This window comes from Gallinula chloropus (assembly GCF_964237585.1).
Source record: "Gallinula chloropus genome assembly, chromosome: 2".
Taxonomy (NCBI): domain Eukaryota; kingdom Metazoa; phylum Chordata; class Aves; order Gruiformes; family Rallidae; genus Gallinula; species Gallinula chloropus.
This window is the reverse complement of record NC_140086.1, coordinates 24782913-24855001: the sequence shown is the minus strand read 5'-3', so window position 1 is coordinate 24855001 and position 72089 is coordinate 24782913. Positions and strand designations below refer to the sequence as shown.

General features: G+C 42.4%; 1 protein-coding gene across 3 annotated transcripts; it reads left to right on the top strand.

Moving 5' to 3' along the window:
- Positions 1–21357: 21357 nt before the first annotated feature.
- Positions 21358–57273, top strand: MTDH (metadherin). Of its 3 annotated transcripts, none has more exons than XM_084260172.1 (13): positions 21358–21950; positions 27835–27939; positions 33910–33991; positions 34433–34612; positions 36071–36139; positions 38601–38852; positions 40315–40401; positions 42317–42415; positions 46177–46301; positions 46838–46957; positions 49189–49308; positions 52923–53079; positions 54378–57273. In XM_084260172.1, exons 1-13 carry the CDS (start codon positions 21546–21548, stop codon positions 54446–54448), a joined length of 1872 nt encoding a protein of 623 aa, XP_084116298.1. In that variant the 5' UTR covers positions 21358–21545; the 3' UTR covers positions 54449–57273. The 3 variants fall into 3 exon arrangements, with proteins under 3 accessions (XP_084116298.1, XP_084116297.1, XP_084116299.1); XM_084260171.1 differs by having other exon boundaries at positions 21358–21992; XM_084260173.1 differs by lacking the exon at positions 49189–49308 and having other exon boundaries at positions 21358–21992.
- The last annotated feature ends 14816 nt before the right edge of the window (positions 57274–72089 follow it).

Sequence of the window (72089 nt, the reverse complement as noted above, 5' to 3'; positions counted from 1 at the left end):
CCACAGAGTGAAACTGGCAGCAGTGCTAAATCAGATTTAAACCTCAATAGTTCTCCTTGCTGCTATTTTCATTCCGTATTCCTCCAGGCTGTGGTCAGTGAAATGTTACATGTGCTGCATTCACCACCATTTATGTCAGATCTGGCTTATGTGTTTTGATTCCAGAAGAAAGAAAAATTACAACTTCTAAGGTCAAGATTCTAAGGAGAAGATTGTTGATTCATTTGATGCATAAAAAGCATTTATATTTCAGTCTCCCAGCACCTACAGCAATGAACAGGGCAGAAGGAAAGATAAGCAGAAGCGTTTAGTCAGTCTGTCTTTTTCAAGCTTTTTGTCTTTCTCTCCTTCCAGACACATGAAAGGAAAAGAGCACACCATGAGTAGCTCTCATTAAACCAGACTAAAACCCAAGCAATCTCCTGATCCTCATCAGGACAATGTCATGGCAGCATAGTATGATGAGAAGAATGAATGATAATATTTTGCAAACCAGTATATATATTCCTGAGACACTTATTTATGACCAAGTGTCATTTGCTTTCTATTCTTAATAGAAATTGTATCAGTCAAGAAGACCTACAGTGAATTCAGTGCCACTTCGGTCCCCTATCTGACTACACAGATAATTTATAAATACTAAATTCTAAACACTAAATTCTTCCTCTTCAGGTCTGAAGTCTAACAGTCCAATGTAACATACTGGTGTAGGTGCTACTAAACGCTTCATGCTGTTTTTCACATTGGCCTGAAACCTAGACTTGCCAAAGTGTTACATTCTTCTGGTGTGGTGGTTTGGCCCTGGTTATATCCTTGTTTGTTATGAAGTAGGAGACAACAAGACTTGCTAGTGGGCAACCTCAATACTTAACCTTTGACATACACCTCATAGGAAATTCCCTTAATTAAAAAACAAATTCTGAAACTCTTATTCAGATTAATCTGCCTTCAACGTAAATGTTGGTGTGTCACAAGTTTACACTGGACAACCAATGGAAAAAAATGCTCTTATAATCTCTTTGTGATAACTTCTGCTGTATGGAATGGCTTTGACATTAAATGTGGGTAACACTCCAGCCCACACAGTAATAATAACAACATAACAATAGTAATATCAATAAAGCATCATCTGGCATTATCTAGCTTTGCCAAGAGACTAGCTATCATGATAAAGAAATTAAAAACCTGTTTATTTCCTGGTGTTTATAAAACATTTGAATTTATATTCCGAGAACCATACCAAGCAACTATGTAAAATTTCCCATTAAGAGTGAAGATGCTGCCCACGAATGCTCCCTGTCCTGGCACAAGCTGATCATCCTTTAAACAGCGTTTCACTGAAGAAAAGATTGGAAACAGGGCTGAAGAAAATTTAAAATAAAGTACTGTAAAGAAATGGCCTCCTAGAGTACTATGGAATAAAAAGATCCCAGCCAGCTAGAAAACAGAATACTAATTCCCAAGTAAAACTCGTTACACAACTTACTAGTTTCCTTTGCATACCATTTTTAGGGTACCAAGGAAGAACAGTTTTAGTCTTCTCAGCTGAATGGTTCATGTGTAAAAGCCTAGATGGTATAGCATCTCCCACATGGGATGTTGGGAGAGCTTCAACTCATAAAGTGCCAAAGTAAAATTAATATGGAAAACAAATTTGTTATAATTCACATAGAAATATTATTGGCATCATTCACATTTCATACCACAGCTCAGATCTGGAACAATAATTCAAGGTCTGCAAGACAGGTCACTGAATTGTGACTGTTTACAAATATCAAACAATTTCCTCCTGCTGTGTTTGCTTTGTATTTCCCCAGTTGGAACATTTTTCTTAAGCAGAGGACAAATAATAATAGAATGAAGCACAGAGCAGTGAAATTAGAGCTCTCCATCAGCTACTGCATTCAATGCTTCTTACGCCATGAGGTGAACTTACTGTAACTTCTCTTGACTCTGTGAGCTTACATAAAGGATAGAAGATACTAATGAGTACAGTAGGATGAATGGCAGTAAAAATAGAGCCAATTTCAAGATTTACTGTAAAGTACACCAGGATTTTAAAGTTGCTGTCTATTTGGACACTCTTGTAAGAGTTGCTCCTGTGTAATAATGTACAGTTGCCTTCTGGTCTGAAAAAATCCTGACTCATTAATTCACATAACCAGTGGAAATTCGTGTCATTTGGGAAATGTTTGAACTCAACACCATAAACAAACACATGCCCAAATGAAAACAGTTCCTCTTATTTTTGTACAGCTAGATCACTTACAAGTATCTCACTTAAATACTTTTACCTGTAAGACTGAAGTAAAGAAAACACAACGGGAGAGAAACATGCATCTCGGAGTTCTGTACGAATTAAATATATAAAACGCAAGGCAAAACTTCCTAGGATCTTCCTGAAACACGTGTGTCCTGAGGACCGGCTATTCGGTGTCAGCTCCGTGCCGGGTGCCGCAGCCGCCGCGCTGGCCTGGGCGACAGGGCTCCATTGGCTGAGCAGTCCCTGCCATCTGCTGGAAGGATGTGTGCTAGCACTGACCGGGCTGCCGTCATTGCAAGCGGCACATGCAGAACTGTACAGCATCCTAGAATCACAGAATCACAGAATGGTAGGGGTTGGAAGGCACCTGAAGAGATCATCGGGTCCAACCTCCCTGACAAAGCAGCTCCCTAGGACATATCGCATAGGCGTCCAGACGGGTCTTGGATATCTCCAGAGATGGAGACTCCACAACCCTCCTGGGCGGCCTATTCCAGTGCTCTGTCACCCTCACTGTGAAGAAGTTCTTCTGAGAAGCCGAGAAGTTGAAACTCAATCTGCCACATAATAAAGACCTCCACATGTCCACATGAAAAGAGTCTTAGAGAAGAAATTATTTCCCAAGTGACATAATGGCAGAGGACTAGGGACTTGATCTAAGTCTTAATCTACTTTTCTGTATGGTGTCCCACACTTTTAGCTCATAAACCCCACTAAAACCATTTTCATATTCATATCATATTGACAGAACCATCTTCCTCTCTCCACTCTACATTTCTTTCCCAAAACATAGAATACAGTAATAATGCTGTGGTAGTTTTGCGTGGCTGGGCTCTGGTGGAGGAGGGGGGGCTGCAGGGGTGGCTTCTGCAATAAGCAGCTAGAAACTCTCTGCAGGCCCCAGAGAGTAAACACCAGCCAACACAAGTCATTGCTGACTAAGGACAAGCCATCAAGTGACCGCCTAACACTGAAGGTATTTAAAAGACAGATGTGGTGCTGAGGGACATGGTTTAGTAGTGGATGGCGGGTTAGGGAGATTTTTGGACTTGATGATGTAAAGGGTCCCTTCCAACCAAGACAATTCTATGATTCTGTGATTCTACAAAAAGCATAAGCTGTGGGCAGCTGGCAACGGGCACCAATGGTTGACTGGCAAGTTGCTGCATTTCTTGCACTGGGTCACTGCATCCCTGGCTATGCGCTAATTCTGTTGAGAAACCTAGTCTGAAGAATACCCCACCAGCTGACTCATAATTTTTGAAGACCACATTGGTCGCAGGGGCACTGGGGAACTCTACTGTTCTATTATTCTACAGTTTGGGAATTTTCATAATCATGATTTGAATATAAGTTGTTTTGTGACTTCAGCAATAAACAGGATGCCGTTTCCTCACACGACTGAGGAGCAGAGAAAGGAAATAATGCAGAGACAAACAGAAGCGTTGCCCCATGCGCTGAAGACTGCAGTGAAAATGCCCATTTTCACAAGAGGAAATATAAAATACATATGAGACTAGAAGAAAGGTAGTTATGTGTATAACATTATGGATGAGTAGATTTAGAATACATGCTGATTCATTGCTCCCTGAAAATATCTAACATCCTGTAAGACTCCATGTTTTCATAACTAGATGGGAAAAAAAAGGATTCAAATATTTAAAATATTTCCTGGGTATCTGCAGTATAATTTTAAGAGAGCCTCACTAAAGCTTCCACAACTGATCTTTAGTCTCTTTAGTCTGAATTTAGAACAAATATGAAAGAACAACCTGTGTTATTCAGTGACAGACAAGGAAGTCTTTTAAACTAAGTGGGTGATGTGTGTATTAAAGGCTTCCATTGCTCTCTGGTGGCAAAGGTTCCTAGGCACCAACCTTTCCTGAGTGGTCAAAAACAGAGGTTTTTTGCAACCTCCTCTAAATTCTAGGCTATTTTCTTTCATCTTTCTCAGTCCACACTTGCCTGTTCCTGCCTTGGGTTCATGTGAGTGCAAAGAGAGTCCTGTGGTATTGCTGCCTAGTGCCCAGAAAAAGCTGTGCTGTGCAATAGCTGCTCTGTCTTACGTGCTGCAGCTAATTAGTGTCAGGAGGAACAAAACCAGAAAGAAAAAAACCTGACATCTTGAAAGTGCTCTTTCTTTTTATTTTTTTTCCAGGTTCAGAAAAGGATTTCACTCTCCTGGACTGCCATCAGAAAGACAGAATCCAAATCACATAAATACACTTCAAATGTGGGGTGATGTATTTTTATTCCTCAGGCACAAAATTTCTCCCTCCCCCTCTCAGCTGGCAACACTGAGGCAGAGCTAAAAAAAAGTCTTTTGAGACTCACTTGGAACTTGCTGCTGCCTCCCTGTAGCCTGGTTTCTGGATGTCTGAGCTTCGATACACACGCACATGCCAATACAAAGCCCCATATTGAGCTCAGGGGACTGCTTGTGACACTTCTCTTTTTGACACGATTTCAAGGTTTTGGCAAGTCTTTACACCTCACCATGAAGAAGGATTTCAATTCCTTGGTCTCTGGGTTGTTCATCTTCGTTTTAAACTCCTTCCACTTGTTATCACAAGGCCACATTTCCAAAGCTGCAGAAATGCTAAAGCTGGGAAAGAGGCTCAGAAGGGGCAAGGGCATGGCAAAGAAATGCTGGAAGAGAACACCAAGTACCTTTGTGAAGGGTGACTGCATGTGCACAGGATTCAAGCTTCCTGCACACCCTACTTGTGACCAAGGATACCATGAGCAATGATTATATGCTCAATAAATACTTTTGAACCAAGTAGAGGAGCTAGGAGATGCCTACCAAGACTCATCATATAGAAAGGTCTCAGGGACAGGAACTGTCTTTTTGTTCTGTTTGTACACCTCACTGGGTTCCTCAAGGGAACTCACTGCACAAGGTGAAAAATAGGCAGGTGAAGAACTTGGACAGTCCAAGGATCACTTAAGCAGTTAAGTCGTAGTCCATGTTTAGTCCTTTTTTTTACTTCTGCCACACCTAATGTTCAAGATGTGCAAGTCTAACCTGAATTTTATCTAAAGATCAGATGAATGGAAAAGACTACATGTTTTCAACACTGTCAGAATTGTTAATATTGAGTAAAAGCAGAAGTGTGATCAGCATGCTCCTCAGAGAGCAGGAAGTAGCATGAAGTCCTGCTATCCTCTTTGGTGGCTGCAGGCTGAGAGGATTAATGCAAGGCATGGACAACTACGCTTGTCAAACACTTTGGTCTTGGCAGTTTGGCACAGATGCTTCTTGCATAATTTTTCTTCTTGAAACCACAGTGCAAAGCTTTCTAGGTGATCTGCATCATTTTTTGAGTGCTGGATAAAGCTGCTGAAAGTCTGACAGCAAAAAGAAAAAAAAACTGAATGGGTGCAGGTTTGGAAATCCTGTTTTCTGACACTTTACTGTGATGTCTCAACAACTACATCCCATGTTCTTAGTCAGGGTTAAAATGTCACATAACTGATTAGGAATACTGATAACACAAGGAAAGAAGTGCCATTATTACTATTAATTTAGTGTCCTCCCTTTTCTGTTGTACTCTAGTGTATTGCAAGCAGTTGCTACCATGGCTGAAGGAAGCACAGTGGACCAGATGAAAGGTTTATTTTTAAGTCATGCCAGACAACTTTCCATCACTATAAGTCTCTGACTACTCTTCATTCTTCTGATCTGCCCTTTTCATTTTTTCTGAGAATTCAACTACTCTAGTTCTCCACTTATTTAGGAGAAGACATTTTTTGAGGCTTGGATGGCTATCAGCCTTGTGGTGGGTTGACCCTGGCTGGAGGCCAGGTCCCCACCAGAGCTGCTCTGTGCCTGGCTCATCCTCACCTGGACAGGTGAGAGAAAATATAAAGAAAGGCTCACGGGTCAAGATAAGGACAGGGACGTCACTCACCAATTACCCTCATAGGCAAAGCAGACTTACCTCAGCAAAATCAATTTAATTTATTACTAATCAAATAAGAGTTGCATGATGGGAAATAAAACCAAATCTTAAAATACCTCCCCTCACCTCTCCCTTCTTTCCAGGCTCAACTTCACTCAGGATTCTCTCCATCATCCCCCAGCAGCACAGGGGGACAGGTAATGGGGACTGAGGTCATTTCATCACATGCTGTCTCTGCCACTCCTTCCTGCTCTGCAGGAGGACTCCTCACGCTCTTTCCCTGCTCCAGCATAGGGTCCCTCCCATGGCAGACAGTCCTCCACGAACTTCTCCAGTGTGAGTCCTTCCCATTGGCTGCAGTTCTTTATGAACTGCCCCAGTGTGTGTCTCTTCTGTGGGGTGCAGAACTTCAGGAAGAGACTGCTCCAGTTTAAGTACCCCATGAGGTCCCAAGTCCTGTCAGCAACACTGCTCTGGCATGGGCTCCTCTCTCCACAAACTGCAGGTTCTGACAAGAGCTGGCTGCAGCACGGGCTTCCCATGCAGTAACAGCTTCCTTCACATGCATTCACTTGCTCCAGCATGGGATCCATCACGGGCTGCAGGTGGAATCTCTGCTCCAGCATCTGGAGCACCTCCTCCCCCTCCTTCTTCACTGACCTTGGGGTCTACAACGTTGTTCTTTTCACATCTTCTCAGTCCTCTCTCTGGATGCAATTGCTCTTGGTGGGTTTTTCCCCTTCTTAACTCTGTTATCCCCAGGGCACTACACCTGTTACTGAGGGCTTGAACTTGGCCATCACCCCTCTAGTCCTTCAGCTACCAAAACCTTGTAATGCAAACCCAAAACAAACCTAGAAAGACAATTCAACCAGGATGGAAATGTGGCAGGTGCTCTCCAGCAGCCGACAGGCTTCATCTCTAAGGAAGAGCCAAAAGTGGAATCCACTAAGTCAAACTCTCTTTCTTTATTTTGGGATGTTGTTCTTCTCTAACATATGTAAAATGTGGATCCTCTTTCATACTTTTCCCAGCCAGACAGATGCATTCCAGTGTTTGGGTCCTTCAGCAGTAACTAAGAACAATGTCACAGAGATGCCCCAAGGAAGATCATGAAGCAGACACCAATGTGTCCAACCCCACAAACAAACCATGTTGATGATACATCAGAAAAGGTATTGTTCTGCACTGAACAGTTTGTACTGGCATGATAAAAGCAAGATGTAAAATACACATAGAGTAACTGGAATAAAGGCTAGCAAACATTTTACCTAGATTGTGTTTTGGTTCTTGTTTCTTGCTCGGTTCTGTTATAATTTATAGTGGCATGAGTTTAATGGAAAAAATCAGATAATGAGTTAACAGGGCCTACAGAATTAGGGAAGGGGAAGAGTGCAGGTGTAACTGCACTGAGAAACGTGGCTGGATCCAAGGGAATAGGAAGAGTTAAAAGGAAGGTAAGTCAGAAGGCAGGTAGAGGACATTGCAAAAACCACAGTAAAAGAAGCAGGGTCATCAAGAAGGGAAAAACACCTAATGTCCTGCCTGGAGCACATACTATGTCATTTGTGCCCTGCTGAATAAATGAACCATCCATGGCTTTTTTAAAACCTCTCTCTTCATTACTGTTCAAATGCTACTGCAAAAAGTACAGTATTTTAGAAGGGTTTATCCCAGAGAACTTTGGGGAAAACGGTCACCATAAATAGAAACACTTCACATTATCCAGGCATCAGCATTAGAAATTGTGCCTAACTGTTGGAGGCACTTTGGTATCTGAGTAATTGCATCACCTTGGAGTTTAACAGGGCTCCAATGTCTTGTAAAGGTTTTTAAGCATCTGTTATTTCTTCCCTAATGCGCACAGACTGCTAATATCCTGAGAATATTTTCTTATTATTGTTCAGTATAATTCCCCAGAGAATATCCCACACTTCATGAGAGGATTTGAGAGTATGATTTTAATACAGGAAATAGAATGTCTGATTCAGACACAGTAAAAACAGAGCAGCAATTGTTAAATACTCTCCATAAACATGTCATAAACCTAAATATAATAAAAACTGAGTCTTTAGGTTAGAGAATTGGTTTTTAGTTGTTTTTAGTTGTGTTGTTTTGGGCTTTTTTTACTTTAAGGGGACTTTACAAATAAAATGGAAAAAAGAAGTCAACAATTTACTTACAGTCAAAGGCCACAGGCTCTGTGCTGATAGCACAGAGATAGCACAACTGTGGGTATAGAATCACAGAATCACAGAATCGTAGGGGTTGGAAGGGACCTCGAGAGATCATCGGGTCCAACCCCTCTGCCAGAGCAGCTCCTTAGCTCATATTGCACAGATAGGGGTCCAGATCGGTCTTGAATATCTCCAGAGATGGAGACTCCACCACCTCCCTGGGCAGCCTGTCCCAGGGCTCTGTCACCCTCTCTGTGAAAAAGTTCTTCCGCATGTTGGTGCGGAACTTCCTGTGATCCAACTTGCAGCCATTGCCCCTTGTCCTGTCTCCACAGACCACTGAAAAGGGGCTGGCCATTTCCCTCTGCATCCCATACTTAAGATATTTATAAACATTAATAAGGTCCCCCCCTCAGTCTTCTCTTCTCAAGGCTGAACAGTTCCAGCTCACTCAGCTTTTCCTCATAGGGGAGATGTTCCAGGCCCTTAATCATCTTCGTAGCCCTCCTCTGGACTCTTTCCAGGAGATCCCTGTCTTTTTTATACCAGGGAGCCCAGAACTGGACACAATACTCCAGGTGGGGCCTGACCAGGGCAGAGTAGAGGGGGAGGATCACCTCCTTGGACCTGCTGGCCACACTCCTCCAGTTGCACCCCAGGATCCCATTGGCTCTCTTAGCCACCAGTGCACACTGCTGGCTCATGGCCACCCTGTTGTCAACCAGGACCCCCTGGTCCTTCTCCACAGAGCTCTTCTCCAGCAGGTCATCCCCCAGCCTGTACTGACACAAGCAGTTATTCCTTCCCAGGTGCAAGACTCTACACTTGCTTTTATTAAACCTCATCTGGTTTCTCCCTGCCCAGGTCTCCAGCCTGTCCAGGTCTCTCTGGATGGCAGCGCAGTGTTCCTGCGTGTCAGCCACTCCTCCCAGCTTTGTATCATCGGCACTTGCTGAGGGTGGATGCTATTCCCTCATCAAGGTCATCAAAAAGGTGGAAAGCTAGGATGCTGCTCAGAAATTTGGTGTGTGGTCCACAGTGTTTGCATCACGCGGGATCATGCGCATGAACATGCTTTGAAATGTATGTGGAATTAAACACCTGTGACCTTTCAGGTCGTCTATTTTTTGGAAGCCATGAAAGTTCAACATATAGAAGAATGTATTAATAGGGAATGTAGTAAAATAAGGGACGTGTTCATTAATTTGAGTCAAACTGCTGACTAGCAGTTTTAGCTAGAAGACAGGGTGGAAAATTCATATGGATTGAAACAGTTCAACTTCTTTGCACTAAAATATTTCTGTTCAGAAGTGCCAAAAGCTTTAAAATAACAATTTTTTGTATCAAAAGAACAATTTTTCCATTTTAAAAACAGCCTAAGTTAAAACAAGAAAACTAAGCAAACGACATTACTCTAAACAAAACAGGAAAAATGGCAACATTCACATTTTGATTGGCCAAAACTTATTCTGCCTTCTCAGAAAGGAATTTTTGCCACTGTCCCCATTGTTCTGGTTCAGTTTTCAGCCCAAAATATCTCTCTACTTCCCAGCTTGCTTTTTTGGGTTTTTTTTACATACTCATTTTCAGTGCAAAATTCACTGTTTTCTCAGTATTTTTTCAATGCTTAGAAGGCTGGAGCATATGGCATAGAAGAAGAAGAGATGGTTTTGGTTAGGCTGGAGAAGGCTAAGAGGAAAGTAATTGCTATGTTCAGCTAACTAAAGAAGCATTGTAGAGAAAACTGAGCCAGACTCTTGTGCCCAGCAAGAAGTCAAGAGGCAATGGCTGCAAGACACGTCTCAAGAAATTCCAGTTGGATATAAAGATAATATTTTTCAGAACAAGACTGTGGCCAAGCACTGAAACTTAAAACTAGAGAACCTGAAAAATCTCCATTCTTGGAGAGGATAAGGCTGAGCACCCTGATCAAACTGCTAAGTCAGCTCTGCTTTGGGCAGGGGATAGGAATAGATGGATCACTCCAACCTAATTCACTCTATAATTCTAAATGTGAATGCTTTGCATAGTAGAGCTCTGGTTTACATAAAAAAGATACACATAATGGTTAAGTAACAACTACATGCATCTGGACGATGCATTCAGTCACATGCTTTGACTTGGCTGGCCCTGTGTGGAGCCAGGAGTTGGACTCCATGATCCTTATAGGCCCCTTGCGACTCAGGATATTCTGTGATTCTATGATTCCATAATTATGGAAAAGCAATGGTCTGGCAGCTAATGCACAAAACTTCATAAATATCAAGGTGGTCTTTCATGTTCAGGCTAAGCTTGGCTAATGTCTGGGAGGAACTTTTCAAAGGAAAACACTTCTTCTCAGTATCTATGTTAGACATATTCAGTAGGTCTAATTATGTAATTACAAGAGGACAAAGATTAAATTTGAAACTTCTACTCTGAGCATTCACAGTCCTTAAACATTAGTTTTCATCCTGGGTTTGGCTTGGACCACTCCAGTTAACTTTCCAACCAACATTCAGGCAGTGTGCTCAGGACAGCCTACTGTAAGCACTGTTGACAGGGTTTGGCGCTCTCTGACCTACAGAGCCTTCATGTGTTAAAACATCTGCACAGATCCTTGTGGTGCAAAGCACAGCATGTGACCCTCTGTTTCATTCTATAAAAACCTTGCTCTGACAAGCAGCAACAGAGCCCTCACATTGTTTCAGCTTGACCTAAAAAAAAACCCACAAAAAGCTGCAAAATATATTAGCTACGTTTTAGGGTCATAGGAACATCACATGGTCCTCAAATGAAACCCTATTCAGTATGGACACAGCCCATCAGCTATAGCAGAGTCTTAAACAGCATGGGTGTGAGCCAGCATGTACCACCCCAAGGCTAGGAACTGAAACAGTCCCTGGGATTATTTTCTTGGGCACTACAGACATACATGCTATAGACACAGCCATCTTCCAGGGAGTTGGGTTTTAGTAAGTTTCAAATGACACTCAGGTTTTTACTTTGTATGGGAATAATTTCAATCTGAAATAGATTTTAAAATCAGCAAAACTCTTTTTCCCTATTTGATTTTCTACAAAGTCTAATTGGCATGTAAATTCTCACATTAAGAATAACTAAGAATGCCAAATCAAGTACCCAAAAGTTAGGAAACGCCATCTCTAGCATTGATGGTGCAGACTGAATTCACATATGTTCTATGTATTATTCATAGTTTCAAGACTGACAGGGTATTTTTTCTCCTTCCACAGGACTATACAGCTTTCCATTTACTAAAAAAGGGACTGACACCCCATGCTATCCCAGCTCAGGCAAGGATTTGGGGTTTCTAGGTTTCCAAGAGTGCAGCTGCTCAGAACAGGTCTTCTCTGTGGTAGTCCTCACAGCCAAGGGTGCTCAGACTTCACAGCACCCTACAAGCCATCAGGAGAACAGGACCAGATGAGGCTTCCTATAGGAGCTCCCAGTGTGCTCTGTCAAAAGCTCACTGAAACACAGGCGTTTCCCTCCATGACTGTCATTTCCCTGAACTGGGTTTTTCTGATAACATTTGGTATTTGGGAATATTCACACCTACCTCTGGGTCAGAATGACAGGAACCAGTGCAAGCCTATAACATTATTTGGAGTAGAACATACAGAAAGAACTAAGAGAGCTTGAATACACCTACACAGATGTCCCTGCTGCTTCTGTCACTAACTAGCTTGGGTACTGACAGCATAGGAGCATCAGCAGTGCAGCCCACAGCGCAGAAGGCTAAATGCATAACTGAGCCTGCACACTTGGATCCTGGAATTGTATTGCTAATAAATGAACCACGTGGTTTCAAGTTAACTTGGTGCCATCTGTATGAACAGCAACCACCTCATGATTAAAATGCTCTATTAGGAAAACTGGCTGGCCTGTAAAATAAAGCTGTGAAAAACACTGCAAAGATAAATGTCAGAAGACGTACTACAGGCAGTATTTAATGTACACTTGGAAAAATACAGAAAACAATTTCATATAACCAGTGATAGGAGCAAATAGGTCTATAATTTGGTGTTTGCTTTCTGTTAATTCAAAGGATTATTTTTTTTCCCAGCTGGGGAGCAAGTCTTTGCATATTTATTTTTCTCACTGCTAAGGGCTGATAGAAATTTGAATGCGAACAGTCTGCCAAGTGTTTTTCACCTCCCAAGACACTCATGAGCTCTATCACTCATAATGACAATTTAGCTTTGATGACTAAACAGTATTTATGTGAAAGGTTTAATGAGAACAGACTTATCCTTCATACAGGGAATTGAGTTTCTGATTTTTGTCAGAGTGTTTCTGTATCTGAATCATATGGTTATGCACAAGAATGTGAGCTATAATGAAAATAATGTAAATTTAAGAAATACTTCGAAGAGAGAGACAGAGAGTGAGACCCCCAGCTGGAGTACTGCATCCAGCTTTGGGGTCCCCAGTACAGGAAAGACCTAGAGATGTTGGAGCGAGTCCAGAGGAGGCCACAAAGATGATCAAGGGGCTGGAGCACCTCTGCTATGAAGACAGGCTGCGAGAGTTGGGCTTGTTCAGCCTGGAGAAGAGAAGGCTCTGGGGAGACCTAATTGTGGCCTACCAATACTTAAAGGGGTCCTACAGAAAAGTGGGGGAGGGACTGTTCACCAGGGAGTGCAGTGATAGGACAAGGGGCAATGGCTTCAAGCTGAAAGAGGGCAGGGTTGGGTTGGGTTAGATTAGATTTTAGGAAGAAACTCTTTACTGTGAGGGTGGTGAGGTACTGGAACAGGCTGCTCAGAGAGGTTGTGGAAGCCCCATCCCTGGAGATGTTTAAGGCCAGGTTAGATGGGGCTTTGGGCAAGCTGGTCTGGTGGAGGGTGTCCATCCCCATGGCAGGGGTTTGAACTAGATGATCCTTGAGGTCCCTTCTACCTAAAGCATTCTATAATTCTAACATGGCATTCCTTAACAGTGAATTTTTATTTAGGATTCTGTGCCAGTTCAAAAAGCTGATCTGTGAACATAAATAAGGTGAATTTCTAAGGTCAAAGCAAGACAGAGATTACTCATCCAACTGAATCACCCTCTTCCTCTCCCCTTAGTTGGGAAAGAAATCCTTTCCTGAAGCACTGCATCACAAAAACTGAAATTGTACAAAGGTTTGTTGAAACTACCCACTCCTCTGAGAACAGGAGGTCACTGAGCATTAGCCCAGGTCCTCCAGCCATAACCCAAGTGGACAAGTTCTCACAGGAAAACTTTTTATTGCAACCTACATCTTCCTTCAGCAACCTACCTGTGCTTTTCTCTGTCCTAGCCCCAAACCAATGTGTTGGTGAAGACTTAGCCCCAAATACTCAAGAAATGTGTTGGATGAAAAATAAAATATCCTAGCCATGACTCAGATACATACTCCTCGTGTCATCTGAAGTTCAGCACAAGATCTCAGCTATGTGCCAGGTGGAAAAGATCTCAGGAGAGAATTCGTTTGACATGCCACTCTTCCCTTTGGCAGCCCCTTTTCAGATGACTAAACCAGAGGTCTCACTCTTTGTGTCTCTTCTAACATCTACCCTGAACCTAGGTGAGCTCTAGCCCAATATCCCCACACAATTCTTTTTGTTCCAGTACCTTCCTTTATCAAACCATTTCCAATCCCAGTCCAAACGGCTTTTTCTCTTCTCCTAAACCTGAATATATACAAATCCCTAACCATAGGTTTGGGCTGAATCGTAGTTCAAAGCCACTAACCATCAAACACATGAGAAACTTCTCCAAGGGTAATTATTTTTGCAGTATCTTTCCTGTCCCACTCAAAATGGAGATCCAAACTTTGTCTGTTCCCTGTCCCTCATACTAAGTGTAGGCCCTACTAAAACAGCTGATATCAACAGAGTCTAGCCCCAAACACCAAGCCACCACCATGGCAATCAAGTTCTTGTGAGATAATTCCTTCAGCAACCCAGTAGACCCAGACCTGGGATGATATGGAAGCAAGGGGAGTTGGGGATGGGGAATGGGGGAAGAAGTGGAGGGTGTATTTAGGGGTAGGGTGTGTAGAGCCACTTTGATATGACATTTCGGGGGAACTTATCAGTGCTTATAAATACATGAGAGGTGGGTGGCAGGAGGATGGAGTCAATCTTTATTCCATGGTGCTGAGGGACAGGACAAGAGGGATATAGCAAGTTCCAGCTAAAGATGAGGAAGCTTTTTTTATGCTGAGGGTGTCAGAGCACTGGGGCAGGCTGCCCAGAGAGGTTGTGGAGTCTGGGTACTGTCCTGTGCAATCGGCTCTCAATGATTACGCTCTGGCAGGGGGTTAGGACTAGATGATCTCCAGAGGTCCCTGCATACCCCTGTCATTCTGTGGTTCTGAGGAGCAGCAAAGGCTTCTGGGGCAAGGCTGAACACGGGGTGACCTCATAATGCCTGCTAGGAGATGCCAGAGAGTCCTTAGTAGCAAACATCCAGAAGCGACCATGGAGCTGCCACGAGCACAGCTCCTGCCACGTGGCTCCTGGGTGCCCCCACCACCCCAGCTCCAGCAGATTTTGCTCCCTTCCCAAACCATCTACCCCCCAGGTAGGCACCCACCCCAAACCCTGCAGCCCAGGGACACTTGGCTCTTGGGGCAAGAGCAGAGGTGACCACTGGCCATTGCTCTTGTCTCTCTTTCAGGCTCAGCCGAACAGTGCCGACTGCCAGGCCAGCAGCAGCCCTTGCCAACAGCCCAGGCACCCTTAGTGGTCGTGGCACCCCAGGGCCTCCAGGCACCACCAGAAGGTATGGCAGCCCTGTCTGCTCTGGCACTCCGGCGCCCTGGGCATCCCCCACCTCCAGGCACTGCCAGCATCCCCATCAGCCCTGTCCCCAGGGCAGTTTCAGCACAGGGCCTCCGAGAAGCAAGCCTCTCATGGTTTTGACACCCCATCCCATTGGCACAGCAGCTCTGCCCATGAGGAATGCCCCCAGGTGAAAGCTCCCCATGTGCCTGGCACAGAGTTGGGGGATGTCGACCATGCAGACCATCTTGCTGGGTGGACCTGGACGGTCCCCCTGACTCAGCATGTCTCTCTCTCCTCCCCACAGGTCTGCAGAGGATGTCATATGGCTGCTTGTTCAACCCACAGGGCTCAGGGGTCCCATGGGCCCTTTCAGCCCAGGCAGCCTCTCTCGTCCCCCAGGAGCAGCCACAACCATCAGCACCCAACAACCATCAGGGGAGTTCGGTGCTTCTGGCCTCACCAGCACTGTGGACTGCTGTCCCTGGCTACCAGCAAATCCAGGGGCAGCTCGGCAACAGCAACATCTTTGGCACAGCCACCCCTGCTGGGACATACACAGGCAGCAACATCGCCTTTGGAAGCAATATCCCCCTCAGCCCCTCTGCTGCTTCAACAACATGGGCACACTTGGGCACCAACAACCCCCTGGCCAGTGACAATTCCTCCAGCCAAGGCCTTGTGAACCTGGCAGCAGATGACACCTCTTCTGAGGAGCTTTTACAGGAAACCTTCAGTCTCTTGGAGTGTTTTCTGAACAAAATTTGGGCCAGCCAGGACAATGCTGGGATAAGATCTATGCCTGGAAACTCTGGAGACACATTTGGAGAGGGGTGTGAGCTGACCATAGCTTCCTTGGTTCTTCCTTCAACCCCCTCTGAGGACCAGCACATTGAGGGGCAATGCTCCGAGAGCACCATCTCCAGCACAGCTACGCCTCAGGAGGAAAACCCAGGGTCCGACATCTACCTGGGCAGCTATGACATCCCCTGCTCTTCTGCCACATCAACAAACCAAGCCCTTGAAGACCCAGCAGGCAACGTGAGAGTTTTCAAGAAGGATCCTCTCCAAGAGGCCCTGAGGATCTCTGGGTGCTCCTCTGATGAGCTGGGGACCGGACAGGACAGTCCCTGCAAGAGCCCTATACCAGCGGATCTTGGGGGCAGTGGCACAGCCATCCCCCACTGCGACTTTGCATCCCTCTCGCTACCTGAGGAACTGCTCACCCCCGATTACAGCATCCCCGAGATTGCTGACGCCGTTCTTTCCATCGAAGAAGTCATCCCTTTTGGGATGGAGAGCTGGGATCTGTGGGGGGACGCAGGGATGGACCTGCCACCAAGCCAGCCTGCTGCCTCACAGATGCGGGGGAAGAAGCGACGGTCGAGAGCCTCCACAAATCCTGCCAGGAAGCGCAGGGCTATCACTGGGTGTACAGGGGTGGCAGGGTGGGTAGACCCACACCTGGAAAGAGAATGAATGGGCTGGTGCAGGGGTATGAGGGAAAAAGCCCTTCCTTTCTCTTGCTTTTCACTATTAAAACCTCTTTGTTGTGAATAGCTCTTCATCTATTTGGGAAGGTGAAGGGGTGCAGGGGGTGCCGGGAAATGGAACCCAAGAGGTGCAAATGCCCTTTTGAGCCCCAAATCACGCACGGCAGTCTCCAAAAGGCAATGAGCCGCCCCAAGGACCAAGTCACCACCAGCGGGACAAGGAATGGCAGGAGGGACTCTCCCCCAGGGCAGCTCTCCTTCTCCAGTGGAAGCAGTCCTTTGGCAGGGGAGCCAGGACAGGACAGGTCACTGCAAGATCAACCTTGGGGGCCAGGGAGGGGGCGAACAGACACACACCACAACAAGGCCTGCAACACAACAGTAGAACTGCTACCTGGGACTTGCAGAGGGTGAACTTGGAACTGCTCAGGGCACTGGCAGGGAGGCTCCCTTGATAGACAGTCCTGAGGGCAAAGGAGTCCATGAAGGCCGGATGCATCTCAAGAAGGAAGGCTTCGAGGCGCAGGAGCAGGCTGTCTCTGTGTGCCGTAAGACGAGCCAGCGGGGAAGAAGGCCACTGTGGCTGAACAGGGAACTTCTGACGAGTCTCCAGCAGAAAAAAAAAGTGTACCACCGGTGAAAGAAGGGACAGGCAACTCGGGGACAGTACAAGGACAGGACAGTGCTAGCATATGCAGGGGAAAAATCAGAAAGGCAGAATAAACCCCTATGATTCAGGACAAAACATTCAGGGACCTATTATTACACAGTCAGGGACCTACTATTCCAAAAGTCCATGCAGACAGATGGGATCCACCCAAGGGTGCTGAGGGAGCTGGCAGATATGATTGCTGTGCTGTTCTGCATCATCTATCAGTGGTCATGATCAAATGGAGAGGTACTAGTTGACTGGAGACTTGCTATTGTTATGTCCATCTATAAGAAGAGTCATAAGGAAAATCTGGGGTACCACAGACCTGTTTGCCTCACCTTGGTGCCAGAAAGATTATGGAGCAAATTGCCTGAGGGCAGTCACGGAGCAAATACATGACATGCAGTGGATCAGGCCCAGCTAGCATGGATACATGAAAGGCAAGTCCTGCCTGACCAACCTCATCTCCTTCTATGACTAGATGACCTGCCTGATGGATATTCTACCTTGACTTCAGCAAAGCCTTTGACACAGTCTCCCACAGTATCCTCCTGGAGAAGCTGGCGGCCTATGGCTTTGATACGTACACTCGTCGCTGGCTAAAAACTGGCTGGATGGACAGGCCCAGAGAGTGGTGGTGGATGGAGTTAAATCCAACTGGTGACACCATAAGTGGTGTTCCCCAGGGGTTGGTACTGGGCCCCATCTTCTTGAATATCTTTATTGATGATTAGGATGACAGATTTGAGTCCACTCTCAGTAAGTCTGCAGATGACACCAAGTGGGAGGGAAGTGTTGATATGCCGGAGGGTAAGAAGGCCCTACAGAGGGACCTGGACAGGTTGGATTGATGGGCAGAGGCCAATGGGATGTAGTTCAACATGACAAAGTGCCGGATGCTGCACTTTGGTCATAACCCCAGGCAACGCTACAGGCTTGGGGCAGGGCGGCTGGAAAGCTGTACAGAGGAAAAGGAGGAGTGCTGGTTGACACTCACCTGAACATGAGCCAGCAGTGTGGCCAGGTGGCCAAGAAAGCCAAGGGTATCCTGGCTTGTATCAGGAATAGCATGGCCAGCAGAACCAGGGAGGCGATCATCACCCTGTGCTCAGCTCTGGTGAGGCTGCACCTAGAATACTGCATTCAGTTCTGGGCCCCTCACTACAGGAAGGACACTGGGGCCCTGGGGCATCTCCAGAAAAGTGTAACAAAGCTTGTGAAGGGTCTGTAACACAAGTCTTACAAGGAGCGGCTGAGGAAACTGGGACTGTTTAATCTGGAGAAGAGAAGACTCAGGGGAGACCTTATTGTTCTATACAACTACCCAAAAAGAAGTTGTGGTGAGCTGGGGTTCAGCCTCTTCTTGCAGATAACTAGCAATAGGACAAGAGGGGATGGCTGCAAGTTCTGCCAGAGGAGGTTCAGGTTAGAAATTAGGAGAAATTTCTTCTCAGAAATAGTGGTTGGGCATTGGAATGAGTTGCCCAGGGAGGTGGTGGAGTCACCATCCCTCGGATTATTTAAGGAAAGGTTGGATGAGGTACTTAGGGACATGGTTGAATAAGTGATACAGGTGGTGAGGGGATGGTTGGACTAGATGATCTGTTCCAACCTTACTGATTCTGTGATTCTACTCCAAGTGTGTCTTTAGGTGTTGATCCTTCTGCTCCTAATCCAATCCCTACCTCTAACTCCAGTCCTTAGTCTGGGCTGAATCTTAGACCAAGGCACTCAGCCATGACCCAGAAGAGTAATTCTCAAGGACAAGTGTCTGCTGACTACTCACCCCTTTCCTTTCCTGGCTATTTATTAACATTGCCAAGGATGGTGATTGTTGGATCAGGTGTGATTGGTCGGGTTGGTTGTTCCCTCCTTCAGGATAAATAATGAGTATCTGCCTTAGCATCTATGCACTGAATTCACCTTCAAGTAATTTTGGATTCTTGATATGTGTGAAATAGTATAATTTCATATTGTTTCAACATTCTGACAGAAATCTTAAATGTGTTTTGTTGGGATTCCACTTACTGAAATGCTAAGAGACTTAATTTGCTTCTGTTGTATCTCTCTGACTTCTAAAGAACATTTAATGCTGCAAGACACATGGCTTGTATATTGAGATAATCATAAGAACCCACATGGAGCAGGTATTTTGAGATCTATGAAGCAATATTTCATTTTTCCTCACATCATGCCAAGTGGCAGGTGCTGTGTTTTAAATATGGTCCTGGAAAAGTATTATATAGGTTATGTCTAGTAGCAGTTGTGGTAAAACAAGGAACGTTGACAGGGACAAGGAAGATTACATAAAAAAACCCAAGCTATATCAGTATGCTTTTTGGGTTTGTCATTACTTTCTCTTTTGTAATGTGTCATTCAAACTTCTGCTGTGACCCTTGGGAGGGAGGAAGACATGAGAAAGATGTTTTATATTCAGCACTGGCAGAAAGAGTCCTTGGGGTAGCTTTGATCAAATCTATTGAAGCATCTGAAGATTAATACTAAACTAATATAAGTATCAAAATTAGTATGAAATAGAATGGTTGCTTTATTTGATGATTACTGTCAGAATAGTACACTTGTTCCTGCCATTTTTAATGTCACACAAACTCTCTATAAAATTTTTCAATTTGCTACAAATGGCCGTACCTCGCTAGCTCAGAATAAAAAGTCACTTGTTTCAGATTAACTCGCTTCAGCCGCCGAATCAAACCGAAAGTGGCTATTTTCAAGCGAGGATCAGCTACGGTATTTTTTTCACTACGGCAGCTCGGCCATTCATGCTGCTGCCACTCGGTGGTGCCACGGTGCTGCCTTTAAAACGCTTCAGCAAAGTCTATTAACTCTTCTGTGGAATTCAAATCCTACCAGGTCCTTACAATGTTTTCTGTACAATGAAAAGTATCTACTGTTCTTTGGCCACGGTTTAAAAAATACCCCAACCAACCACTGCAGCTGAATGACTGCTGTTTGATCACTCTACTTCTGTAAGGAAATGTCTTAAAGAAACTATGTCTAGAATAATTTCTTTGGTGCGTTAGGGTGGCTGAATTGTGCAACAACCAGTACAACAAGAGTTACTGTTTTCTGATAAATGTACATGGTCGATGCTATGCTATAAAAGGCTTGTTAAAAAGGAAAGTAGTATGACTTTGAATACAAAAACTTGATCTTTTCAGAGTATATAGATGTCTACCAGTAAAAGGCTGTGCTTCAGATTGTTGCTACTGCTACAGAAGGTTCATGGAGTCCAACTCCTGGCTCCATACGGGGCCAGCCAAGTCAGAGCATGAGACTGAGCGCATCGTCCAGATGCTTCTTGAACTCAGTCAAGCTCAGTGCTGCGACCACTTCCCTGGGGAGCCTGTTCCAGTGCCCAACTGCCCACTCAGCAAAGAACCTCTGCCTAATACCCCACCTAAACCTCCTCTGTTGCAGTTCATGTCATTCTCAAATACTTGTATAAGAAAGATATATTGACTTTATAGAACAAAGTTATGAGTATATGAAAACAGAGCCGATTAGTGACCTCGACCCGGGAAACGCACCCACGCGGCCGCGGGTGTGGGAAGGCCGGGCTGGGGCAAGGACACTAGTGTCCCTCTGCACCGGGGCAGGCGGCCCGGGGACGGCCTTCTCCGCGGAGCGCTGGCAGCACAGGCCTGTTTCTGTGAGGGGTATCCACGGGGAAAGGGGCACGGCCCACCGAAACAGCGGGAGAGGTCGACGACTCCCGACACCAAGGAGGCGCCCGAGCCGGAGATGAGAGGGGGTGTCTCCCGCCCCGGCCGCAGTGGCGACGGGGTCCCACCGCCGGGTGGCGCCAAGCAGCGCTTCGGCCTCCGCCCCTCTCGCCAGCTGCCACGTCGAGGTTGCTCTCCGCACCGCCCTCCCCGCGGCTGGCACCGCCCCGGCAAGGGCGGGGAGGGACGGGGGAGGAGGAGGGCGTCGGGCGGCCGCTGAGGGGGCGGGGAGCGGGTAGCTCTGTGCCCGCCCTCCAGGCGCCAGTCTCCGCCCCGCGCGCGGCGGTGACGGCGGCGGCGCGCTGCGGCAGGCCGTCGGCGGGGCGGTGACGTTGCGCGGGAGGCGGAGGGCGGGGAGGAAGAGGAGGAGACCCGGGCGCCTCCGGGGCTGAGGCAGCCGCGTCCCGCTGAGGCTCCCGCTCGTGTCCCGTCCTCCCCCCACCCTCCCCACCGGCTCGGGCAGGCGAGCGCGGCTTTCCCGAGGCCGCGATGCGCTCGGCCTAAGCGCTCCCTCGCCGCCCCGCCCTGTTTGGGCCTCTGCGGGGCCGGGGTCCGTGATGGCTGCGGGGAGCTGGCAGAAGACGGTGGGCCAGCAGGCCGAGGAGGCGGCGGCCCGGGTGCGGGACCTCCTGTCGGGCGGCCTGGGCCTGCTGCGCGCCGAGTTGGGCCTCGAGCTGGGCCTCGACCCGCAGGGCCTGCCCACCTGGCTCGCCCTGGTGGTCCCGGTCGCGCTGGGGCTGGGGCTGCTGGGACTGCTGCTGGCCGTGGCCTGCGGAGGCGGCCTCCGTAAGAAGCCAGCGCGGAGCACGGCGGAGAGGAAGAACGATGAGGCAGCTGGCGTGGGCCTGACAGCCGGCGGGGGCCAGGGCAAGGCGGCGGGCCCGGGCCCAGGGCAGTTGCACCTGAAAGGCGACGAGCAGAAGAAGCGAAACAAGAAGAAGCTGCCAGAGAAAACGGCGCGGGTGAGCGTGGCCGCTCGGACCGCACCGCTCGGGAGGGAAGGGGTGAGGACACGGTGGGGCGGGGGAGCGGCTGAACACGGGCTCCGGCAGAGGAGGGGGGGGGGGGTATGAAAGGCTCATTGACAGCGGCAGGATGGGTACGGCGGTCGGGTTTGCCGCGGCACTCGGCCGGGCGCGGCGAGTCCCCTGCGGGAAGCGCGGGGGTTGGGGGAGGAGGAAGGTCGCGACTGGCAAGCAGCCCCGGGGGCGGCTGCCTCTCCTCGGGCCTCGTCCGCGTTGCCCCATGCTCGGTGAAACACTTGCAGGTTTGTTAAGCGCCGCTGAGAAGCGGGGCGAACCGCCCGTAGGGTCTGGAGGCCGCAGAGCTTTCCCCGGAGCTTCTCTGTGATTCAGCTGGGTGATACATGCCAGTGGAGGGGATGGAGGGTCCCGGCTGACAGTAGTGGAACTGACTCGTGTCGTTTCGGTTATTGATAGCTTTCAAAACCTGGAGGAGTAGCGCACACGCAGGGAAATTACACGTTAATAGTCCTGGGGGGTGAGGAAAACGATCTTTTTTAAGAAGCTTTTTTATCGAAACAATCATATGTAAGCGTTAGGTTTTTATTATTATTATTAATCAAACGTTTGCATTGCTAAGAACTAGTAGTGGAGACTTTACTTAGACTTTCAGGTTAGGAGTTGCAGTCCAGACAGGTACAGAGTATTGGAAATAACATTGTATGCCCCATAAACGCTGTAATGATTCAAGCTTGAATAAGGCTTTTTGCTCTGTCTTCTGAATGTGTTAACATCAGTCTTGTGGTGAGCTTGCCTCAGTAGGAATATGTCTGATTTAGTCGTTACAGTACGGATCATCTCCTTTAATAAGGAAATCTGTGTCTTAGTAGTCCCTTAAAAACAGTTCATTCCTGTGTTTGTTGTGGGCTTTTTTAAATTGTCAGCATGTGGTGTGGGAACCTTCCACCTTTGAGAAGGTGCATGTACTTCCTGAGGAAAACTAGTAGAATGCAGGAATTATCAACTGTCTTTTTAAAGCTTCCAGTCATCATATTTTTGGGGCTTGAAGAGATTGCTTCTATAACTTTTTATATTGTTAGTATGTTTGTAATCCTATTTACGTCCAAATGGATTATAGGAATGAAAGTGCAGCAGATGTCCCCTGCCTGTTACAACTGTGTCTTGCTCTATAAAATCTGAATTGTTTACCTAAAGACCAAAAAAAGGGGAGAACATGGGTTTGTACCTTTGAGTCTGTGGCAGTATGAAGTCTTGAATTTATTTTTTCCCTTCTAATGAAAAGTTAAGGCTAGAATATCTTAAAAGAAAAAAAAAAAGTCTGCATAGGCCACTGACCTGTCTTTGAGCAGTGAACTACTGGAGTTGATTCTGGAAGTTGCAAGAGACTGAGGGCTGAGCACCAAGAAGAGGAAGCAATGTGATTCAGAATCTTTCCAGTACAGCTGGGTCTCCATTTTGGAGAAGGCCAAGTCCTTCAATATTTAATAGATTTGTTGTGCCTTCTGGAAAAGAAAGACTAATCCTAGAAGTAATTTAGATTTTGCTTGTTTTTTTTCTTTAAACTCAGTATAAAAACAAGGCATAAAGTTTTGCAAGTCATCATTGAAGACATTAAAAATGTCTCAACAGAAGATAGAGTGAGAAGGTAGACTGCTGACTTGATGGACTGTAGTGAGGGCGTTGTAAAAGAAAATTTTGGTTTAATGTTATATAAAAATTAACTGATGCTTTGTTGAATATACTTTTACTGTTTCAAGCTTTGTTTATTCAGGCACAAACTAATTCAAGTTGTGGCTATGTAAGGGTAAATATTCTCATAATCAAAATAATAAAATAGTTTTTCAGCTGTCAAGATGACCTTCTGTATTCTTAAGTTTTTAAAGTTTTATTTACAGTACTTTGCATTCAATGCATAGGTGAAAAAAAAAAAAAGCCCAAACCTTTTCCAAAAAGAAAATGCATAGACTGAATCATTAACTGTAATGCAGATCGGTTTATACGAGTGACAAAGTTGAACAGGCAAGTTCTGAGACATTAGCATGTCACTATTTTCCAAATGTCACGTAGAAAATTCTGAAAATAACATTGAAGATTTAAAGATGCAACAAAAATTTGAACCGATTGTTGCCTGGTCACTTTCATCTTGTGTGTGTGCTGGGATGCTAATACTGAGGTCTGTGAAGGCAAAAGAGTAAGCCTATTATCAGTAGATTTACTACAGAGTTTGCTATGCTAGAGTCTAGATTTCCATTGAGGGCATTTCAGAAAGCTTAAAGCAACTGGTCTGTAGCACTAAAGAGCACACTACAGATGTCTAATTGAAAGCTGTAGGGTTACTTTAATACAGAATTACTGAGTTCATTGTATGCAGGTGATGGTTAACTCTGATCAGTCAGGACCAGAAATGTTCTTCACTGCACCCTTTCTTTGGAAGAGTATTATTGCATGGTTCCTTTACACATGGCTTTATTCAGTTCCTGTGTGGATAGGTTACAAATTTCCTGATACTTTTAGTAAAATAAGTTTAGCTGAATAGCACTGCATTGACTGGATACTCTAGCAACTATGAGATTCTGCTTTGTTATTAGACTGAGTAAAAACGAAGGTCAAATGGTATAGTGTTCATTAACACTATAGTCTACAGACTATACAGTCCTGGCTTTCTCCAGCTGCTTGGAGCAAGGTAGCAGTATCATGGTATCAGAACCTGGCTTTAGGGTCTGTCCAGTGAATATGAAGCACCCCACGCCCTTGTTTTTTGCTGTTCTCCTAGCTCCTGGCAGGGGTAGATCTCTTCTGTCTCCTGTCACAGAGGGGTTTTTGCCCCACTTAAGAATTTTTTTTTCTTTGCAAAAATTTCTTTATCTTTAATTCCTTTTGCTTCTGAGTAATTGCTGTACCTCTCTTCTGCTTTCTAAACCTGCAGCAGATAAAGGTGAAACTGTTCTTATGTGACTTTTGTGCTCTGCTGAAGCTTTAGAAAGCAATTCATACCATCTGCTTATAGATACTGAAAACGTGAAATTCATTATGTACTTCCTGTTGTATGAAGTACACCTGGGCAGTACACACTTTAGCAAAAGCATTTGCATTAGAGAGCTTCCTACTCATTCTGCTTCAAAGATCTTTTCAGGCTGTGACTGTTCTGTGCACTCAGACCACATAAAGTGTTTTTCATACTTTCAACTGACACTCAATGTGTTGGTTTCATGTATGTGTTAATTGTCAGATTCTAGGACAGGGCTGTAGGATTCTGCAATGCTCCAAGAGAAAATTGCTTGTTTTATTTAGAGAAGCTTACAGAAAATACCTGTAAACAGGTTCGTCATTGGCCAAAGATATTCTAAATAGACATATCTTTATAATGTGTAAATAAGGACTTTGGCTAATATGGCCTTGTAAGACTCAAATTACAGTAGTTTTGTTACTGCCATTTGAAGTGTGAAACTGAGTTATCCATTGCACTGTACCATATTGAAAGAATAGTTTTTTTAATTTTAACTATCTAAACAGAACATTTGTTCTGCTTTTAGATTAAGGTCCTCAGATGTGTGTGAAAGGTTTATTTAAATACTGAGGTTTTACAATCAGCAGGTAATAAGTACATTCAGAAATCAGTTGTGTTATTGACAACATTATTTCTACCAAGCTGCATTTTCAGCTTTTAGGTTGAGGAAAAATACGTTAATAAATTGCACAATTTGAAAGAATTAATGTTGTCAGTGGATGTTTAATGTTTTACCATAAAGTTTTAAACTGGGTCCTTTTGGCTCTAGTTTTCTTTGAAAAGAAACATTTACAAATACTATAGAAAAGCTTTTTTTCTTTCCTGTTTCTGTCGCTATCTTTGGCATATCCTAAAATGGTCACATGGATTTTGGTTAAAATGCTATGATTCATCTGTGGGCAGAAAAGAAATGTGGAAAGCTTCCACTGAAGAGGAGACCATTACAACTCAGGGATACGTATCTCCCGGAGTGTATCGAAGTAGAAGTTTTTAAACATATTTCTCATGGTTGTTGTTTGCATGATCAGATGATCAGACTGCGTTTTAGAGTCATGTGGATTTTTCCAAAGGGCTCTCAATGGATATGAATGAGCTTACTACTTGAGAGAATTTTTTTTTTTAAATTGAAGATTAAAGCTTTCATTTATTGAATACTTGAGAGGGCTTATGAAAGTGGTTTTCAACTTGAGGTATACATGTAATAGCAAAGCAAGGTACAGAATTAAAATACTAGTAGGCTGTAGACATTTTTGACACAAGTCCAATGCTAGATGGAGTGTCTGTTACCTAATTCTACTGCTCAATAACTTAGAAGTAGTTATTCCTTCTCCAGTTTAAAATTTTAAATGTCATGGGTACTAACATGGATTGAAAGACATCACACCACTAATAACATGGCTGTGTGGAATCTGGAGAAAACAGAGGGGTTTGAGAACTAATTGTTCTGGCAATGGGTTATTTTCAAGATTGACCCTCATGTCTTTAGTATCCCTGTGGAATCAAGTACTGAGCTTTATTAAGTGGAACTTTTAGAGAGAGTTCTGAGACGCACATCCATGAAATATACTTTGATTTCCAGGATGCTGAGGGAAATGTACTGCATCTTAGATAGGACAAGTCTAGTTTAAAGCTGGTTATTGCAGGAGAAGAGGTGTTAGGTGACCCGATCTTTCAATTTCTATTAATAGATACAAAATAAGAAGCTGACATGCTGGCTAACTACAGTAAGCAATGAACTGATGAAATCATGCCAAGGGTGATTTGCAAGCATAATACAAGACGGCAAGACTTCAATACCTGTACCGCTTAAATTGAGGATTAGATTTGATACTTGAAGGAATAGGTCACACTAAGTTGTAACATTGTGTTTGTTTTACTTTAAAGCAATCAGGTGGTTCTGATGTAGAGTCAAAGTAATTTTTGTGCTTTTTATGACAAATAACTATGGATAATATAGTTTGAACTTTATTTTAAAAGTTGCAGAAATTAACAACTTTGAGATAGTTACTTACCTTGATGTCTTGTTTAATTTTCACTCTTTGAGTAATTATGAATGTGAATTAATATGAAACTTGTATGGTCTCAGCATCAATTACTATTAACAATTATTTTTTACCTAGTGAAATTAATGGCTGACAGTGTTATAATGATTTGTTTATTTTCATATGTTCTGCAGTAACAGTAAACATGACTTAATACATTTTTACATAGGGAATACCTCTGCTATCAAAGGGGATGTTAAAGACTAACTTAATGACTGTCCTTTATATGTTGAATAATACATGATAATTTTCTTTCCTTTATTATGTGAGGGGAAAATGGTAGACTAATGTAACAATTATAATCAAGTCTGTCTGAAAGGAACAATGAAATGTCATGCTTAGTCATGCTTTGTGTTTGACTTCTAATTTCTGTTCTACTATGAAGTTCACCTTGTGAAGGAAATGAGCTGTGAGGGATATGCACAGGTAGAAATTGCAGAAATTTGATCATGGTAGACATTATTTTAAAAATGTAGTCCACTGCCAAACTGCTACATAGTGGTAAATATGTTCATTTCTTTGTGTATTTTACATCTAATGCAGCTGTAGCTGTTCTGAAAGATGGCATCTTTCAGAAATGTACCTTTTGACAAGCAATTCCTGTGTTGAGTAGGATTCCTTTCTTATTTCTGTTTGGTAAATATAGAATTGCAGCAGATATTTTGAGCACCAGTCCATGTTGGTCTGCTTTTCTTCATAATTTTGTGAGCATTTTTCAGTCAAACATAGTTGCATTTCAGTAATAGTATAATTTGAGCTCTGCTGCATCTGCTTTCTCCACATTTTTTACCATCCCCGCTTATTGTTTACACAGCCTAATGGACGGTCTTTCCTTGATGTATCTGAGGATGAAGTAATACAAACTGTCCGTAAAGAAAATATAAAGCAGCCTGTGGAGACAGAAAAGAAGAATGAAAAGGTCAGTTATGGATATAAAATGTCAAAGTTTAGCACATGTTATTTCAGTATCTAATAACTCATGATTTGAAATCTTGTTATGAAGAGGCAGATTTCTTAGTATAAAGCATACTAATCTAATCTCTTTTTGGAAAGAGCTAAAGCAGTATTTTCTTAACTTCTGAGATCATGCCTTACCACAGAATGTTTGCATCAAGCATACCCCCCTTCCCCACCCTTTGCTAAACACTGATATCTGTTCACCATGTGAAAACATTAAGCCTACAGAAATTAAGTTTGTGTTTCATCTTTGCTGGCTTCTATGGAGATACAACATAATGATAGTATTGTTAAATGGCTTGTAAATGGTTTAACAATTGGGGACTGCTATTCGAAGCATTAAAACCATGTGCCTGCTTATTTCTGTTGTCAGATGTATCCATTAGTGATTAGGGTTCTTAATTTCTGCTGACAAATATGGGCTTTGAAGTCTGGTGTGAGCTTTTTTTGTTATGCAAATTGAACAGCTACATTAAAAACATCTTTTTAAAGTAGGCTTATCTAAATGGTAACCATACTAATGGCCATAGGTTTTTTTTCCTGCTGTGAGAGCTAGTATCTTCTAGTCTTATCAAATGCTATTATGTATATTATGACAGGCCTAATTTTCGGCTTGGTTCTTTTTTATTAGCATTGTGCATTTCCTTTGCCAAAGTACATCTGTTCTAACTATACTGAGGAGTATTGGAAAAATAAATGATAAACAGCCAGAAAACAGTACTTGATTATTCTAATTTATTTAGCTTGTTCAAGTTTTTAATTAACTACGAAACAAGCTGCTATAGGGTAGTGCAGTTTATATGTTGGCTAAAGGCTGTGTCCTGTTAGTTAGCTATAGTGCTCTAGAATGTTTTAGCATTGAGCAATAGAATTTTCTGTGAAATGGGTTTACCTTAAAATTCCATGCTTCGTGCTTCTTTCTCTTCTCCATGTGTCACACATCAGATTGACTCTGCAGGTTTTTTTCAAGAACATAATAAAATTTGATCTGACTTTCACTTCACCACTTTTCCAAGTTGGTAAGGTGTTTAAATGGTAAACTTGAGCTTTACCTTTAAAAGACACACACAGTCATCTGAATTTTAAAAGATCAAGTTGATTCTGTACCTCTGGGAAATCGGTACCACTATATGGATGGTCTTGTATTGCTTTGGGGAACCCTGGACAAAGCATGACAGCTTCAGGAGTTGACTGCTACCCTTTAATTAAAAACATACCCAAGAACTTGCTTTAAACTACAGGTGATTTACAGGCATCTATTTATTTTGTTAAGCCTCTTGTGGCATCTGTTACTTTCGTAATATTAACATGCAAGAAAGATTTTAAGGCATCCTGTGTATGTGCCTTTGTATAGCTTGAGATGGGAGACATAAGTCAATGGGTGGGATTTAGTAGTGAGATACATTTATATATTTAATCTCTGTCATGAAGGATGTGATTTGTCTTTTGTGCTTGCATACATGCTTTCAGAGAAACTTCTCCCTTAGTATTTCTGTATGTTTTTAGCAGCTTCAGTAGTGTGAACTTCACAGAATGGTAGGGGTTGGGAGGTACCTCTGGAGAGGTCTCTAGTTCTAGCCCCCTGCTAAAGCAGAATCACCTAGAGCAGGTTGCACAGGATTGTGTCCAGGTGGTTCTTAAATATTCATCTCCAGAGGAGACTCCACAGCCCCTCTGGGCAACCTGTTCCAGTGCTCTGCCACCCTCAGAGTAAAGAAGTTTTTTCTCATCTTCAGACAGAACTTCCTGTGTTCCAGTTTGTGCCTTTTGCCCCTTGTCTTGTTGCTGGACGTCACTGGAAAGAGTCCAGCCCCACCCTCTTAAAATCAACCCTTTAGATATTTATAAGTATTAATCAGATGCTATCTTAGTCTTCTTCAGCCTAAATGCCCCCAGCTCTCTCAGCCTGTCCTCATAAGAGAGATGGTCCAGTCATCATCATCTTTTGAAGCCCTCCTCTGGTCTCTCTCCAGTACTCCCTGTCTGTCTTGAACTGGACACAATATTGCAGATGTGGCCTCATCAAGGCAGAGCTGAGGGGGAGGATATAACCTCCTTCAACCTGTTGGCCATGCTCTTAATGCCTCCCAGGATGCCATTTCCCTTCTTGACCACCAGGGCACATTGCTAGCTCGTGGAGAGCTTGTTACCAACCAGGACACCCACATGGTACTCTGCAGAGCTGGTTCCCAGCGGGCCAGCTCATAATCTGTGCTGGTACCTGGGGTTATTCCTCCCTAGGTGCAGGATCCTACACTTGCGTCATTGAACTTAATGTGATTCCTCTTTGCTCAGTTCTCCAGGCTGGCCAGATCTCGCTGAATGGCAGCACAGCCAATTTCATGCCTCGCTTTTCAGGACAGGGAAGTTGTATCCTCTTGTTCCCCTCTGGGGAGGGGAAGCTTCGGGTAACGTCTGGATTGTGGTTGTTCATAGGGTTTCTGATTCTCTTGACACTCCAAATAGTTTCTTCCCTTTTTTCAGTTTCAGTGACTTGCAGAGTACAGCTGGTTGTTGGGGGTTTTACTTTCTTTTTAGTGTAAGGACTAAGTGACTGTAGATGAGATTGCAGAATCGTAGAATGGCTTGGGTTGGAAAGGACATCAAATATAATATAGTTCCACCCTGACATGGGCAGGGACACCCTCCACTAGACCAGGTTGCACAAAGCCCCATCCAATCTGCCCTTGGACACTGCCAGGGAGGGATAACCACAGCTTCTCTGGGCAGCCTGTGCCAGGGCCTCACCACCCTCATGAAGAATTTCTTCCTTAAATCTAAATCTGCCCTCTTTCAACTTAAAACCTCTTGTCCTATCACTGCTGCCCCTTGTAAACAGCCCCTCTCCATCTTTCTTGTTGGCCCCTCAGTAACTGGAAGGCTGCTACAAGGTTTCCTTGGAGCTTTCTCTTTTCCAGGTTGAACAAGCCCAACTCTCTCAGCCTTTACTTATAGAAAAGCTGCCTCAGCCCTCTGACCATCTTCATGGCCTCCTATGGACTCACTGCAACAGCTCCCTGTCTTGTACTGGGGTCCCCAGAGCTTGAGGGGGGAGGGTCTCACCTGGGGCTTTCTGGGCTCCAAGCACACATTGCCAGCTCATGTTGAGCTTTACATCAGCCAACATCCCCAAGTCCTTCTTAGAGTTGTTCTCAGTCCATTCTCCACCCAGCCTGTACTTGTGTGTGAGAATGCCCTGACCCATGTGCAGGACCTTGTTCTTGGCTTTGTTGAACTTAATGATGTTTGCACAGGCCCACCTGTGAAGCTTGTCATGGGTGCTCTGGGTGGCATCCCTTCCTTCCAGAGTGTTGACTGCACCACACAGCTTGGTGTTCTAAGTAAACTTGCTCAGAGCGAGCTTGATCTCACTGTCTGGGTCTCTGACAAATATGTTAAATAGTGCCAGCCCCCGTACCAACCACCAACAAATGTCGCTCATCTTCACTTGGACATCAAGCTGCTGATTGCAATAATTTGAATGCAGCCACTGAGCCAACTCCTTATCCACCAAGTGAACCATCCATCAAGTCCATTTCTCCCTAACTTAGGGACAAGGGTGTCATATGGGCCATTGTCAGATGCTTTGTACAAGTCCAGTTATATGACATCAGTTTTTCTTCCCCTATCCACCAGTGCTGTCACCATGCCATAGAAGGGCACCAAATTTTTCACAGTTTGCCCTTAGTGAAACCATATTGGCTGTCATGAGTCATCTCCTTGTTTTCTATGTGCCTGAACAGAGTTTTCAGGAGGATCTGCTCCCTGATCTTGCTAGGCATAGAGGTGAGACAGATGGGCCTGTAGTTTCCTGGGTCTTCCTTTTTTGCTTCTTAACATCTATTTTTATGTTCCCTCCTTTCTGGTCAGTGGGAACTTCATTGGACTTTCACAACTTTCAAATATGCTGGAGAGAGTCTTTGCAACTTCATCTCCCAGTTCCCTCAGGACCCACAGATGCATTTCATGAAGTCCCATGGACTTGTGCATGCCCAGGTTCTTCAGATAGTCTTGAACCTGTCCTACAGTGGGCGGTTCTTCATTCTCTCAGTTGCCACCTTTGCATTCTGTGATTTGGGCAGTGTGGCTCATACACTTGCCGGTGGAGTCTGAGGCAAAACAAATCCTTGACTACCTCAGCCTTCTCCATATCCTGGGTAACCAGATCTCCTGTTCTTCCTGTAGAGGATCCACACTTTTCTTCATCTTCTGTTTATCACTGACATAACTAGAGAAGCTTTTCTTGTTGCCCTTGATGTCCCTGGTCACATTTAATTCAGTCAGGTCTTTAGCTTTCCTGACCTGATCCCTGGCTGCTCAGACAGTTTCACTGTACTCCTCCAGGCTACCTGCCCTTGTTTACACCCTCTCTAGGCTTCCTTTTTCACGTTTTAAGTTTGCCCAGGATCTCCTCTTCATCCATGCAGACCTCTTGGGTTTTTTTCCAGGTTTCCTCTTTACTGGGATACATTGCTCATGAGCTTGAAGGAGGTGATACTTGGAACAATAACCAGTTTTCTTGGGCTCCTCTTCCCTCCAGTGTTTGTCCCATGGTACCCAAGGAGATTCCTGAAGAGGCCAAAGTTTGCTCTCTGAAGTCCAGGGCAGTGAGCTTGCTGTGCACCCTCCTTTCTGCTACAAGGATCTTGAATCCAATTTGTGATCACTGTACCAGTTCATGGTCACTGCAGCCAAGGTTGCCCTTGAGCTTCACATTCCCCACCAGCCCCTCCTTATTGAGAACAAGGTCCACCTCTCCTTGTTGGCTCCTCTGCCACTTGGAGAAGAAAGTTAATCATCAACACATTCCAGGAATCTCCTGAATTGGCTGTGTTCTGCTGCATTGTCCCTCCAACAGATGTTGGAGTAGTTGAAGTTCCCTCATGAGGACCAGGGTTTGTGAATGTGAGGCTGCTCCCCCTACCTGTCTATAGAGGGCCTCATCCACATGGTCTTCCTGGTTGGGTGGCCTGTAGCGGATGCCCCACTGTAATGTCCCCTGTCCTTCCTTTAATCCTGACGTATAAGCTCTCAAAGGGCTCCTTGTGCATCCCCAGGAGCAGCTCCATACGCTCCAGCTGGTCATCGACACAGCGGGCAACACCCCTGCCTCATCTCCTCGACCTGGCTTTCAAAGGAGCCTGTATCCACACTCCAGTTACAGGAGCTGCCCCACCAAAGAGGTCACAGATACTGTGTTTGCATAGAGACATTTAAGTTGAGCTCCCACTGACTTACTGGCTGGAGCTCCTTTGTGCTGCACAAAGGAATTATTTTTTTTACTGTCTCCCAATATCTTGTGTTATTTTTAGTCTTTTTTTTCTCAATATTATCTTTCCAAGACTTTATATTGCTACCTGTTGCACCAAAACTGTTTGCAGCAGTAGTCATCTCTGTTCTTTTTTTATCTCTGCTTGTATAGCCAAGAATCTGTAACTGGGAAATCCTTGAAAATAACCCTGTATGTCTATTGTGTGGACTGTAATCACAGTTCCTGTTTTGAAGTAATTTTCCAAGCTAGAATTCTTACCTACGTTTTTAAAGGAGTCACTGATGTTCTTTGTTTCTCTGTGTGTAGCTTTATGCTTGCTTCTGTATCAGACAGACTTTGTCAGAGTGAGATCTGTCTGCCAGGCAGTTCGTACTCCTCTGTGATGCTGCTAGCATAGGTTCTTCCACCAGGCTTTGTGCTGTGTAGCATAAGTAATCATTCCCCTCACCTGCCATTCCTGTGCTGTATGCATCTTACATATTACTTCAGTAGTCCTATGATTGGGAATTAATATTCATATTCCTTTCAAGGGACTGTAAATACAGAAAGTTGTTCAGGAAAATGTTTTAAATTTATTCCTGTATTTTGATGGGGGGGGAATTCTGTATCACTGACAAGTGGATCACTGATTTTTAAGGTAATGTTCTACTTTTATTCTAGTCAAAGAAGAAAAAGAAATCAAAGGGAGATGTTAAAACAGTTCAGGATACGTCACGTCTAGATGGAAAGGAAGTTGATGAAGGTACTGAATACACACACAAATAGGCAATTACACAGATTTTGGTGTAAATGGTGTTTAAGATTCACTTGCTTGTACTTCATAAAGAAACACAAACTCACTTTGCTGTAACTCCACGGTCAAGTTACATCTGGAAATCTGAGCTTTAAAACAACAGTATATAATAACTTCAATGGATTTTAAGTTAAGCTTAGAAAAAACTGAGAAAAGTCATGGATAGTGGGGCTCATGTTATTCGTGTTTTGTTCTGTGAAGCAATGTATTGTCATGTTGCATACAGAAAAACTTACTTTGGCCAGTTGTTTCTGTTTTCAAAGTTGACTGCCACATCTGTGTGTGTTTGGTTTTTTTTAAACTGAACCTATACTCAGATTTCACCTTGATAGGAAACAAGCTAAAATTTTACTCTGACTTATTAATGTTTTCACTTGGGGGATGTTTTAGGAGCCTGGGAAACGAAAATTAGTAACAGAGAGAAGCGACAACAGCGTAAGCGAGACAAGGTGCTGACTGATGGTGGCTCAGGAGAATCAAATCTCCAAGGAGTGGAAAATACGGTTACTGTGTCCATTGAACAGCTGATGCCTACACCCTCACTTCCAGTTGGTCCCAGAAAAAATAAAGGTAGGGTGGTTGACAGGTCTGTGAACATATTCTAGAAAGATGACTTGACTTGAATGCTTATGGGGAGACTCCATTTTGGATGTATGGTAGGTATGTTCCAAGGTGTAAGTAACCCTCGAGGAAATTATTTTGAGCCTGTAAAGGTACTTCTCATTGTGCAGAACTACCCCTTTTTTGCCATGCTTTCAGGGAACCGCAGGAGAGAATGTTCTGGAGTAAGTAGCTGAGACGCTGGCCTTCACACCAGTGTTCTGTCAGTGGCTTCACAGCTGCATAGGCCTCTGTGCCCATTCCTTAACTCATGCTCTGCTGACTCTGCCCTTTATATTTCTGGAAACTTCAAAGGCACCCTCAGCACTGCTGCAGACAGCACTAACTCCTTAACTTTTTGAGTGCTTTCTTGTGCAAAGGTGGTGCCTATGAGATCTCCACAGATCATTCATGGGTTTTTTTCCCAACATTGATTTAATGTGCTAAAGCTGTTCATAAGTGGGGCACATCCGTCTGAAACTCAGTAATCAATTATCATAGCTAAGGATTCAATAAGGAAATGTAAGTTTTAACTTCTGTGGCTGCTGCTGTTCAAGAGAAGAGTTTCATGGGCTGGTTTGAACTCTGTGTAGGCACAAGAATTCGTATTTGGCTACAACAGTGAAACAATTTAAGAAGTTAAAAGGATCTGAAGACACAGTTTAGCTTTCTGACACAGTTTTAACTTACTGATACACTTGGTGTTTTTAATTTGCTGGAATATCAAGTTTCATTTAGGTGGCAAAAGATGGACTGGAGCAGCTGTCTGGTACTGTGTAACAATGTATTGAAATTTGTATGCCTTGTGTAGTATTTTTTATTGTCTGCTGTTTACATCTTGGCTGACTGTGTGGTTCTTGTCCTTGAAGATGAGATCAGTTGTTTACTTTTTTCTTTTTTCTATCCATTTACACACAGCTTCAAGAAATGGTAATTCCAACTGACTGCATACTTTGTGGCTAGCCATAACTACTATAACTTCTCTAGCCAGAGTCTTTTATGAATCATAGTTGCTCTTATGTATCACACTGTACCAGACCAATCTGAAAAGAATTCAGCTGTACCTAGTGCTCCAGTGATAAGGTAGAAGTTAGAAATAGCTATATGTTTCTGAAATACTTAAAGCTGCACTTTGCTTGAAAATGACAGCCTCTCTGAGATTTCTGCTCACCATTCTAGGGGAAGATAGCTAGACTTCTTTGAAATCTGCAGTTGCTTGGTTTATAGGCTCTAAATAAGTCTTGGGTTTGTTTTGTCTGCAAAATAAAATGCACTTATGATTTGTGTTTAAGTTTTCTGAACATGTTTAAATTTACTTTGAGGTATTTCTGTTTTCTTAAAATATCAGTGATGGATACTCCTAGAGAAGATTTTTACAGGTGTTGCTATTTGAAAAAGCTTACTCTAGTTCTGTTTCATGTTAATCAGGTGATGCACTTCTTAATGCGCAAGTTAGCAGCTCTAAGCCTGCAAAGGGGGAGCCATCAATTCCACAAGGTAAGAGGCTTTCATTTTTAGGCATCCTAATTAACAACAACAGTTTTTTGCAGAAGTGAAAACACAAGTCAGTGCAGGATTTTGTGCAGTTACTGAACTGGAAGGTTATCATGCAGTTGGCTTTTATGGCTCTGCAGATGTCATACTTCCAAGTCGCAGTTACTTAGCAGGTTGAAAAGAGACTCTGTTACATGTGGAAAAAGGATTTGGTATCTAGAATTTTTAGCCAGGTTACCTGTTACACAAATTGTCACTTAGAGAACAGCAGAGCTTATTCTCAAGATTAAGTAAAATTCTTTATGCTAGCTTGCTTGTGTTAATGAATGGATTCTTTGCTAAAAGAAAAGCTAAATGTAGACAACTGTAGACCTCAAAGATCCCAGTCCTGATTAATGTAAAGTTTGTGTGTGTTCACATTTTATACAGGAGTTAATCAGTTCTTTACATACTCCTTTGAGGCACATACTTTACATTCATTTTGAGTGTAAGTAAATATATTATGTCATGTATATTTGTTTACAATCATATATTTATCATACATGATGGTCTAAAAAAGCCAAATATTTTAGCAGCTTGACTAGTGAATTGTGGGTTTCTCATAAGAGTTATGGCTAAAGTAATACTCAAAGTGAATTAGCTTGGCATAATGAAATTAAGATGATTGTTCCTTATAGCCCACATTAGTGGTGTTGCTTTAATGGAATTAAAGTGCAATTAAGCAAGTCAAGAACAGAGCACCCAGGTCCAGAAAGTGAATCATTTTCTTCTACTTTGAGAGCTTTACTTCACAAGCAGACTTCTGGGGCTATAGCAGAGATGCCTTATGGAAGGATAAGATGTAATAATCAAGTTTAAGTAAGGAAAATTCTGACTGACCATAAGTCAAAAGGCTCTGTAATATTACCCAGAGACACTTTTTTGAACTATGAGCCTTTATGGTTTCCATAATTTGAATGAAGTGGTATAATTTTGAAGTAGGTTGGACTTAGAGCAGATGGACCTAAGTGACTTGCAGAGATCCCTTCCAATCTTAAGTTTTCTGTGCTTCTGTGAAAACTTACTGATTGTATAAAAGGCAAACGTTTGTGGCAGGAGAGAAATATGATAAACACAGAATAATCTAGCTCCTGCTTCAGGATTTCAGCTGTCTTTTTGCAAGGTTTCAGAAGAGGGTTTTTTCTCAGCCACACTTTGGTTTTGTTCCTTCTGTTTTTGTTGTTGCCTTCCCCTGAGTTGTCATATTACCCTTAGAGGATGTTGACTGACATGAACTGTGGTGTTATATAGAGAAGGGACAGTGGTTTTACATGCAGCAATGGTGATCTTACAGATGTCTGTTTGGAAATGACTTGCCTAAGAAAATCTAGGTCTGTATCACCTAATTAATTCCTTGGTGGCAAGGCTGCCTTGAATGTGGCGTGTTTGTATTGCCTGAGCTGTGAGTTCATTTGAGGAATGAAATACTTGGTCTGTAGTTTTTGTTGGCATATGATGCTGGCATACTCGTGCATCAGGTTTTGGCTGACTGTTTAAGCATTAGACTTGCAGTATGCAGGTATTTCTTAATTGTGTAAATGAGAAGGCTTTTCTGATTACGTTGCATATGTAGAGACAGGATTTCATGTACAGAGCCCTTTGAGAATGATTTATGATGTGTAGGAGGTCAGGCTGGGTGCACCTTGTGACAACTAGCCTTCATATTTCTAGGGGCATAAAGTAAATAATTAATTTATGTGATTATCGCTGTCCCAGTGTACTACCAACTCCTCTCTAAGTATAGGCTATACCTTGCTATAACTAATAATTCCTTAGCAAGGTAGATTGCTGCAGATAGGCTTGTGGTCTTTTACATTAATATAAGATAAAATATGTGCCTTATGAATTATTTTGAGTGCTACCATGATTCTTTCCCTCTAACTTCAGTAGCCTATAGTCAGTATGGTAGCTATTCTCACTGTAAATTCTGTGTAGTGTTTGGTAACAGTTTTGTGATCCTTGGTCACTACTACTGTCTAGAGAACTGTTGTGTGCATTGATCAAATAGAAATTGTTTTAACTTTACTACACTGGCTTTTCCATAAATCATCGCCATACTCTGAAAGAGAAATTACCTGGCAGTGTTAAAAGCACCCTCACTCTTTTCTTAATTTTATTTTGATCTAAAGATACTAGGATTTGGAGTTCACTAGGATATCAGCCACATAAAGAAAGGGACACGGGAAGGACAGGGCAGTTTGTTGTTTTGCCCCCGATCTTCGAGTTAGTAAACAGATGGTGCATATCATCTGAACTGGAAAATCATCTGAGACAAAGCAGCAGCTCTTGTATGTCACACTGGTGTAGCAAAGCTGCTGCTCGTTTGTACTTTTTTTATTGTTAAGTATGTGTGCATGGAAGAAATATTTAGTTCTTGGTCCAGTTCTCAGTTTTACATAATGCTTTCATTACCCTTGTGTTTAAGTTTCTCCAGGATTGAGTGAAAGCCATACTGTAAATGGAGGAAGCTGGAATGAGAAGTCTGTAAAAATCTCCTCACAGATAGGTGTAGGGGAGGAGAAGTGGACGTCTGTTCCCGCAGCTGCAGCTGGGAAGAGGAAAACTGAGACATCAGCTTGGAGCCAGGACACTGGAGATGCTAATGGAAACGGAAAGGACTGGGGGGTAACCCTGGTGGGTAGGCCCTGGAAAGAGCGTTCTTTGTTCACGCCAATTGGTAAGCTATTCTGAAGAATGCTTGCTTCACTTAAGCTTCTCTTACATAAGTGTATTTTTTAGTTGTGAGTATCTTAAGTAGCTTTATATATTTTAAAAATTATTGGGGTGGTCTAGTGAAAGGAGAACTAAACAGTTTCTGTAAGTTCTGATGGCTTGACATCTGTGTCTCTACAGTTTAGCTGGGTTTTTAGAGTTTGAAGTAAAATTATTCCTGTGAAGGGATTAAAACTTTATATCACTTTCCTGCAATTCTCAAAGTGATTACTAACTCATTTTGAAGCATAACTTATTTTTTAGTGACTGCCTTAAAACCCAGGTCATAAGCCTGTTCTGTTGATCCAGCAAAATCAAATCAGCTGTGCTTTTGGCAGATGCTGGTTTAGACTCAGGTGTGAAGATTGTTTGGCTCTCATGACATTTAGTGTTACACTGTTTTTCGTGTTAGAAATTGGTTTTAGTCATATTTGTTACAATTTTTTGCCTTTATCACCTGTACTGTCCATATTAATGGAGAAGAGAATTTTTCATTTCTCTCTGGACAGTAATCTGCAGCTTACTGGTAGATGCTGTAACACAGTCCTTCCCACTGTTCAGACTAAGGGGTCCTAGTCTTTTCTGGAAAGCTGTGTTCCTTTGTAGTCAGCAGCACTGCATTAGCCTAGACCTCTTTTGTTTGCCTTACATATCTTGAAATGTGGTGCCTGAGGCTGGACCTGCTATACCATTGGAAGCTTTACTGTTGCCAAGTAGACACAAAGGCCTTTATTCACATTCCAGTTAGCTGCATTCTGCTGTATATTCTAATAAGGTAGTTCTTTGTGACCAGCTTATTATTGGTTTTTACTGAAAATACATGATGCCTGACCAGGCTGATTTGCTTCTGGTAAAATGATTAGTGTTATGGGTGAGGGGAGAACAGCAAATGTCTTCTGTGGTGACTTCAGTAACACTTTCAATGCTGCCCTTCACAGTATTACTGTATCAAAGTTAAGATGGTTGAAAAACTGGTCAGGCTCAAAGGTAGTAATTAGTATCTCCTAGTTGTCAAAAATTGTTCTGAAGTATGTTCTGTCCTTTAACACACATACGATTTGTTCCAAGCTAGGTTTCCTCTACAGAGTTAATACATTTTTCAGGAAACTTAGATGATTGCTGTTATAGGAAGAAGAATAATATGAGGCTCAAAATACTACCTACTCATCCTTCGTGGGAAGTTTGTATGTAACAAAGGGAAAAAGATCTTAGCTTGAAAATTCTTTCAAGCTGAAATGTTCATGCAGTCTCATCTCTATCAGCAGCAATTGTCTCATGTAAAAGACAAAATAATACCCTGAGTACTGTGAATTGTTAACATAGCTGGTATTTCCGCTGTATTTCTGACCTATTTCTAATTAAATAGCTAACTTCAACATTACCAGCAGTTTGAAGTTTGGGTTGTTTTATTTTCCCTTCCCCCACAGCTGCTTGGAATGTGGATGCAAGGATTAATACCTCTGAACAGAATTCTACTACTTTCTCTTCATTTGGCTTGACTCCTGGAGTTTCTGGTATGTATGCCCTTCCAAAGATTTTTTTCCACTCTTCTCTACACTGCGAGGTGAAAATGGGAGTTAACAAAGTGTAATTAATATGCATTTTTCTTTTTTCTTTGAAAATGGTACTGGTAACTGTAAACATGTGGAACACATGTTTTATGAAAGCCTAGAAAGCTTTTTTGTGCTCAAATTATGCAATGAAGTAACAGGTTGATAACAAAAGCTAGATTAATAAGAAAGTGAAATGTCTTATTTAGCCCTCTGTGTGCTGTCTAAGTAAGTCATAAGAGATGTGCAGTATTGTTATGTCTCAAGTAAGAGATCTGAAGATTGGTTTCTAAGAAAGTCTGTTTACCCTGCTGTTCTGGGAGTTTTGTCATTTGATGGTTGGGTGTTTTCCTCTTCAAGGGACTGAAGTGCTACTTCAAAAATACATTTCATAGGCACAATTTGAAGTCTTGAGTCTTTTCTCTGTATGCGAGAAAGCTGAGCTCTGGGCTCCTTGTTTTGAAGGGTGGAATACAGTGCAAACCTGGCTTAGTAACAACTCTTGTGTGTTAAACTACTGACATAAGTGCTGCAGTGATTTATTATTCAATAAAGGGATCATATGTCAAGTTTTCTGCTCTTTCGTGCTTACTCCCATTATCTAATGATCTTGGAATGGCAATTTTCTTTTAGGAAGTAGCTGGTCAAGTACTTAGGCTATGTCTACTTGCATTTCAGTTTGCAGTCTTTTAACTGTGGACCTCGCTGTTTTACAGCTCGGATGAGTGCTTCATCTGTACACATCTGAGCCAGTATAACAAAGAGGTTATAGATTCTACAGTCTAATTTATCAGACTTTGCAGAGAACAGTTCACTCAATGAATGCTTACAGAAATGTTATCTTAGAAAAAGAATAAATAAAGTCTTGATTGTACAGGAGTTTTAAGAAAACAAAGTTTTCCTAGGGGAGCCACTTAAATTCAAGTTCAGTCTCTAGGCTAACACATAAGAAAGCAAGCTTAGGTAATCGAGTGGAACAACAGACTGGTCTGAGATTCACCTGCAGTGCCACCATTCCCACTTTAATTGAAAGAGTTGCGAAGGGATTGAAGTACATTCATCATCTTTGTACTTTCGCCAACGATGTTCAAATGCAAAGTGACCATGTGAATGAGTATTTACTACGTGTGACTGGGTAGCAAAAAAGAAGAACATATCAGGATTCCTGTCATCTGAGGTATCTTTTTGCTGAGGTGTTTATGAAATAGAGACCCAGGTAGCTGTGGTCCTATTTAAATTTCATTTCAGAAGTAAGTCTCGTAAAGTAATACATTAATTTCTATCTCACAGTTAAGGGTTTATTTTTTCTAAAACAGTTTCTCTTTGGTGATGCTTTATTTTTCTTAAAATAATTCTGTTAGACGTTTGATGCTTTCTGTTACCAGAACTGGTGTTGGCATTACTGTTGTTAGTCATGCTGCTTTTATGTTCCTGAAACCTTTTACTTTAAATGAAAATTTGATTCTTAATAATGAATAATTTACTCGCTATATCTGCAATGTAATTGAGGTTTCTTTCTAGTACTCTCCTTTTAAGCTTCTCCCTGTAAGAGTACTTACTGATACACACTAATAATTTCATTGCCCATAAAATTTCACTATATTCAGTTTAAGACTGCTGTAAGCCCCACAGACTGTTGTTGTTCACTCTTATCTCTTTTTTCCATATTCTCCTGACTGAATCTTGCCATCCTCCTCCAGTTGCCTTGTTTTCTGAATAAATTACATTTTAAGACCCATGTGGTTTTCCTGTCCTGTGCAGTCCTTAGAATTAGACTTTTTTTTAACCTTCTGTCTCCCTTTCTGACTTTGATTGGAATTTCTTTATCCAAGAAAAATCAGGGAGCTTGTTAACTACAATTTTATTTATTCCTTTTCAGGATCCAACAATGAGTCAGTTTCTCAGGCTGGTACTTCTGATTTTCAGTGGGATTTAAGTCATGCTCAACCCCCTGTTGATGACGAATGGTCTGGGTTAAGTATGTTCCTCTAAAATGTTCATTAACAAAATTGTATTATTGTTACTTTGTAACCTAACTACTTCTATTAGACAATGTGAGCATGTGAAGAAAAACCTGGAATGTTTCAATTCTGTAAAGATAATTGATGGTTTGAAGCAAGCAGGAAGAAGGAGGGGTTTTTGACAAATTATAGTAGGAAAGGGTTTAAGTTGTAGGAAGAATACTAGGATACTGAAATTCACAAGTGAAAGAGCTCATGTTTTAAGATAGTTGTGACTTTAGCTAGAAAGTCTTGGTAATCCATTAAAGCAGTCACTGCAAATGATGAGAAAAATCTACTGCAAGTTGGCAAGAGAGTTGTAGGTATTTACCAGATTGTATTTGAATCACTGAGTTTGCTTTTACATAGTTTTGTATCTTACTGAAAACTTAATGGGACATAAGACTTAGACTGTAACATTTTCCCATCTAACAAACATTATAAAGTTTTTAATATGTTGTGGTGGTTTGACCCTGGCTGTAGTTCAGACATCCTCCAAAGTTGCTCCCCTCTTTGGCTGGACAGGGGAGAAAATATATATTGAGAGGCTTGGGAGTCTAGATAAGGGCAGAGAGAGATCATTCTGCAATTAGTGTCACAGGCAAAACAGACTCAGTACAGAAGAAAAGGAAGAACACTCTCTAATTTATTACACTACACACCCAGTGAAACCAGAGTTAGATAATGAGAAGTGCAACCAGATCTTAAAATACCTCCCCCCCACCCCTCCCTTCTTAGCAGACTTCACTGTATATGATTTTGCTCCCTTCTTTCCCCCCCATTGTGACACAGGGAGGGGCAGGGACTGGGGGAATGGGGGTTTCAGTCAGTTCCTCACAAGTTGTTTTCCTTCTTAGCTCTGGGGGCATTCCTCACGCTCTTCCCCTGCTCCAGCTTGGGGTCCCACCCACAGGGCTGAGTCCTCCACAAACTTCTCCATGAGCCCTTTCTGTTGGTGCATCAGCTCCTTACCAGTTGCCTCAGCATGGCTCCCTTCCATGGGGTGCTGACCTTCAGGCCCAGACTGCTCCAGCCTGGTCCCTCCCAGAGTCACAAGTCCCCCAGCAAACCTGCTCCGGTGTGGGTTGTCTCTCCACAGGCTGCAGATTTCACTGCCAGGAGCTTGCTCCAATGCTGGCTTCCCATGGGATCACAGCATCCCTCAAGAGTCTCTACCCGCTCCAGTGTGGGGTCGTCCCCAGGCTGTAGATGGGATCTCTGCTCCCCATCATTATCCATGGGCTGCAGGGGAATCTCTCTCTCCAGTACCTGGAATGCCTCATTCAATGCCCCTGCTGGTGTCTACACAGTTTCTGAAATCTTCTCACTCCCTTCTCTGGTGGCAGGGAGTGCCTGTTTATGGTTTTTTCTTAAATATAATTCCCAGAGGTACTGTGACCATTGCTGATGGGTTCAGCCTTGGGCAGCAACAACTCCAGCCTTGAGCCAGCTGCTGTTTACTCTCTCAGGCCTACAGAAAGCTGCTAGCCATCCCTGCAGCCTCCTGTATCTCCACCAGAACTCAGCCATGTAAAACTACAACATATGTATAGAAAGGATATGCAGGGTAGAAATCACTGAAGATACTTGGAAATTGTAGTAAAACTGGTGGTTTCCCTGCCAATTTTAAACTGTTCTTGTACTATCCACAGTCTCTCACTAAGCAGAGCTGTAACACAATAAAGTCACAGCCATTCCTGACTATTTATTAGTGAAACTTACCTCTGATGGAGGCTGTTGGCCTGAAATTCACCTTTTGAACTGCCTTGTAACTGATACTCAGTCAGATGTAGGAATGTTTATGAAAAAAAATTACTGCCCCTCATTAGGTTGAGCTGAAAAAATGGTTAAGAAGTTGAGCAGAAAAGCTGCCTTGCATGTTACCTTCTGTCCTCACTGTTTAATGGCTGTGCAAGTGGAATGAGTTGATGCAATCCTCAGTTGCAGCAGGTTTGGCATGCCTGCTGTCATACTGGATTGTTTTGAAACTTGCCTTTTCAGTTCATCATTTGAAAGTAAACAGTCTTACATGTTACCAAAAGCATAATTTATTCACCTTTCTGAGCATAGAGTTCGGATGGCTGTAGCTTCTGTTAATGGAGTCATTTGGTCATAGATACCAAATAATCTATGATGGTAGAAGTGGGGAAGTTTAGGTCAGTGTGATGCACAGATACCTCTTGCTGCTTTGTCATGTTCAGGACAAGGATCTCAACTGTATGTACAAATACCACTAACTTTCACTATTAATATAAAGAATTGATTTTTCCTTTGAACTACTTCTGAGAGGGCATTATAAAATGCAAAGTGTTTATGTTGAACAGTAATTGTTTTTTCAATTCAGTAAATTTCAGTGTCTTAAAGTGTAATTGAGGTAATATTTTTATATGAGGTGGGAAAGTATTATAGTAATATTTAAGTCTCTTAGCATTTTTTGTTTCCTAATGTTTACCAGTAAATTTAATTTGGTCTGTTACTGCTTTCATTTTGACTTAATGTTCAGATGTTTAAACTGAATCCCACTGTACTCAGCAGACCAAGTTTCCTTCCTTTTCAATTTGGCATAGACTGAGGGTGATAAATATTTATGATAATATAAATGTGAAATGAAAGATGTTTTTTTACAAGGTGTTCTGTTTTAAAGACAGCTTGCTGTAATTTTCTACTGAACAGTCTAATGCATAGCTCTTCCCTTCAGGTATTTTTAATTTTTATGTAACTGAGCCTTTAAGTCTTTCCTTCCTGTGTGACAACGTAAATATGTGCCATTATAAATGAATGATGGCAGAATGAGGTAGGGACTTAGTCTTACAAAACCTAAAATATTAAAATGTCAGTGTTAAAAGATGACTTTTGGCTCATTAAGATTTGCTTTTGGATATGTCATAGAACCACAGAATTGTAGGGGTTGGAAGGGACCTCAAGAGATCATGGGCTCCAACCCCCCTGCCAGAGCAGGTTCCCTAGGACAGGTCACACAGGTAGGTGTCCAGACAGGACTTGAATATCTCCAGAGAAGGAGACTCCACAACCCCCCTGGGCAGCCTGTCCAGCCACTGCTCTGTCACCCTCACTGTGAAAAAGTTCTTCTGCATATTGTTGTGGAAGTTCCTGTGCTCCAACTTGCAGCCAATGCCCCTTGTCCTGTCTCCACAGAGCACTGAAAAGGGGCTGGCCATTTTCCCCTGTGTCCCATACTTAAGATATTTATAAACATTAATCAGCTCCCCTCGCAGTTGTCTTTTCTCAAGGTTGAACAGCCCCAGTTCATTCAGCCTTTCCTCATAGGGGAGATGCTCCAGGCCCTGAATCATCTTTGTAGCCCTCCGCTGGACTCTTTCCAGGAGATCCCTGTCTGGTTTTGTACTTGGGAGCCCAGAACTGGATACAGGTGCAGAGTAGAGGGGAAAAATGTCATAGAGTGATAGGAGTTGGAAGGGACCTCAGATGATCTAATCCAACCCCCCTGCAAGAGCAGTTTGCACAGGATCATTTGTAAAGAATTCTCACTCAATTTACAGTTCACAAAAAATACCAAAACAAAACAAGTGTTACTTATAACCCACAAGTCTTCCACCTATTATTAAAATTCTTACACTTTTCAGAAATATAGGGGATTAATATTTCTATCTTGTTATCAAAATGTGGGGTTATGCATTGATTTGTTTTCTTCTTTAAACTGCCAAAGAGCACCTGTAAAGTAAGAAGGTAATTCTGAAAATCTTTTAAATCTTTGTAGATGGACTTTCATCAGCTGATCCCAGCTCGGATTGGAATGCACCAGCAGAAGAGTGGGGAAACTGGGTAGATGAAGAAAAAGTTGCTTCTGTTCCTCAACCTGAACAGATACCTGATATTCAGAAGGTAATGTGTGATATTTTCTCCTTAGCTTCGAGACTCTGCCCTTAGCACTGCCATTTCTTAAATTAAGGATGATGATAAAGGTAATCTCGTGTCTTTTACAGCGATAAGTGTAGCACAGTTGTTTGATGTGTACACAGAAGGAAAATGCTGAATGTTATTAAGCCACTTAGCACCATGTCAAATCTTACTGTTTCACCATAATGTAAGGATTACCTTATCACTGTAGACTAAGTGAGGGTTTAAAACTCTTTTCATAAATACTTCTTAATGGTATTTAAGTCTCTGTATGAAAAAGTGCATTTCCATGCTGCCAACACATGGTGTTTGGTTGCCTTTTTCATTCCTGAATCCTATACCTATATTACCAGATAGCACATAAAAGATGTGGTCTTCATGCTCTGTAATGAACAGAACAAATAAGATTGTCTGTTAACGCTTTTATATGCAATTAAAAACTGTTAATTTGCATTTAGCCTATAAGAAGGCGTGTTTCATTGTCATTGTAAATCTGAAACACTATATATTCTTATGTGAAGGCTTCAGATAATGAAAGAGAAAAAGCAGAGGCAGTTCTTCAGAGTTCTACAAGTGGGAAATCCAAGAAAAAGAAGAAGAAAAAGAAGAAGCAGGGTGAAGAAGCCAATTCTCCTGCACAGGTAAATGGAACAAAATCTGGGTAGTCTGAAAAGCAATTTGTGATTGCAAAATTACCTTATTTTTGTATATTAGTGTTGGAAGTAAAAATTATTTTGGGGCATTTCTTTATGGTATTTTGTCTGCTGTTGTTTCTCAAGAGTTAAAGTAATCCTTCTTTTACTAGTATTTCCTTTTGCTTGAATGATTTCATCTTTGACATGTGAATACAGTGTAGTTTTGCTGGATTTATGTGACGTATGAAAGAAGAGGCAAGTATTTGTCCTGAATTACTTTCTATCAAATCAGAATTCTCTACTATAGGGATGCTTCCAAGAGGAATTTTCCTCTGCACAAGAAGCCACCTCCTCCTGTCCTTAGAAGGGTAGCTGCCTTGGACACTGCTAGCTAGGAGAATGAGGCTGTCCTAAAGTACAATTCTACAAGAATGTAGTGGTTTTCTGAAGTACTGTTGTAGCTGGATTTATGTGAGTATCGATGCCTTAAACACAGTAGGTGGAGCTACTCTTGAGTCAGATCTGAAGGAGATAGTATTTGCAAACTGAGGTAGGCTGAGATTTCTGTGACTTAAGTAGCTTTTGAAGAATTACATTGAAACAGATTTGTAAAAATAGCAAGAGCAGATTGCATGTCACTTGGCAATTGACTCATGTTTGAATAGATGAAAACAAGTGCTTCTAATGGGAAATACCTTTTAATAGCTCATGCTCAGAATACGTCCTGAATACATATAGTGACAGCCATTCATAATTTACATACTTAACAAAATGTTAAATGCTCAGTTGAATGTGATTAGTTGACTTGGAGAGGGGGGAAAGCATTACTTCAGTCATTCTTTTCTTTGGATTTGCTTTTTATGATCATGTTGACAGTCTGAGATTTTATTATAACAATTTTCAAGTTGTCTGTGTGGAGATGGGTGCTTATGTCAGTTCCCAGTGTTCCTTTTGAGGCAAGTTCAGTCAGTGAAATCTGCTGTGTTCTGATACCTGCAATGACTCTGAAGTGTAGGTCAAGATTAATAGATATGGGTTAACAGGTGCTGGCACTGATCTTCAGGTCAGAATACATTCTGTTGCCTGGGAGCTGCCTTTTGAATTGTATATGTCAAATGGAATCCTACTGTCCATATTAACATAATCAGATTTGTTGGTCTCCAGCCATTTTTGTTAGACTTTGTTTCAGCCCATCAGTCTGTGATCTCATCAGTTTAAAGATGAGAATTCATCTCTCGTAATTTTTTATGGAAAACTTCAGGGGGTGTTGCTTGATAGGATCAGGTAGCTGCTAATGTATCAGATAATTATAGCAGTTCAGTAATTTGACTTGCCAGTCCTACTGCACACTCACTTAGAATTTTTACATTGTTCTCTGAAAGTTGAACATGTTGATTCAAACAGCATCATTTTTTGCAGTGATTATATTAAAGTGTTCACACACACATTTGTTGATGTCAGTGGAAGCAAGTTGTAAGGCAATATATATTCTTTCCTGCCAAGAATCAACAGACTTAAGACTGTCAACTGTGTTTTCACAAGGTTCCAGTGGAAATAAGTGAAGCAACTGTGTTTTAGGAAGGTACTTGAGCTTAAAATGGGAGACCTGTGTTACATTAACTGTTTGCTCTTCTGGTGCTATAAAAAAATGTAACAAATTCCTAATGGAAAATGAAAACTTGCCACCAGTGGAATGTCTAAAGGGTAAAAGTTGAGATTCTCAGATACTTTGGCTATGTTTTCTGTTTCTGTACCAAGAGATTTCTTTTACAGGCATCATGACAGACTAAATTTGGTTACAAAAAAATGTATTCAAGATTAAGATATGATAGAAAACTGTAGAGGTTAATATGTGGGCTTTGCATTAATATGGCTTTACTTGTAATAAAGAGCAGAACTGAGAGCAGTGATGTCTCACCCAGATACTTTTGCAGAGTGTTCAGAGTAACTTCGCACAGGAATGTGAAGTGCACTTCATGCAATTTTACAACAAAGATATGAAGAGTACTGCTTTCTACGCTTTTCTTGGGCTCTATGGCTATTGTAGTATGATGTTCTGTAAACTTTGAGCAGTAGCATAGGCTAATACTAGCACACTACTGTAATTGTTTTAGATTTTTTTTTGTAGTTATAGAAGCTGACTGTGGCAAAAAAACCTTGTGTGTCAGTAAGAAGAGTCAGAACTGTACTGCAAATGCAGGCTTTTTTTTTCCTTCCCCTCCCACCCCCTTATGTAGGACACTGAAGAACTGGATAGAGAAGCTGGAGAGGAATTTCAGGAGGATACCTCCAAAGTTCAACCACAGCAGGAAAAAGCTTTTTCTCTGAAGACCATAAGTACTAGTGAACCAGCTAAGGTAGGGATACAAAATTGGGTTTATTTTCCAATTTCTGATTTGGAAGTGCTCAGAAGTCTGAAACATCAATTTGTGTAGGTAAAGTTACTGTATGAATACTGCTTCAAGCTATCTGTTTATGAATGTAAAGGTGCTAGATTGATTCTTAGATACAGGTCAGTTATAAGTTTTAAAAAGGATGTCTGCTCTGCAAAGCAGTATCTTCCAAAACAGCAGTCACTTTGACTGTCAAGTGATTTTCTTGTTTAAATATTCAAGCAATAATTTAAAACTTCAAAATCTGGAAAACCTAAAAATTAACAGGTCTGAGCACAAGACTGGCAGTATATTCTACTGCTTCATTGCAGCAGAATGAAGTGTTCCTAACTTCTTATTCTCACTTGAATGCAGTCAGAATTAGATTTTAATGATTGTGAGGAGTTTAATTACTGAATAAGAAAAGTTTTTATTAGAACCAACTCAAACTGATGGCTTCAGCTCACAGTTGGAACAAAGATCTAGAGAATGCAAATTCTCTTTACATTTTCTTCAGCTAGCAGCTTTTTAGATACAGTTATCCTTACATCCTAAGCATCACATTGGAGTAGCAGGTGTTTAATATTTCTAGTGGTTTTGGTGTTGAGTTCCATAAAGACTGAACAATACAATTGAGGCAGCAGTTTGGTGCCACAGAGTTTGTCAGAATATTGAGGTTTACTTCTTAACAGCTAAACATATGTCTTAAAGATAAAATTTTGATTCACATAAAATACTAGAATGGAATATTTTTACACAGGCTGCAAGTTTCAAAGTACAGATAATGTTTATTGAGAACATGTGCCTTGAAAAGCACATACTTTTAGCTTATTCAAAATATCCTACATCAAAGTAGAGCTTTTACTATAATTAGTTTAGGTTCAACCTATTCAAGGTTAGCAACAGCTGCCTGTTCTGTCCAACTAGTGCAGAGTTGGGGGGGTTGGGTTTATTAAAGCTGCATCCAAAGAAACAGACATCTGCCTGTGTGTGGAAGTGGCTTTTTTGGAATAAATAATTCCTAATGGCAGTGTGGGGATCTTTTTAAAAACTCAAGTATCAGCCCAGTTTCAGTAGACTTCAGACAATTGTTTAGTCTTTAAAACCTGCCCAACTTGGGTGATTTGATGGCAGCAGTTTTGATGCAGACCTGCCCTATGCACTGTTTTGTGGGTGCTTGAGCACTCTTGTTACTCTTGAGCCTTAAACCCAATCTGTACATGTATGTGCCTCTGCATAGCTGTGGTAATGCTTATTTTGTGAAACAAAGCATAATCTGGCTTGGTGTAGGACAAACAAAACTATTATTAACAACATTTCCTGGAAGTTAGTTGTACTTAATTCAGATTGCTCTATCTGATGATGCAGATGATCTCAAGTCTCCTTGCCATCAGATTTGGCCTTGTGGTAATTTCATACATACAAAGATGTCTTCTGATGTTGTTTGACTTGGTTGCTGCAGAAAATTTTAGAAGCAGCCTGCCTGATGTGCAAAATGAATGACTTTGGATTATCTGCCTTGGAAACTTGTCTGGAGCAAATGCTCCAAAACACAAGAATTAAATATGAGGAAATTTTAAATTGATCTAATAATAAATAATAAACAATTGATCAAATAATAGGTAAGTTGTTACCCTGAATATCCTCGTAAAGACTAGAAATAGCTGAATGTTGAATGCTTCTGGGTTTCATCTGGTGATGGTATTTGTCCCATATGATACATTGGGCTGCGTGGAAACCTTTGGCAGGCACAGGTTTTAAATCAAGGCAGTTATTTGGAAACCCTTCGTTTGTAACAGTTTCACAAGTCTCTGCTTTATTAGTGAATTGTAGAGTTATACATAGAACCATTTATATTATCAAATAGGCTTTATTCGTTGCTTCAGGTTTCCTTTCTGAAATGATTTATTAACAGAAAATCCTAGCAAAGAGTAGTTCCCAATTCTTAATGGTTGGCATTAGAATCTACTTGCCCTCATCCAAAATTCTGACAGAAGTATGGTATTTGGAGAAATGTCCAGACAGGGCTGCACGTACCTGTGTAGTTACGTTTGCCCTAGTACTGCATGCGTTAACGTTCAAGCTGCAACATGTTTCTTAGTCAAGCTGGGGCAGAGTGTGCCATTTGCATCTTAATTGAGTTGCTTTACCTGCAGGTGAAGAGTGACTTGGTCCTAACAAAACTATGACCTCAATGAATTGCCTCGCACAGCTGGGAGCTTTAAGTCATCCCCCTGTATTAGAGGCCTTACCCATTTTGTTAGACTTCATGTATTTATGGAGCTGATGATCACATACATTAGACAGCATTAGAATTGGCTACGCTTGGAAATACTGTGAGATGGGAGTTTGTGGTTGATACTAAAATCTAATATAATTGCAACATTTCTCTTAGTTACTAAAAAACTTGTTTCAGTTGATGAGTAAGAGCACAGCAAGCTCTTCTAGTTATAAAACTGGATCAATTTAGAGAACTGCTGCTCTTTAACTTCATGTGTTGGTTTTTTTTTTTTATTAAAGCTGTTTAACTTCTTGCTCAGCATGATATGATTAAAAAGAAAAGTTTAAAATATCTTTTTGTTTTGTTGTGTTGTGTGTTTTGACAGCACTGAGATTCTTACATTGCAGTGGTAGAAACAGTGCAAACTAGTGACTGTGATGTAGGACCTCTGTAGGTGCATGTCTTGGCCAGGATGTAGACTTCACTGTTCGTTACAAGAATTTCAGGTCCTGGCTTTTGTGGCACAAGTACAGCCATGACTGCTTAGGAACATCCTGAAGTTTGGGGTTTGTTGCTTGGCTGAGGCACTGTTTTCTGATACTCTTTTTTTGAAGCCTTTAGTCAGCAGGCCACCTGTTGTGGGATCATGTTGGTTTGTGTTCTGACTTTCTTACTAGAATGTAATATTTTTTTAAATTTATTTTGACTTCTGTTTTACTGTACTTTTAACTCCAGTAAGTGCTACGTGTTGAGGTGTTAGTCACATCTTGTCTCTGTAGTGGGAACCTTCATAATAGATCAGATAGCAAGAAAATACTGGAGTTAGCTTTTACTTGGCAGTTATTCCTACAGTAGTTTCCACTTTTCTGACTGCTCTGGAAAGTATCTGTTAAACTAATATAAGCGTACAGCATTTTGAACAGTTGATAGGAGTGACTGCAAATGCTTTCTCAATATTATAAATGTTTATTTTGGGCTTTGAGTTGCGTATTTATACCTATACAGGTTGCCTCTTTTCTTTGCAGCCATGTGTGTTGGTCACCGTCTTGCATCTCTTCTGAATATGTATTCTAGAATCTTTTTAGGATCTTAGTGATTTTGATTGTTCTCCCTTTGTTTGCATGTCATGTATTTTAAGAGTTCATTTGTGTGAATTCTCTTTGCTTGTATGCAGCTGAAAGTTTTGGCACTAGATGGCAGTCATAGTCTTGCAGCCCTGATTTAAAATTTTGAAGGATTTTAATATGAGCTTAATTTTTCAATGCCATCTTTCCAGCAGCTGCTAAGTGTACTGCCAAAACAACACTGTATAAATTAGTGTTTTACTGTTGTATGGCTTAATAAACCATTGGAAACTTTTTTTCTGTTTCTCAAATAGCCCGAGGAGGCTCCTTCACTTGCTGTTTCTACTGAGCCATCTGTAATTGTATCAGAGAGCGATTCTAACAAGATCGCTTCCCAAGTGCCACAGATGCTGCAAGAGACAGATGTTTCTAGTCCCAATATTAAGCAAAACAGTGTGCCTCCTCCACAGAGTAAGTACCTCTCAGTATATGTAACTGATTCATCTGAATTCAGGGTGTACTTTTTTCTCATAGACCATGTATAGTCAGAACACTTTGCCCTGAGTTTTGTGTTTAGAGTCCAATGTCAGGTAACTATATACATCTCATTTAGATACCTTGCCATGTTTTAGCTTTTGTTGAAGTACTTTGGCAAACATGTTTTCACTGTGAGGAGAAACTGGCTTTGTGTGCTTGAATAATTGAGATGTCTGTTGGCCTTATCCAGTCCCTGACAGGCATTTGGATTAAATCTTCGCCATCAGGCCTGGAGCTCTGTGCAGTGACTAAGTAGTTCTGCCAACACTGTTTCAAAGGCCTGCTTGCCAGCCTTCAGCAGAGCAGATAGGTACTAACATAGCAGTTGACAGCATGTTTGGCTACCAGAAATAAAATGCAAGCGATTCAATTTTTGACTTCTCAGCTTATTAACATCTTTTTCAATATGCTTCTGTGAATTGTAATAATCAGGGAGGAAAACAGGTGAGAATATGGGAGCAGGAATGTATTGGGTGCTGTAGTTAGTTTGATTGTAGTCTAACAGTATGTATATCAGGCTGATCAACTGTATTGCTTTTTAAAAATGCTGTGCCCAGTGATGATAATTGTATCCTCTGGTGTACTCAGCAAAAGTGCTTGTACTGAAGTACTCGCTCAGTAAGACAGAATAATGGGGAGGGAAGTCAGGATGGGAGAGGCATTGCTTTGGGAGGGGGGAAAAAAGAGAATTAGGCTTTTTAATGAGATTAGTAAATACTGACGTTTCGTAAGAAGTTGCTGGCTAAGTGTTGAAGTCCTAAACCAGTTTTTAATGACTGCAGAAGAAACTGAAGTGATTTCACAATGTCTCATTCAGTCACACTATTTGGCAGCTTGGTTTTGAATATATGAAAACAGAATCTTTCAAGTCAGTGTGGGTTAAAACAGTGTAATGCCATACAACTGAACAATTGGTGTCAGCTCTGTACACGTATATTATTTCTAGTTAGGGGGAAAAAACCCTACTGTAAATAATACATTTACAAGTAACCTTTGTTTATCACTCTTCTATTTCTGTTGTGTAAAAAGGTAGATTGAAATTAGCAAATATTGGTTTAGATGCCCTTTAAATTAGACCGTTTGTGAGAAACAAGTAAGTGTAACTCCTTCATTGATCATGCCAGTTAGTTGTTCTGAATTACTTCATAATAATGAGGGATGAACTATCAGGATTTTAAGTCAACTGTGTAAACTTTCTCAGTTCTAACACTGTAGTTCTGTTTTATTTTTAGCAAAGTCTGAAGAAAGCTGGGAATCCCCCAAGCAAGTTAAAAAGAAGAAAAAAGCAAGAAGGGAAACGTGAACTTCCCGAGATGGACATGTGTTGCTGAATACTGTCATGAAGATTATGCTGTTTATGCAATAATTTGTGAAAATGTACAGAATTTTATATAAATTTAAAACAATTTTTAAAAACAGAACTGCTGTGAACACAAACATCTTTAAAAAGGAATCAAAGGAAGGTAACTTTATGATCTAATAAACAGAACATGCTACATTTGAAAGACATTCTGAAGAGTCTGTTTTTCCAACTTTTGGAGAGAGATCTTAAAACAAAAACTGGTTTTACAACAGTGCCCTGTTTACAACAGATTATACTCTCATCTACAGCTGCAGATAAAAGATTAACTTCAAGGAAGGGTTTTCTGTAAAAATTGTCTGTACAATAGTGGGTGTTTCTTGCCTCTCTTATGAGCGATGCATTAGGAGCACAGAATGTCAACCATTTGAATTTGTTTCATGCCTAAATCAAAGTGCTTTGATTAAATCCATGATCTGCCATATCTTTACAGTAAGCTGGTTAGCAAGTCTGCTAGCTGTTACAGGAATCACGAGTGCAAATCATTAACCATTTGTACAGTCAGACCTTCATGGTTTATTATATGAAGTTAACACAATAAAACTGCTTTGGGTTAAAAGATTGAGAATGTGATTTGAAACTTGAGTATGGTTCATGAAGTTATTTTTGATAATGTCTTATTACCTTACTTGAATTGTTGAAGATAACAGTATATTTTTAAGAATGCAGTAACGTGCATACGATTGGTTTGGTCCTTCATTCCCTACAGTTCTCGGTTGATTCAGACTCCCATCTAAAGCTACTGTATCCTTTCAAGTGTTAAACTTAGAGAATGAATTGAAAAAAAAACCTTCCCTTCCCTTAATGCTTTTTAACTTGCCATCCCCAGTTCTGTTCTGCCATTCCCAGTTCTCTCTGACTGAAACGCTGAAGAAAGCCAGGCAAACTTTTTTCACTCACAAATTATTTGGGATTTCAAAGATCTGTTGGAGGACTGGAGTGGCTTCAGACAGCTTTAATTGACATTGTCAAGACCAGTTATCAGGAACACATTTTTTTACTGCCTTAACCTGTAGTATGTAGAATGTGTCTAGACTTCTGGACAGGAGTTAGTGTTTTTATATAAAAAATAAAAATTCATGCAAACATAGCAGTTGTAAAATACAGACCATTTCCCGCTTGAAACTGTTAATTAAAATGGTGTTTAAGGTGTGTTGTCATTTTCAGGCACTGTGTAATTACATGGTATCAAACTGGCAGATGTGCTTGTGTCTGTAAGGTGCATGCTCAGCCATGTACACTGTAAATAGCTGTTACAAACATTTATTTTATAAGGAGGACAATTAGTGTCATCTGGTAAATTTGGTTAAAGAAGAGCCAAAATATTTTTTTTAATGATTGACCTCTGGTTTTGTGGCACAAACAGAATTGTTAACAGCTGTAACACATGGTACTGATCAACAATCCTGTTCTCTTACTGTACAGGGCTGCAGTTCTGTGGTATTGCAAGGCAAGAGCAGTTACATGCAGCAAACTTGTTTTAATTGTACTGAGAATGCACCTTGCTAATGGAGAGCTTTCCTAATGAATGGATACTACTAACTTGCCCTTGTATGTCAGGAACATGTGACACACTAAATCTGTTTGTTAAAATAAATTGAGCATATTGACAGTACTGAAACATTATATGGGGTGGGACTAATGCCAGAGATTGATACCTGTCAAGATTCATGTAAAATAAATTTAGAACTGAAGTACAGCTTTTCAAGGAGTATCTTAAGGCAAACACAAAAATATGAAATCATGCAGAGTGTCCTTTGCATGTAAATAATAGTATAAGTTTACTTGCTTCTTCATAGTAAAGGTTAAAAACAGTTTAAGGTTTTTAACCCTTTGAATTCAGATTTGTAATGTGCGTCCAAACTGTCTGTTTCCAATCTGTATGTTGTGCTACGAACCTCTTTTGTAGACAATATGAAGGCTTTATGTAATGAGAGACACTGCCCCCAAGGGCTTTCACTGCATTAATTCTTTTTTTTTTTTTTCTTTTTGAAGATGAAATCGGTGATATTTCTGGGGTGGTGAGCTCTAGCTCTTGAATAGCTTGTCATTCTGGAAGAATAAAACCTAACAACATAGGACCCTGGTTAATTAACTGCTACTATTAAGCAGGACCATATAAATACATAGCCTTCCTTTCCAAATGTTGTTACCTATTTAGCAGCACCTCTTACTGTTTTCTTAATGTGCAGTTTCAACGTCTTAGAAAGCAGAACTTGCTTTATTTGACACTCATTAAAAAGGTAGTAACTGTATAGCATACTGTCTATAAATAGAAACTTCTCTATGTACTGTCATGTTTCTATGACTCAAGCAGTGATTAGTCTTAATGATACACTGAATCCAGACTTCGGTACTTGGATAGAAAGAAAAAACACCATTTAAAGAAACTTACTGTTTTTTTCTTTGTTCTTTTTCTTTTTTTCTTTTTGTTGAATGCATGGAATGGTTTCATAAATCTGATATGTTGGGTTTTTCTAAATACTCTGGAATTATTTGTATGCGTAATTTAAACTTGTTGTGATGATGTGTACTTGGATAGTCATGGCATATTTTTCTTTCTTTTGTGGGGAGGGAAAGGTGTACACGATTCATGTGCTTGTTACCACGGTAACAACTGTACATTGGTTTGGAGGGGGGTGAAAACTGTATTTCTGATGCCCTTTTAGAAGTCTAAAGAAAAAAAAAGTGCAAGAGAAAAAGCACTACTTTAATATTTACTAAGAAAGAATGTACATATTAAAAACATTTCAAACTTTATAGAAATACTTCTAGTACTGTTGTGTTGTAACTGAATTGTATCTCATTGGAGACTGCCTTATTAAGAGTTCCTAGCCATGGGATTGTCCTGTGAGCAGGGCTTTTGGAAAGTGTGTGTGTCAGAATACATGGTTTACGCAGACTTTCAGCTGTTACTAACTGCAGTTGTTTTGCCTTTGTATGGCTCAAGTTGGATGCCAGTCAAGATTTCAGGTGTTTAAAAAAAAAAAAAAGCAAGTTTCTTGCAGGCACTTGTACCTGTGGGTCTTCTGGTGACCACTGAGTACCAGTGAAGTTTCAACTTCCAGGCCAGTACTGAAAGATTCTTTCTTTTTTCATTGTCCTCCCATGAATGGAAAAAAAAACCCTTAAAATTTGAATTATTCATTAAGATATTGATAAAACTATTTCACTGTTAAAATTCCAAGCAAATTGTTGTATTTAAGAGCTAAGAGCATCATCAGTGGAGTCAATTTGGGTGGGAGAAGAGACCAGGGAACGCTGCATGGCCAGCAGTTCTTAACCTGAAAGTAGTGGGGTGTTGCCATGGATTTTGTTTCCTGCAGGACTGACAGAACCACTGTCAGCTGGGGTGGCTGTTGGGAGTGAACTTGGGAGAGTTCATAGGACTGCTCCTGTTGAAACTGGGTTGAGTTGCTAAAATTGCCTGGGTTCCATACTGGGTCCTTTCAGTTTCTGAAATTAGGAACTTCTGTTCCTCTAAATTTCTGGTGGGTTGTACCAAGCTGAAAGTTTCTGGTTCACTGAAAATCGGTTCCTTCACTGAAACTATGATGTCTTTAATTTTGATGTATTTGGGAAAGGAAAATTGTTTTAAACACTTCACATGAAACTTGGTTTTAGGGTTTCATGCAATGCTCTTAAAAACCCATGCTAACAATATTAACAGCTCAAAGCAAGTACACTTTCTGCCCCAATCGTAGCACCAAGTGGCCTTGTAGCTTGGCTCAGCTTCATTTCAGCACATGGCAGAGGGGTAAGTCATGGACCACTTGGTACCAGTTCACCAATTCAACTGAATTTGGAATTTTTTGGAACTGTTTGAGACAGTTTCCTGATTTCTCAGGGGTTGCAGGTCTACACAGCACAGCAACTCCGCTTGGCTGCTCAGTAAGCTCTGACTTGGAGCCAAGAGGTTCCCTTTCAGATATCTGATGAAGTATAAACCAGGTGGGGTTTTTAGCTTTATTTTCGGAGGCTGCCACAGCTGATTTTTCTTGCTGTCCTTGTCTGTGTAGCGAACAAGCAGAGTTGTGCGTTGAGCTACGTCTGGATGGGAACTCACTCCTACTTGGGCAGATACTGTAACTTGGCCTCACTGTGGGATTGACAGGCTTTGCCTCCTGAGGAGGTGTGTTGGGCTGGAGAGTGTCATCCTGAGCCTTAGCCAGTTTGCTAAAGGACCCAGCGCTGTATCAACTCTGCTGCTGCAGGGCTGAGTGACTGAGTGCTTACCCAAGGAGATGTATGAGCTTTGCTGCTTTATGGAAGAGAGGTAACCCTGACTTCTCACCCTTACACATATGCAGCTGGTGTTGAGGGGGGAAAGCTGCAGTAACATCTGAAATGACTCCCGGATTAGTCTTCTTAATAAATCGCCATTGTTGGAAGTGTAGAGCTGACTTTATCTGAGCAGAGTATGTGAAATGGGTTTGACCCCTTCTGGTCTGTAATCTCTGGTTAATAGAAAGGAGGCAGCATCTTTTCAGAGGGGAAAGCAACTGTCCTTCAAAAAGTACAGAAATCCACAGGCTGGATTCCAGACTGACTGCAAGAGTTGAATTATCTTGATTTAAAGTTGTCTTATTCTTGACTCTAAACTGGAAGTGGAAAACTTAGTAGCTTGCTAACAAGTGGCTATGTTGAATTCCCTATTTGTATACAGTGTGATCAGGCATTTCCTTAAGTTTTTCTTTATTGCCTTGAAAACTGAAATAAGTGCCTGACAAAAGCCAGAGACGAGCTCAGGCTGTTCAGTTTGCCCTCCCTCTGAAGCCCCTCACCTCTTTTCATTCTCTGTTTGATCTGCACACAAAAGAACGAAAGGATCACAAGTGGTGGTTGCACCAATGTCAACCTCTATCACTTTGGGTTTGCCTGGGAGAAGGACTGCTTCAAATAGGTGATGCTCCATGTATCCCTAATAATCCATGTCTTGGGAGCTGAGGTTATTTCAGGAATCTAATGTGTACTGACAGTTTTCTCTGTCCATGCTTCATCTCTTAGTTCATCTTGCTAAGTCAAACCTGACAGACAAGTTATGACTGGCAAGGTCATCTCTTCCTGACTGGAAGGTTGAAATATCCCAACATTAAAATGTAGATGGCAAAAGCCTTTTTGCAGACAGAACACTTCCCTTAGAGCTTCCCTTCCAGATCTTTATCCAGTGTCGGGAAACAAATTAACTTAGTGGAGCTTTTGTTCAGAGGAGTTGGAAAACCTTAACTGTTCCTCATACACCTGTTTTGCCAGGGGGCCCAGTGACTTTGGAGCTGTGTGTTGTGCCTTAACTGAGGGACTGCAAAATCTCTAGAAGATATTGCAGACTAAGCTTAAAAAATAAGTTTCAACTTGAATGAGGTGGAATTTCCTCTTTTTAAATTTAAAAAACCCCAAAGCCATACTAGAGTGGGCTGGTTATGCTCCCATATTGTTTGAATGCCATAAAATTAGGAACAGAAACCACTGACTACTACAAAACCACACACCTACTACTTACTTGGCTCCCTCCTGGGTGGGGGTGGGGAGGTTGTGTCATAGGCATAAAACACATTTCAATAATTGTATTTTTTGTAAATGGAGTACTGTGTGGGCTAACAAAGGTGATTGTCTTCAGAAGCTGGTTTGAGACTTCAGGGCATCCACGTGTTCTCCTTTAAAGCCTGTACTGCTTCAGATGCAGTCAGGCAGTGCCTCTTCTGTGACCACCGACAAGAGCGTAGGTGCTCCTGAATTAAAGAAGAATGTAATTCACCAGTATTTACATTTCTCATAGAGGTGGTTGGAGAAGCAAAACTAAGTTCAGTGGATCAAAGGCTGTAGTCTCAGACCAACTGGTTTTTCCAGGGTCAGCCATAGGTTGGGCCAGCTACCTCAGGTGAACAGTGACCCATTAGAAGCAATGCTGCTGTGCTAGCAGCATCTTTCATTTGAGTCAAACTACCTTCAGCCACTCTTGTGTCTGTTCCACTGAACTTGGGTTTGGCTGGAAGTCTGGAGGCTGAGCTGATTCCAGATAAATCCCTTTTTCCATACACGGTCTGAGTAGCCACTTCACAGTGAGTCGGGTCTGTAGTTGCACTGTGACATCTGACACGGTCCAGCAGCAGTGCCAGTTTGCCCACAGCGGCCCTGCCTGCTTGATTCACCTCCAGAAGGTGCAAGTGGAGCCGTTAAGTAAGGCTATGGCTGTGGTGGTGCTTCAGAGGTGCTCTTGCTCCAGCTGGCTCTCAACTTCTCCCCCAAGTCTGTGGCCTCTGTAGAGTAGTTAATATTGGTATAACTTCGAGACTTTCCCAGTTGACTTTAACGGGGGGAGGGGAGGTAGTGGGGGTGGGTTTCTCCCTTCATTTTCCCTCACTGTCATGCCTGGCTGATTATATATATATATTTTTTTTAAATCATCATAGCAGAGATTTGAAATATTTTCTTCCTTTTTGCTGGAATTCTTCTGTCCTTGGAAACTGCAGACAAGGTCAAAGAGATGCCTGTTCTGAACTAATGTGATAATTAAAAAAAAAAAAAAGGAAAAACCTGTCCTTTTAGTAAGAAAAATAATCTTACTCAAATTTGACCTAGGGATTGGATGCATTTGAACAGTAGTAGTAGTAAAACGTATTTAAGTGCTTTTCTGGAGTGGGCTCAAGATGCTCAGCACTTGGTAGACCTGAGCTGAAAAATCAATACTGTGCTGTTTTATATTCATACTCATATACTACAGGGACACAGTTCAAAGTCATCCAAGTCATGTAGCCTGCTGGTAACCGTGGAACTTCTTTGCAGTGTCTTAGGAGCGTGTTTCACTGCGAGCTCTTCATAGGTACACAGGGCAGCAGAGTCAGCCATTGGTTTTGGAGTGATTAAAACACTTTAGCTTGTACTGCCTTCAAGATAAAGATACTTTGTAGGCTGTGACAGCAATGCACACTTGAATGGTTGCAAGGCCTGACATGGTGATCGAGGGGGATGACTTTTACATGCCCAAGGATTGGCATGTGTTTTGGATTCCTGCAGTTGCAGCCTGCCAGTACTAGGTTATGGGAAACGTGGTCAGAAGTTGTGTGTGTCACATCAGAAAATAGTTCTTTGCCTGTTCACCTCCGGGCAGAAAGTCTATTATGCAGCACGAGGTCAACGTGTGGAAGCAGGATTGCAAGTGCTTCGCTTTGCATTAATTCACAGAATCGCAGGGGTTGGAAGGGACCTCGAGAGATCATGGGCTCCAACCCCCCTGCCAAAGCAGCTCCCTAGCTCATATTGCACAGGTAGGCATCCAGATGGGTCTTGAATATCTCCCTAGAAGGAGACTCCACCACCTCCCTGGGCAGCCTGTCCCAGGGCTCTGTCACCCTCACTGGGAAGAAGTTCTTCTGCATGTTGGTGCGGAACTTCCTGTGCTCCAACTTGCAGCAATTGCCCCTTGTCCTGTCTCCACAGAGCACTGAAAAGAAGCTGGCCATTTCCCTTTGTCTCCTACTCTTCAAATAATTATTAACACTGATCAGATCTCCTCTCAGTCTTCTTTTCTCCAGGCTGAACAGCCCCAGTTCATTCAGCCTTTCCTCGTAGGGAAGATGCTTCAGGCCTTTATTCATCTTCATAGCCCTTCTCTGGACTCTCTCCAGGAGATCCCGGTCTTTTTGGTACTGGGGAGCCCTGAATTATAAGGGTGTTCTAGGTGGCAGTTGGGTGGTTTAATGGCTCATACACACTAGACATCAAAGGGGAAGGGGAAAAATAGCAGATGTGCATTTTCAAAATATGCTGGGTTTTGGAGAATGTCCTGTTGGTCATTAGTTATTTCTTATGTTAGAACCAAAAAGAAGGTTGGATGCTGAGATGCTGAGCAAACAGCAAAGGTACTTCACTCCAAGAGTGTGCAATGAGGAAGGTGCAGGATGCATTCAGCGATGGCACTGTACTGTTACATACAGTAGACTTGCCCCACAAAGTCTGACTTAATTTCAGAGTGCTGTCAAAATTACTTTAAACATTGACCAAATGAGATGCTGAGTAAGCACAAAATAGGAGGTACTGCTCTCCAAAGTGGCAAATGTCAGCCATTCTGCTCTGTGGAGATGGGTTTCCGTGGGCTGTGCCTAAGCCACTGGTATTCCAAAGGTTTGTATGTGCGTGTTTGGCACTAAATGAGTTGCAACAGCGATGATGAGTTAGAATGGTGTTGCAATTACACTTCCACTGTGCTTTCACCAGTCCATTACTGAATCCCAATGTCAGACGGGAGGGCTCTGCAATGTTGGCTCCATCAGGATTTCCCAAAGTTGCTTCAGACTACAATGGAACGTGCCTCTGCAGTGCTTTACAGTCATAATGCAGTAATATACTTCACACCAATAACCTGTGTAGGGACATACAGCAGAAAGCAGTGTGGTTGTGAGATGTGATGGTTATTCTGCACTTGAGGAGCGGTGGCCAAATAATGCTATTTCAGTAGAATTATATTGGTGTTCATTATGCTATTTACTATACAAAGTAGAGGATAAGAAATTAGGCATATAATTTAAATTATGATGTTACTTGTAGCATGAGGGATCCTAAGAGGACATTTTGGATGTTTGGAGGAGCCTGCGATGAAGAGAAGCCAAGAGTATCTTTAATACAAAAACATTAGCAACCTTAATCTCTCTCTTTAGAAGAAGCAGTATAAAGGATACAGTACTAGAGAGCTTCAGTCTCAACCCCCACACACGTACGCCTCGAACTGGTGGCTCCATCTTACATAGTTTTTAATCTAGATTTCCTAGCTGCATTTCCCAATATAAAAGACTTATAAATTGGAACAAACTTCATCCAATTGAACTTTCTGCACCATCAGTACCATAAAGAAGTGTTTTCCTTGCTCCCAAGTAACAAATCCCTCTTTGCACTTCATGAAGGACATACCATGGACCTGTAATTGTATGTTGAGTATATAATAGTTGTTGCATTGCATGTGCAGTACAGAAAAAGGCAGGTGTTGGCTAACTGTGCATGTATTGCTGTTGCCCTCAACAAGTCAGCCATCACAGGGATTCAGGACAGATTGCAGTTGGCAAACACATAGAATCATAGAATATATGCTGAGTTGGAAGGAACCCATAAGGATCATCAAGTCCAGCTCCTGGCTCCCATTGCTCCCCCTCGTCAGGAAGCCATAGATCACGATGAGGTCTCCCCCTCAGTCTCCTTTTCTCCAGTATAAAGCCACCAGCTCCTATGGCACATTCTCCAGGCTTGGCTGGCAAGTGATGTCCATTGGTGACTCCACATTAGGCAGAAGATGAGTACCTTGGCAGAGGGTGTGACACTGAGAACGCTGAGCATTTTTCTCAGTATAGAAAAGAAACAAACATAGCATGTGTGGGTCTGGAGGTTTCCATAAAGCTCCAGGGCAAAACGCTGCCTGCGGCGAGCACTGCTGAGAGCTGGTTGGCGTGCCCTGGAGTTTGCTCAAGAGTCCAGCAAGCTTGGAAGAGAGCAGAAAAAGAGAAATAACTCCACAAATATTCAGTGTGATGATGTCCAGTTGCTTGAAAGCTGGCAATAGCTTGAAGCTCAGGTTGCTGGCACTTCATGTGCCAAGCAACAAAATGCACTTGGGGGGAAACCTAAGCAGGCTCCCAAGTAAAGCACTGAGTTACTGCCTGAGAGCTGACTAGCATCTAAAGAGGGGAAACTGGGAAGTGTTTGCTGTGTAACTTCCAGGCAGTAATAAATTGCAATTACAGAAGACGTGTTGTTTTCATTCCTCTTGACTGTATTTATAAGTCAGTATTGGTTCTCAATAGGCTGGAAGAAAAGATTTATCTCTAGACTGAGACAGTTAATAAAAGACAAAATGGTCATGACTCCTAGTAGATACAAGAAAAAATATCCCAATATGTAAATGGAACATGCTCAATGAGCAAAAGTTCTACAGTTAAAAATAAGATGAAAGTGAGCTTGTAAAAGAAGGGGGAACACCCATAATCACCTAATGAAAAATGGAATAAAATCTGGCACCGTTCCCAGTGTTGAGCCATACTTGAATGAATCTGTAAGTTAAACATTAACTAATCTCACTAATGGAACTAGGAGGAAGTAAATACTATTTGATGTATATTAGCTTTTCTTAGAAGGTCTGCCTGTCCTATCAATCAAAGGCCCATGACCTCTCTGGCCATGCACTCAGCACAGCATTAAAAACTACCTCTGAGGTTTCCTTTGCTCAAGCAGGCTAGTGAGCGGGAGGATGCTCATGGCAACACAGCCACCTATTTATCTGACAGCTCCATCTCACCCATCTCACCAACTGCTGTATTTCATGTCCTATAATTGGCCACAGGCTACAGATAAAATGCACCTATCCTCACCAGTTGGTTTAATACTTTGTCCAGCAGAAGTGTTCAGGCCAAAAGGCCGAAACACTTCCAAGCAGGACCTTCCCCTGGGTCACCACAGGAAAAGGTCAAGCGTAAATCCCAGGGTGTTTGAATCTGAAGAAGAATGGGGTGGAGGGCTACAACTCCTATACTGTGCCCATTGATTAAATAAGTACTGTCGTGTCTGATGCCTGCAGTTTGAAAGGCTTTTATATAACTGGCAAGAGGAGTAATAAACATACTTAAAAGACTGGAAGTGTGGGGGTTTAGGTCTCGCGGGTAGAGGTTTAATTTACGAAAGAGCCTCAGAGAAGACATCATTGTAGAGTTGAAGTTATTAGGATACGAGGTCCTAAAGGGCTTTTTAGTCTGATGGAGAAAGAGATGATGAATTTGAGTTGGATGTGAGATACTTGCTCTTACCAGCTTGGTTAATAAGGGTTGGAAGCAAGCTGCCAAGATGAGCAGTGGTGTCTCCATTTCTTTGTGTCTTCAGACACAAGGAGCTGAGGAGAGGAAAATCCAAAGCTCTTCCAACCATCCCCTGGGTGTAAGGTGAGGCACAAGGTCCATTACCTCTGTTTAACTGGGAGAACTAAGGTTGTTAAAGAAATTCATGGATTCACCCCGGTTGAAAGGAGAGAGAATTGTAGTTTGTTTATTGCTAAGGTTGGTGGTGTAGAAATGCTGCAGGGTAGAAAGTTGCAAAGAATAAACATGCTTTTAACACACCATACTCCATCTTTAGATGTACTGTTCAGACTCTGACTCTATATTTTTTTACTGTCATGTATTCATCTAGTAAGCATTTTTACTAACATCAGTTAATAAGTGTATAACAAATATGTTATTTTCAATCAAACTTGCTGTTAAAATTTCCACTGAACTTGCAAACTATTAATAACCAAAAATTATTCTAGTGAGAAGCATTTTGGGTCACTAATCCTCAAAATTAGCAAACTTCTTGTGCCTTTATTCTTTTAATTGATATCTAGATCAGTCTGACCTGCTTCTGTAACAAAATAGTTCTTGTGTACCACTGCAGTAAGGTTTCCTTATGCTGCATGAATTTCTTTGGTCTCTACCGCCTGTATTTAGATGTTTAAGAAGGAAGAAACTTGTATGATGAATACCAGAGGCAGACAGAGCTACGGGACACTCCAAAATGTTCAACTTACCATGTCTTCTGGTTTGGCAACGTCACTAGGCAGCAGCTGAGATAGCTCCTGTCAAACCCCAAGGGAGAAAACCTCTATTATGAGCCACAGCCAGGATTTCTGGTGGTTAGTGGCTGCAGCACCTGCTATCTACAGACCCTCTTGTGTGGTGGGTGGGTAGCTGGATAATTCATACTGCTCCATATTGCTTTAAATAGTTGCTTCAGGGAAAGCTCTTGTGTGATTGCCACCTCTAAATACTGACCTGCACAAGGGAGGAGGGCTTTGGGTCTAGTCATGGAGGAAAACATGGAGCAAAACATGGAGCAATGGCCCAACTCAGCCAATCCTGCAAATGAGATGCCTCAGTAAAGGGGCTGGGAAGGAGTTGCAGTTGCTTGGACTGCTGGAGGTCTCCTTACAGGTAAGGGACACCGAAATTGTGATGAACACTAATGCTGTGGCCCAAAAGCCCTGACAGCTAGACACAGCTACAAATGCCCCTGGGCTATCATCACCTGATGAGCTGGTGGGGCATCGTGTTGGCCAAGGCAGAATCCATACATATCAGACTGGGGGAGCAGGCATGAGGAACAATGCTGTTAGCAGCATGGCCAAGAGTAATACAGAAAATCCCATCATGTGAGTGACCTTGAAAAAGGGGCCTGTGAAGGCTGAAAGCTATCCATGCTCTCACCCTTCACATCTGTGACTTACAGATGTTCCAGAAAGACAAGGGAGAGGCCACAGCAGAGTTGGGTGGAAGGTCTTTTAGCGGTTGGTCACTGTGAGCCAAAGACTTGCACAGGGGAAACGTCAGAGCTCAGCTAATGCTGCTGGAAGAATTGGAGCAAGAGTGATTTGCCCATACTGCACGAAGTGAACACTGCTTATGGCTCTCTCCAGGTCTGGGTGAAGCCCTACTGCTACAGGATTCATGAGCCTATTAGTACCTTCAGCAGTGGCTTTAATTGTTGCCCATACCATATGGATCCTTTGCTTGTTTTCTAAAATATAGTAAATGACTTTGCCATTACGTTCTTGGTTTTATGCTTTGCAGGGCCAATAGGTGAAGCTTTTAATAAGTGCTGGTTCAGTCTGCTAGGGTGTCAACCTCTGTAGCCTGGCCAACAGGGAGGAGAGATGAACTCTCTAGCAAGCATATGTTCAATTTGTAGTAGTGCTGACCCCATCATCTGTTTTTAGGGGTGGAATTTATTGGACATACATTGCAGGGTTTTGGGAGCTGGGAGCTGCAGGGCTGCCCCACATGGGAGGTTACTGTGCCCCGTGCTGGTCACAACCACTGCCAGGTGGCTCTAACTTCAGTGTATCCTTTGCACACCGAAACCTCAGTGAGGGAGCCTGTGGCAGTCCTGTTCCCACCCAAGAACAGCAGGGGCAAGGCAGAGAAGAAAGAGAGGGGACACGAAAGAGCCACTTCATGAGAAATGGAAGAGACATGTGGAAGGAGATCTTGATGGAGACATGATAGGGCACGTGCTTTTGGAAGGAGGTGCTCTGTGCTGGAACAGAGATGCATCTGAAGAGACTGCAGCCCATGGATAGCATATTGTATCTGATGCTGAAGGGAGACTTCCAGTGCATGTTACCAACTCTGCTGCCAAGCCAATAATTAGATAATTGCCTAACCCATTTTTGAGGTTTCTAATGAATGCAGCACAGATGGTTTCTTCTCATCCAAAATGCTAAAATTAATCTGCGAGTTTAGCATGAATGGGTAGGCCAGAGGAAAAGAGGAAGAGCTGGATCTCTGTGTACTTCAGAGCTTGCCAGCCTTCTTGTGAGGCCTGTATCTTCACAGGAAAACTGTGAGGCTTTCAAGGCAGAAAAGTGGACAGGGAAGGAAGCAGTAAGGCAAGCTTTTTCTTGGAGAACATTTGGGCCATGTCATTGTGATGCCTCTCTTAGAGGCTATGCAGATGCATTCTGAGTTGTAACATGCTAGAGAAAAATACTGTTCTCTGATCTTTTTTACACAAACCAGGAGCATGAATGACCTCTTGAATTCACTTTGAATTGTGGCAGCAGTCCTGTTTTATTGCACGTTGGCCCATCTTTGCAGCAGAGAAATAGTGGCAGACATTTATTGGAGGGTTCCTTTTTTTAGAAAACTTTGCTGCATTCAGCATTTCTGTAGCCCTCAATACTTGAATCGTTGGTAGCCAACCTGAAATGCAGGTTCTGAGGCAAGCCACACAACAACTTGGAATCTTAAAATCACTCTTTACGGCAATCACAGTCAATTTCCCAATGTCACCACTCTCTGCTCAAGGACAATACCCATACCTTGGTTTCTGGACAATGTTTAGCCAGTTTCTTATCTTGCCTTAACCTGGCCAGATAACAGAACAATTAGCAACTTCTTTGCTTACTCTAGAGCACATGGCTAATCCTACATGCAGAAGATGTGGTTCCCTTGAGCTGCCCTTTTGTGTATGTGCTGTAGGCAATGCTGGGCAAGGGTATAATTGAATTATTCAAGGCCAATTAAACTGTGCTTCACCATCCCTGTGGACTGTGAGTGCAGACAGAAGGTGGGAATGTTAGGTCGTTTCCAAGCCACCTGCCCTCCTCAAGCAACCTTGTCCAAACAGGAATTAAAAAGACTGTGGAGTACCAGTAACCAATTTTAGTGAGCACAAGAAAGCACAAGAAAATGCCAAATGTACCGGAGGGACAAGCTGTCCCCTGGAGTGGGAAGATGACGGGGAACACGTAGGGGAGTACAGGACAGAAGCAGGACATGGGATATACTGGGGGGTTTGACAGGTTGCAGCACAGAGAAGAATCGGTGGTGACTTGAAGTTGGGCTGGGCCCTTCCCGGTCTGTCCGGAATAACCGTCAGGGGAACGGGTGGCCCTGCAGAATGAGCCGAGTGATTTACAGCTGGGCTGTGGTAAGGAGGGGCAGGAGGGAGCCATGAGTCAGCATTTCTCTTCTGGGTACATCCCACAGCCTGCACACCAACCTGGGGCTGAGCAAGGGTGCGCCAGGCTTGATTTCAGTGTGCTCTGCTGAATTTCAGAATAAAATGTTCTCTTGGAAAAATTTCTTACCGTATCATGGATCCCACTGGAAAGATTATCTGTTTCTCAAGCACCACTAAAATGAGTGCTGAGTAGGCTGTTTATTCATTGGTGATTAGATCGCTTTCTAGGCCAGGCAGCCATGCCGGTCCTCTTCACGTCTGATGTAGGAAGATGATAACCCAGAGTGTCTCTTGTACCTCTGGGAGCCTTGACAAAACTCGGGTGTCTTTCAGTTCAGAAGCTGTCTCTGGTGTATCTTAAATGATCTTCCACCATTCTGATTGCTTTTGGGTGTGAGATCAGGTAAGATGAGTTCATGGCCATCTCTGTAAGAAGCATTCATGTTACAAGGCAAAGTGAGGCTTGAACCTGGGGTGGGGTTGGGGGGGTGATGGCTCTGTAGCTGTGGCAATACTTAGGCTCTGAAACAAATTAGTAAGCACTAAGTTTTGTATATTTGCAACCACTTCATTTATGTTGAATTTCTCAGCTGATGCACACTTGACAGCAAACTTGTAAGGACTTTAAACATTCATGCAGCAGCTCTAGTAAGTGGATTTCCTTCTGCTAAGTGGTGACAGTGTCGTATTGAAAGGCACAGACTCTGATTGTGATGGATCGGAGACAACTTTAATAACAACTGAGCAAACTTTTATACCCTCTCAATGGCTGATACAGAAGCCTTGAGTCAGGTTTCAGGACTTTTCATGAATACTAGAACCACAACTTTCCTATACAAAAGGTTGTCCCAGGGGCGTCTTTCCCTCTGCACCTTCCTTAACATGGCAAAGCACACCGTGCCACCTCCCTGCTAAACGATATACAAATTTACACCTCTACACAACCCTCTTTCCTGCTTTTTCCTTGCTTTTGAGGCTTGTCTCCAACAAGCATCGCTGTCTCTCTTGCAGGGCGGCTTTTCCATTTCCCAAAGTGACTGCTGAAGCTCGTTCAGCATCGCTGCCAGTGGAGTGGCACACGGCAGTGAGGGGGGCACGTGTTGGTGGCCAGTGGTGGTCAGGCCTGGGAGGAGGAGCAACATGGTGCCAGCAGCTGCCTCCAACAGAAACTGCTGCCTGGTGCCGAGGTCCTGCCAGTCAACAGTCCTTCCGAAGAGGTCTCTGGGAGCCCAGGCAGGTAAGCGACTCCTCTGGATGAGGTTTTGCAGAAAAAGCTGCGCTCTTGACTTGTAGCAGCCAAAGTGTCTTCTCAAAATCTGTTTGCCTGCAAGAAAGATGGATGGCAGCGTGTTGGAGCCCAGTGAACTTCACTCTGCAGCCTGTGTTGTGACCAGCCCCACTTTTCCTGCCACTTGCATCGTTTTGTTTTCATTCAGTTTGGGGTGACGTCGCTGCCCCTGCAGCTGGTAGCAAGGGGAGTGAGCTGGGTCAGTGAGTGGGTCTCCCCAGGGCCAGCGGGGCTCCTTGCAAGGACGTGCGAGCACTTGTGCTTATGAACAGTCAGCTGCTAATGAGAGCTGAAGACTCCGAGTGCTGTGAGGCAGGGACAAAGCCTTCCATCTGCAAAGTAGGTAGTATGGCACAGAAATAAAAATAGAAAGGAGTGGATTGGACTTTATTGTCTTTCTAAACTCTGCCTGTAATTTATACTCCTCTGGACTTCTAGATCTGGTTATAAATCAGGAGTGTGATACAAAGCCTGATGCTTCCTGATATTTCCCATCAGGCTTTTTGAATGGAAATTAACAATTAGACAGAAAACTGCTCTGAGGTAATTAGAGTTCACCCCCTGGTTCTTCCTTCCTTTTCTTCTGAGGATATCCAGAATGAAGGCATTGATGGGAAGCCATAAGCAAAAGAAGACATGCAGTTTCTCCTTACAGAGATGAGAGCTGTCTTAGGGGTTGTCCGACAGGGTTGCTTCCTCCAGCAGCTCCAGGGGCTGGGATTCCTCCTGCCTGGCTACTGGAGCCCAGTACGTTGTGTCCTTCCCAAGCTGATGGATGTGAATGCATTTGGAGGCACAGGACACCAGTGGGGATGGTTGCACAGATGCCCACAGACAAGGTGCTGCCTTCAGCTGAACTTCCTACATGAGGGACTCACAGAAACCACCTGGTCCAGCTTGACATTTGCAGGCAAATATCACACATGGTTTGGGGCGGACAGAGACTCCCGCCAGCCCTAGGGACACACTCCAACCACTGGTGTTGAGCCCCCAGCTCACCTCATTCATCCTGGTCCCCCAGTATCTGGCACATACTCCTTGCAGTCCCTGCACGTGCTGTGCAGAGAGCAGGAGTACACAAAGAGACAGTTAAGAAAGGATTTAAGAGTAAAGGGTGATCAGGCACAGGTCTGAGTCAAGCTGGGGTACATTACATAGGATTGACCCCCTTTATACCCCCTTCTGTCTGACACACACACATACACACCCCTTTTGCTCCTTCCTGATCCCCTTCCTGAAATTATTCCTTCCTAAATTTTCCAGTCCCACAGGTCCCCTTTGAATATCCCAAGTCCTCGCATTCCTCTTGTTTACTCCTTCTTATCAGTAACAGAGTCCAGGTGACCCTCCCCAAAGCTGCCCTGAAACTCCTCAATGACCCCATCAATCAGTAACTGGAAACTTTTGGTCTTTGGCATTGTCTCCATTGTCCCTTGCCCACCAGGTTTGTGTCCTTGTTTATCACTTCTCCCTTACTATCACCTTTCCTTTGAAAAGATCAGGTCCTTGGTCAGATAACCTTAATGAAGCAGATGCTCTTACCTTCCATGGACACTTCCAAGGCATACATACAGGGTTTAGTTTTTCTGACTTGCTTACTTTCTGTTATTAAAGGTCGAGGTCTCTTCAGGTGACTAGAGAGATAGTCCAGACCACATTGTTTCAGACTTTCCTTCAGTCTCTGGAATATTTATTTTGTCAAAATGGATTCTTCATTTTACTAGGATTTTAGTGTTTGTTTTTTTTTTTTTTTAATATGAATCTTGAAAGTACAATATGGGGCTTATACACATGATCTAGTCAAAATTATGAATTCAGTGCCAT

Bases quoted from the DNA above. Each gene is read 5' to 3' on its own strand.
- MTDH (XM_084260171.1), top strand. From the start codon at position 21,546: ATGGCTGCGGGGAGCTGGCAGAAGACGGTGGGCCAGCAGGCCGAGGAG. The intron at 34,613-36,070 runs GTAGGGTGGTTG...CATGTTAATCAG, and splicing joins TGGTCCCAGAAAAAATAAAG to GTGATGCACTTCTTAATGCG. The intron at 46,302-46,837 runs GTAATGTGTGAT...TCTTATGTGAAG, and splicing joins AGATACCTGATATTCAGAAG to GCTTCAGATAATGAAAGAGA.